Source organism: Vespa velutina, chromosome 2 (assembly GCF_912470025.1).
Source record: "Vespa velutina chromosome 2, iVesVel2.1, whole genome shotgun sequence".
In the NCBI taxonomy this organism is placed as follows: domain Eukaryota; kingdom Metazoa; phylum Arthropoda; class Insecta; order Hymenoptera; family Vespidae; genus Vespa; species Vespa velutina.
Genome location: NC_062189.1, coordinates 10,363,465 through 10,435,553, shown reverse-complemented (window position 1 = coordinate 10,435,553; position 72,089 = coordinate 10,363,465). Strand labels below are relative to the sequence as shown.

The 72,089-nt window shown below is 22.3% G+C and overlaps 1 protein-coding gene across 1 annotated transcript; it reads right to left on the bottom strand.

Moving 5' to 3' along the window:
* Positions 1–29,128: 29,128 nt before the first annotated feature.
* LOC124947080 (uncharacterized protein DDB_G0287625-like) lies at positions 29,129–69,966 on the bottom strand (the record flags this gene model as incomplete). The annotated part of the gene is given in 9 exon segments (XM_047488735.1): positions 29,129–29,320; positions 29,413–29,424; positions 29,696–29,806; positions 29,962–30,027; positions 68,710–68,816; positions 68,893–68,938; positions 68,993–69,061; positions 69,424–69,639; positions 69,859–69,966. Coding segments are annotated over 9 exon segments (927 nt in total), but the record flags the coding sequence as incomplete, so codon positions are not given.
* Between the last annotated feature and the right edge of the window lie 2,123 nt (positions 69,967–72,089).

Genomic DNA, 72,089 nt, shown 5'->3' with positions numbered 1-72,089 from the left:
GTTATTTTTATTATCTATAATAATGTTGAAATTATTATTCCTATCGTTTTTATCGTTATTTCCGTTATTATTGTTATTATCGCTATTTTATTCTCGTATTTATCGGTATCATCGTTCTTAATGTTATAAACTTTATTATCGTTATATATGTCCTTACTGTCATTATCGTTATTATTGTTGTTATCGGTATAATCGTTATTATCGATATTATCGTTATTATCATTATTATTATTATTATCATTACTGTGGTTATCGTTATTATTTTTATTATCGTTATTATCGTAATTATCGTTATTATAGTTATAATCATTACTACCGTTATTATTGTTTTACCTTTATTATCGTTGTTATCGTTATCATTAATATCGTTATAATCGTTAATATCGTTGATATTATTATTATTATCGATATTACCCTTATTATCGATTTTATTGTTATTATTATTATTATTATTTTCGTTATTATCGTTATTATCCTTATCATCGTTATTATCTTTATTATCGTTGTTAGCGTTATTACCTATATTATCGTTATTTTCGTTATTTTAATTATTATTGTTATTATTTTTATTTTCGTTATTATTACTATTATTATGCTTATTATCGTTATTATCATTATAATTGTTATTATCGTTATTATTATTATTATAATTATCATTATAATAGTTATTACCGTTATTATAGTTGTTATCGTTATTATCGTTATAATCGTTAATAATGTTATTATCGTTATTATCGTCATTACCCTTATTTGCTTTATTATAGTTTATAACGTTATTGTCGTTATTATCGTTATTATTCTTAGTATCAATTTTATAATTGTTATTGTTGTTATCGTTATTATCGATATTAACATTATAATTATTATTCTTATCTTTTTTATCGTTATTGCCGTTATTATTTTTATTATAGTTATTTCGGATATTATCGTTATAATGTTTATTATCGTTATTATCGGTATAATTGTTATAATCGGCATTATCGTTTATCGTTATTAAAGTTATTATTGTTATTATCGTTATTATCTTGATTATGGACATTATCGTTATTATTATTATTGTTATTATTATTTTTATTATTATCGTTATTATCGCTATTATGGTTATTAGATTTATTATCCACATTACCATAGTAATATTCATTTTCGTTATTGTCGTTAGTATCTTTATTATTACTATTATTACCTTTATTATGGTTATTACCGTTATTATCGTTATTAACGGCATTATCGTTATCATTTATATTATTATTATTACTATTATTATTATTATTATTACTATATTATTATTATTATTTTATTATTGTCTTTAATATCATCATTATTGTTATTATCGTTATAATCGTTATTATCTATTTATCATTACTTCTCATATTATCGTTATTATCGATATTATCGTTATAATAGTTATTACCATTATACTTGTATTTATCGTTATAATCATTATTTCTGCTGTTACATTTATAATTGTTACTATCGTTATTATCGTTATAATGTTTATTATCATAATTACCTTTACTATCGTTATTATCGTTATTATCGTACTTATCATTATTTCCTTTATAAACGTTATTATCGTCTTTATCGTTATATTCTTTATTATCGTTATTATCGTTATTATCAATATTATTATTATTATAATCGTTTTTATCATTATTCTCGTTATTATCGTTATTATCGTCATTATCGTTATTTTCGTCATTATTGTCGCTAATATGTTTGTTATCGTTATAGTCGATATTATCGAAATTATAGATATTATTATAATAATAATTATTATTATTACAATGCTACTATTATTACTATTATTATTTTTGTTATTATAATTATTATTATTATTATCTTTATTTTAGTTTTCATCGCTATGATTTTTATTATCATTATTATCGCTTTTATCGTTATTATCGTTATTATTATTATTATTTTCGTTATCATAGTTACTAAAGTTAATATTGTTGTAATAGTTATAATTAATATTATAATTATTATCGTTATAACGTTTATTGTCGTTATTATCTATATTATCTTTATTACCTTTATAATTCTTATTATTGTCATAGTTATTATCGTCATTATCGTTATTATCTATATCGTTATTATCGTTATTATCGTTATTATAGCAATTATCGTTATTATCGTTATTATATTTATTTCCGTTATAATCGTCATTGACGTTATTATCGTTGTTATCGCTATTACCGTTATTTTCGTTAATATTATTATTATTATTATTATGTTTATTATCGATATTATCGTTATCATGTATATTATCGTTAATAACGTTATTATCGTTATTATCGTTATTGTCGTTATTTTCACTCTTACCGTTACAATCCTACTAATGGTTCTTATCGTTATTAACTACATAGTCGTTATTACAGCTATTCCCGATATCAACGTTTTTATCTTTATTATCGTTAAAATATTCATTTTCGTTATTATCGTTATTATCGTTTCTATAATTATCGTTTTTATACTTATAAGCGTCATTGTCGTCAAAAACAATATTATCGTTGTTGTCGTTAATATCGTTATTATCATTATTATCGTTACCGTTATTATTTTTATTATCGTAAAGATCGTTATTATCGTTGTAATCGTTATTATCGTTGTAATGGTTATATCGTTATTATCGTTATTATCGTTATCATCGTTATTATATTTATTTTCTTTATTACCTTTATAATCGGAATTATTGTTATCCTTATTATAGTTATTATTGCTATTATCTTTATTATCGTTATTATTGCTATTATCGTAATTATAGTTATAATCGTTGTTATTAATATTATTTTCGTTATTATCGTTATTATCATTATTTTCGTTGCTATCGTTATAACCGCTCTGATCGTTATTATGTTTATTGACGTTGTTATTATTATTATTTTCGTCATTACCGTTATTACCGTTATAACTGCTATTAAAGTTATTTAAGTTATTGTCATTATAATCGTTAGTATCGATGTAATGTATATTATAGTTATTATTATTATTATTATCGTCATCATCTTCAATATCATTAATATTGTTATTTTTGTTATTAGAATTATTATTATTACCGTTATAATTATTACTATCTTTATGCTCGTTATTATCCTTATTATCGGTATTATCGTTATTATCGTTATAATCGTTATTATCGTTATTATCGTTATTATAGTACTTATCGTTTTTATCGTTATTATCTTCATTGTCGCTATTATCATAATTACCGTTATTATCGTCATTATGGTTATTATTGTTATTAACGTTATTATCGTTAAGCAGTTATTATTGCTATTATAGTTACTATCGAAATTATCTTTATAATCGCTATAATCGTTCTTATTGTTATTATCGTTATTCCCGTTATTATCGTTATTATCTTTATTATCGTTATTATCGTTATTATCGTAATTAACATTATTATTGCTTCTATCGTCATTATCGTTATTGTCGTTTTTTTAGTAATTATCGTTATTACCATTAAAATCGTAATTGACTTTAATGTTCTTGTCGTTATTATCGTTATCATCGTTATTATAGTTATTATCGTTATTATTATTATTATTATTATTACCTTTTTTATCGTTATCATCGTTTCGTATCCTATTTATCGTTATTATCGTTACTAACGATATTATTATTATTATTGTTTTTCTAGTTATTATCACTATTATCTTTATTATCGTCAATATTTTTATTATTATCTTTATTATTTTTATTATCGTTATTATCGTTATTATCGTCATTATCGGTAATATTATTATTATTATTATTATTATTATTATTATTATTATTGTTATTGTTATTATTAATATTTTTATCATTGTAGTATTATTATTATTACCGTTATTAACGTTATTAACGTTAATATCGTTGTTATCATTATTATCGTTATTATTGTCATTATCGTTATTATATATATTATCGTTACTATCGTTATTATTATTATTTATATCTATATTTTCATTATTATCACTATTATCGTTTCTATCTATATAATTATTCCAACAATCATTGTTTACGTAATTATCGTTATTATCGTCATTATAGTTATTATCGATATTATCGTTATTATCTTTATAATTATTACTATTATCGTTATTATCGTTTTAATCGATATTATCGTATTTATTATTGTTATTAGCTTTATTATTGTTATTATCTTTATAATCGACATTAAAGCCATTACCGTTAATAACGTTATTGTCGTTATTATCGTTTTTATCCTTTTTATCGCTCTTATCATTTTATTATTGTTACTATCGTTATTACCGTTATAATCATTATTAACGTTATAATCGTTTTAATCGTTATTATCGATATTACTGTTATTATCGTTGATATCGTTAGTATCATTATTATGGATATTATCGTCATTAACGTTACTATCTTTATTATCAATATTACCGTTATTATCGATATTATCGTTATTATTGTTATAATCGTTATAATCGTTAATTCCTTTGTTATCATTTTTATCGTTATATCGTTGTTATCGTTATTATCATTATAATCGTACATATCATTATTATTGTTATTATCATTATTATCTTTTTAATTGTTATTATCACTATTATCGTTAGGATTATATTTTATTATCGTTATTATCGTTATAATCGTTATTATCGTTATTATTGATTCCATTGTTATTATATTTATTACCGATATAATCGTTATTATCATTTTCGTTATTATCGTATATATCGTTATTATCGTCATAATCCTATTAATCTTTATTTTCATTATTTCCGTTATTACAGTTATAATAGTAATCATTGTTATCGATATTACCGTTATTATATTTATTATCGTTATTATGGTTTTCATTTTCATTTTCGTTATTATTGGTATTATCGTTACTATCATGATGGTTATTAACCTTTTAATCGATATTATCATTATACACCTTATTTAGGTTATTATCGTTATAATCGTTATAAACGTTATAACTAATATTATCGTCATTTTGGTTATTATCATTATTATCGATATTATCGTTATTAATATTATATTTATTATTATCTTTTTAACGTTATTATCGTTATCGTTAATACCGTTATCATGGTTATTATTGTTATTAACGCTATTATCGTAATTATCGTTATAATCGTTATTACCTCTTTTGTCGTTATTATCGCTATTATCGTTGTTATTGTTATGATTATCGTTATTATCGTTAATATAGATTTTTTCGTTATTATTATTGTCATAATCGTTATTATCATTTTTATCGTTCTTACCGTTATTATCGTTAATATCGTTACTATCGTACTTATGTTTATTATCGTTATTAACGTCATAATCGTTATTATTTCTATCTCCGTTATAAACGTATTATCGCTACTATCGTTATAATATTTATTATTATTATTACCGTTATTAAGGTGTTTTCGTTATTCTCGTTATTATCGCTATAATATTTATTTTCGTTATTATCGTAATTTTTGTCACTATATTTATCTTTATTATTATCACTATAATTATCGTTATTATCCTTTTAAAGTCATTATCGTTATAATTGTTATTATCATTGTTATCGTTAATATCGGTATTATCAATATTATCATTATCTTTATTATCGTTATAAACGTTATTATCGCAATTAACGTTATTATCGTTATTACCCTTATCATCGTTATTGACTTAATTACCGTTATAATCGTTAATATTTTTATCGTTATTATCGTTATTATCGTAATTATCGTTATTATCGTTGTCATGGTTAATATCGTTATTATTATTATCATTATTATCATCGTTATATGCGTTATTATCATTATTATCGCTTTTATCGTTATTATCGTTATTATCGTTATTATTATTGTTACTATCGTCTTTATCTTCATAATCGATCATATTGTTATTATCGTTATCATTATTATTATTATTATTAGTATTATCGGTATTATCATGGTACAGTTATTATCGTTACTATCGATATTATCATTATTTTCGATATTATCATTATTATCGTTATAGTTATTATCTTTATTATCGCTATTATATTTACTACCATTATTAACGCTATTGTCGTTATTATCATTTTTAGCGATATTATTATTAATATTATCATTATTATTGTTATTAACGATATAATCGTTAACATCGTTATTATCGTTATTACCGTTATTATCGATATTATTATTATTAATATTATTATCACTATTATCGTTATTAGCTTTGATATCATTATTATCGTTTGTTAGGTTATTAACCTCATGAACGTTATTATCTTTATCGTCATTATTATCTCAATTATCTTTATTACCTATATGATCGTTATTATCGTTATCGTTAATATAGTTATTACTGTTATAATCGTTATTTTCTTTAGTATCGCCATTATCGCTATTATCGTTATTACCGTTATTATTGCTATTACAGCTCTTATCGTTATTATTGTTATGATCGTTATTATCTTTATAATCGTTATTAAAGTCAATGCCGTTATTATCGTAATTATACTAGGTATAATTACCATCGTTATTATCTTTATTAAATGTATTATCTTTGTAATCGTTACCATCGTTTTCGATATTATCGTTTTTATCGTTATTTTCTATATTATCTTTTTTACGTTTATTAATGTTATAGCCGTTATTGTCATTATTATAGTTATTATTTTTACTCCCATCATTACCCTCTTGTTTATTATTACTATCGTCATTATTCTTATTCCTGTTAATATTGTTATATTAGTTATTATTATTATTATTATATCCGTTATTACCGTTATTATCGTTATTAATGTTATTATTAATATTATTATCGTTATTAACGTTATTATCTTTATTATCGTTATTATGATTATTATCCTTATTTTCGTTATTATCGTTAACACCTTTCTTATCGTTATTATCGTTATTATCTATATTATTATTTTCCTTATTATCGTTATTATCGTTATTATCGTTATCATCGTCATCATCTTTATTATCGTTATTATCGTTATTATCATTATTATTGTTACTTTCGTTTTAATAGATATTACAGTTATTATTGTTATTTTCGTTATTCTTGTTATTGTAGTTAGCATCGTTATTATCCTTATTATCGTTATTATATAATTACGAAATACGAAAATTTGAAATCTCTTTTAAATTCATTGATTTATGTTCTATCGAAGCAGAATTAAGATTGTAACAAGAATTTAACGTTCTTACTATGTTTAAATACGTTTTTTAATATGAAGATTGGCGAAAAACGTAATCGAAATATGCGAATTTCGTTATACCAGATGAGAAATATCGTAATATCGACGAAAATAATGGTACCTCAGTTTTAAAAATGTTACCAATCGATTCAGAACACGGCATTTCATTATATTAAACTACTATTTTTATTGGAATCGAAGTTTTTATTATTGCTTCATATCGTATATGAGTTTTTTTGTTCATATACCCGAAACATCGAAATTCGAAAATGTGAAATCTCTTATAGTTTAATTGTTTTTATGTTCTGTCGACGCAGAATTAATAATAGGATAAGAATTTATGTTTTTACTATTTGTCAATACGTGTTTTTACAAGAAAATTGTTGAAAAATATAAACGACATATGCCAATTTTGATATACGAGAAGTGAAAAATAGTAATTTCTCCGAAAATACTTGTACCACAGTTTGAAAATTGTTAATATTCGATTCAGATCACTGCATTTCATATGATCAAATTACTATTTTTGTAGGAATCGAAGTTTTTAATATTGTTTCATCTATTATATACCATTATTCGTTCACTTACGCTTTTCATCGAAATACGAAAATTTGAAATCTCTTTTAATTTCATAGTTTTTATGTTCTATCGATGCAGAATTAAGAGTATAACAATGATTTAACATTTTTACTATCTGTAAATACGTGATTTAATATGAGACTTTCCGAAATATGTAATCGACATTTGCGAATTTCGTTATACAAGAAGAGAAATATCGTAATATCTACGAAAATAATCGTACCAAAGTTTGAAAAATGTTACCATTCGATTCAGAAAACTGCATTTTATAAGATCAAGCTACTAAATTTTTTGGAATCGAAGTATTTATTATTGTTTCGAACCGTATATGCGATTTTTTGTTCAAATACGCGAATCATCGAAATTCGAAAATTTGAAATCTCTTATAGTTCATTGTTTTTATGTTCTATCGACGCAGAATTAAGAGTACAACAAGAATTTAACATTTTTAATATGTGTAAATACGTGTTTTAATATGAATATTATCGAAAACGTAATCGACATATGCGAATTTCGCTATTCGAGAAGTAAAAGATCGTAATATCTACGAAAATACTTGTTTCACAGTTTGAAAAATGTTACCAGTCTATTCAGAACACTGCATTTCATAGGATCAAACTACTATTTTTATTGGAATCGAAATTTTTAACATTGTTTCATATCGTATATACGATTTTTCGTTCATATACTCGTATCATCGAAGTACGAAAATTCGAAATCTCTTTGAATTTCATTGTTTTCATGTTGCATGGTCGCAGAATTAAGAATATAACAAGAATTTAACGTTTTTACTTTGTGTAAATACGTGTTTTAACATGAAATTTACCGAAAAATGTAATCGACATATATGAATTTCGCTATACGAGAAGTGAAGAATCGAAAAATCTATGAAAATACTTGTATCACATTTTGAAAAGTGTTACCAGTCGATTCAGAACACTGCATTTCATAAGATCAAGACTACTATTTTTATTGGAATAGAATTCTTAACATTGTTTCATATCTTACTTACGATTTTCTTTCATATACGCGTATCATCGAAATACGACTATTTGAAATTTCTTCTAATTTGATCGTTTTTATTTTCTATTGAAGCAGAATTAAGAATATAGCAAGAATTTAACGTTTTTACAATGTGTAAATACATATTTATCATGAAATATGTCCAAAAATGTTATCGACATATGCGAATTTCGAAATACCTGAAGTGAAAAATCGTAATATCTACTACTATACCTGTTCCACAGTTTGAAAAATTTTACCAGCCGATTCAGGACACAGCATTTCATCAGATAAAAACTACTATTTTTTTTGGAATCGAAGTTTTTAACATTGTTTCATTTCGTATATACGATTTTCCGTTCACATACGCGTATCATCGAAATACGAAAATTTGAAATCTCTTTTAATTCCATTGTTTTTATGTTCTATCGAAATATAATTAAGAATTTAACGCGAATTTAACGTTTTTACTATGTGCAAATACATTTTTTAACATACATTTTGTCGAAAAATGTAATCGACATATGCGAATTGGGCTATAGAAGACGTGAAAATTCGTAATATCTTCGAAAATAGTTGTATCACAGTTTGAAAAATGTTTCCAGTCAGTTCAGAACACTGCATTTCATAAGATCAATACTACTACTTTTATTGGATTAGAAGTTTTTAAAATTTGTTCATATAGGATATACGATTTTTCGTTCATATACGCGTTTCAACGATATACGAAAATTTGAAATCTCTTTTAATTTCATTGTTTATATATTCTAACGAAGCAGAATTAAGAGTATAACAAGATTTTAACGTTTTTACTATGTGTAAATACGTGTTTTAACATGCAATACGTCAAAAATGTGATCGAAATATGCGAATTTCTCTACACGAGAAGAAAGATGTCGATATATCTACGAAATTAATTGTACCACAGTTTGAAAAATGATACCAATCAATTTAGAACACTGCATATCATCAGATCTAACTATTACTTTTATTGGAATAGATATTTTTAAAATTGTTTCATATCGTATATACAATATTTCGTTCCTAAACGTGTATAATCCTAATACGAAAATTTGAAATCTTCTTTAATTTCATTGTTTTTATGTTCTATCAACGCAGAATTAAGAATATAAAAAGAATTTAACGTTTTTACTATATGTAAATAAGTGTTTTAAGATGCAATACGTCGAAAAATGTAATCGAAATATGCGAATTTCTCTTCACGAGAAGTGAGAAACCATAATATCTATGAAAATGCTTGTACCACAGTTTTAAAAATGTTACCAGTCGTTTCAGGACACGGCATTTCATAAGATCAAACTACTACGTTTATTGGAATAGAAGTTTTTAAAATTGTTTTATATCGAATATACGATTTTTCGTTCATATACGCGTATCATCGAGAAACGAAAATTTGAAAACTCATTTAATTTCATTGTTTTTATGTAGTATCAACGCAGAATTAAGATTATAAGAAGAATTTATCGTTATTACTATATGTAAATACGTGTTTAAACATGAAAATTGTCGAAAAACCAAATCGACATATGCTAATTCGCTATACGAGATGAGAAAAATCGTAATATCTTTGAAAATACTTGTACCACAGTTTGAAAAATGTTACCCGTCGTTTCAGAACACTGCATTTCATGAGACCAAACTACTATTTTTGTTGGAAACGAAGTTCTTAACTTTGTTTCATATCGTATTTACAACTTTTCGTTCAAATACGCGTATCATCGAAATACGATAATTTGAAATCTCTTTTAATTTCTTTGATTTTGTAATCTGTCAACGCAGAATAAAGAATATAACAAGAATTTAACGTTTTTATTATGTGTAAATACGTGTTTTAACATGAAAATTGTCGAAAAATGTAATTGACATATGCGAATTGCGCGATACGATAAGTGAGAAATCGTAATATCTTCGAAAATACCTGCACCGCAAATTGAAAAATATTACCAGTCGATTCAGAACATTACATTTCACAAGATCAAATTACTATTTTTATTGGAATCGAAGTTGTCGACTATGTTCCATATCGTAATTACGTCCTTTCGTTCATATACGCGTATCATCGAAATACGATAATTTGAAATTTCTTTTATTTCGTTGATTTATCATCGTTATTATCGTTATTAGCGTTATTATCGCTATAACCGTTATTATCGTTATTAAAGTTATTATCGTTATTATCGTTATTATCATTAATATTATTGTTATCATTATTATATTTAATATAATTAACATTATATCGATATTATTATTACAATAGTTTTTATCATTTTTATCATTATTACCGTTATTATCGTTATTACTGTTATTATCATTATTATCGTAATTTTAGTTATTATCGTTATTATCGTTGTAATCGCTATCAAAGTTATCACAGTTATTATCATTATTACCGTTATTATCGTTACTATCGTTATAATTTTTATATTCGTTATTACAGACATTAACGTTATTATCGTTTTTATAGTTTAAATCGATATTATCCTTATTATCGTTAGTACCGTTATTATCCTTATAATCGTCATTATTGTTATAATCGTTGATATTGTTAATATCGTTATTATCGTCATTATCGTTATTAACGTTAATATTGTTTTTATCCATATTATTAGTATTATTATTATCGTTATAATCAATTTTATCGTATTATAGTTGTAATCTTTAATATCGTTTTCTTAAATTTTTTCATTATTGTTTTTATCGTTATTATTATCGTTATTATCTTTATTATAGTTATAATCGTTATTAAATTTATTACCGCTATTACCGTTATTAACTTTATTATCGTTATTGTCACTATTATTACTATTATTATCGTCGTTATCGTTATTATCGTTAATATTGTTATTATCGCTTCTATTATTATTATTATTGTCGTCATAATTTTTATTATCGTTATTATATTTATTACCGTTATTATCGTTATAATCGTTATTAAAGTAGTTAGCGTTATTATCGTTATTATCGGTTTCAACGTTTTTAACGTTATTATCGCTATTAACGTTATTATCGTTATAATCGTTTTTATCGTCATGAACGTTATTATCTTTATTATCGTTATAATCCTTGTTATCATTATTATTGTTATTACCTTTATTATTCTTATTATTGTTATTATAGTTATTATCATTATTATATTTATAATCGTCATTAAAGTTATAATAGTTATTATCGTAATAATCGTTATCCTTGTTATTATCGTTATCATCGTTACTTCCGTTATAATCGTTAATATCATTATTAACGCTATTATCGATATAATCGTATTTGTTATTATTATTATTTTAATTATTATTATTTTTAATATTATTTTTATTATTATCGTTATTAACCTTATTATCGTAACAATCGTCATAATCGCCCTTATCGTTATTATCGTTATTATCGTTATTATCGTTATTATCGTTATTACAGTTATTATCATTATTACAGTTATTATCGTAATAATCGTTATTATCGAGATTATAGTTTTTATAGTTATTATCGTTATTATCCTTATAATCGTTATAATCGTTATGATCGTTTTTATCGTTAATATCGTTATTATCTTTATAATCGTTATAATCGTTATCATCGTTATCCTCGTATCACTTTCATACTGTTATTATCTTTATAAACATTATTACCGTTCTTATAGTTATTACAGCTATTACCGCCATTGTCATAATTATTATTATTATTATCGCCATTATCGTTAGTATCGCTAATATTGTTATTATCGTTATATCATTATTATCGTAACGATCGATTTTATCATTATTATAGTTATTATCGTTACTGTTGTTTTAATCATTATTATCGTTACTATCGTTATTATCTTTATTATTATTATTATTAATGTTATTACCTTTATTATCGGTATTATAATTATTAGTGTAACTATCGATATTTTCGTTATTAACGTTTAAACGTTATTATCGTTATTACCGCTATTATCGTTTTTATCGTTATAATTTTTATTATCGTTATTATCTTTCTTACCTTTATTATCGTTATAATCTTTATTAAAGTTATTACCGTTATTATCGTTATTATTGTTATGATGGTTATTATCGTTTTAGTCATTATTGTTGTAATCGTTATAACTATTATTATTATCGTTTGTTATCGTCATTATCGTTATTAACCTTATTAACGTTACTATCTTTATTGACTTTATTATTTTTATTATTATTGTTATTATCATTATTATCGTCATTACAGTTATCGTTATTAATGTTATTATCGTTGTTACCTTTATCATCGCTGATAACGCTATTATCATTATTATCTTTATTATCGTTGTTAGTATTATTATTATCGTTATTAATGTTATTAGCGTTATTATCGTTATTATTGGTATTATAGTTATTATCGCTATTATAGTTATTACCGTTATTTTCGTTGTTATTATTATTACTATCGTTATTATCTTTATTGTCGATTTTATCGTTATTGTTATTGTTATTATCCTTAATATCGTTATTACCGTTATTGTCGTTATTATCTTTATTATCGATCTTATCGTTATTATTATTGTTATTATTGTTATTTTTTTGAACTTTATTAACGTTATTAATGTTATTGCCGTTATTGTCGTTAATATCTTTATTGTCGTTATTTTCGTTATCACTTTTATAATCGTTATTATCGTTAACGTTAACATCATTATTATCGCCATTTTAGTTGTAATCGTTATAATCGTTATCATCGTCATTATTCTCATTATTATAATAATTATTATTATTAATACTGTCACTACTATTATAATAATAATAATAATAATAATAATAATAATAATAATTATTATTATTATTATTATTATTATTACAGTTATTTTCGATATTAACTATATTATCGTTTTTATTTATTATCATTATTATCGTTATTATCGTTATTATCTTTATTATCGTTAATTACGTTATTACTGTTCTTATCGTTATTATAGTTATTATCCTTATTATCAATTTTATAGTTATTATCCTTGTTATCGTTATTACCGTAATTAACGTTATTATCGTTATTATTATCATTATCGTTATTATCTTTATTATAGATATTATCGTTATTATCGTTATTATTATTATAATTGTTATTATCGTTATTATCGTTATCATTGTTATTATAGTTATTACCGATAATATTATTATTATTTATTATCATCGCTATTATCTTTATCATTGTTACTTTCCTTATTACCGTTATTATCTCTATTATAGATATTATCGTTATTATCGTTATTATTATTATAATAGTTATTATCGTTATTATTGTTATCACTGTTATTATAGTTATTACCGATAATATTAATATTAATTATTATCAACCTTATTATCGTTATCATTATTACTTTCCTTATTACCGTTATTATCTTTATTATCGTTATAATTATTATTATTGTTAATTTTATTTTTATTTTTATTATCGTTATTTTAGTTATTATCGCTATTATCGTTATTATCGTTATTATTTTCATTATCGTTATAAAATTTAATATCGTTATTAACGTTATAATAGTTATTATCGTTATAACCGTTGTTATCGTTGTTATCGTTATTACATTTATTATCGATGTTATCGTTATCATCGCCCTAATCTTTGTCATCGTTATTATCGTTATAATCGTTATTATCATTATCAACGTTATCATCGTTAAAATCGTTATTATGGTAATTACCTTTATAATCATTATAGTTATTATTGTGTCTATTATCGTTATTATAGTTATTGTCGTTTTTATCGTTATTATTATTGTTATTTTCATTTTTACCATTATTATCGTTATAATCGTTATCATCATTATTATCATTGTTATTGTTATTATCATTATTATCGTTATTATCTTTATTTTAGTTATTATTGTTATTATTTTTATAATCATTATTACTATTATTATCGTTATTCTCGTTATAATTACAATTCCTATCCTAATTATCGTTATTATCGTTAACATTGTTATTATTTTTCTTATCGCTATTACTGTTATTTGCGTTTTTGTCGTTGATATTATTATTATTATCGATATAACTCTTATTGTCGTTTTAACGTGATTATTATTGCTAATTTCGATATTATCATTAGTATCGTCATAATCGTCATTATCGTTATTATCGTTGTTAACGTTATTAGATTTATTGTCGTTATTATAGTTTTTTCAGTTATTATTTATATTATTTGTATAATCATTATTACTGATATTATCGTTATTTTTGTTATTATTACTATTATTTTCCTCCTTATCGTTATTATCGTTCAAGTTGTTATTATCGTTATTATTATTATTATTATTCTTATCGTTTTTATCGTTATTTCCGTTATCATTGTTATTATCGCTATTATCTTTATTATCGTATTTATCGGTATCATCGTTCTTATTATTGTAAACGTTATTATCGGTATATACGTTCTTACCGTCATTATCGTTATTATTGTTGTTATCGTTATAATCGTTATTACCGATATTATCGTTATTAACATTATTATTATTATTATCATTACTGTGGATATCGTTATTATTTTTATTATAGTTATTATCGTAATTATCGTTATTATCGTTATAATCGTTACTACCGTTATTATTGTTTTACCTTTATTATCGTTATTATCGTTATCATTAATATCGTTATAATCGTTAATATCGTTGATATTATTATTATTATCGTTATTACCCTTATTATCGATTTTATCGTTATTATTATTATTATTATTTTCGTTTTTATCGTTATTATCCTTATCATCGTTATTATCTTTATTATCGTTGTTAGCTTTATTACCTATATTATCGTTATTATCGTTATTTTAATTATTATTGTTATTATTTTTATTTTCGTTATTATTACTATTATTATACTTATTATCGTTATTATCATTATAATTGATAATATCGATATTATTACTATTATAATTATCATTTTAATAGTTATTACCGTTATTATAGTTGTTATCGTTATTATCGTTATAATCTTTAATAATGTTATTATCGTTATTATCGTCATTACCCTTATTTACTTTATTATAGTATATAACGTTATTGTCGTTATTATCGTTATTATTCTTAGTATCAATTTTATAATTGTTACTGTTGTTATCGTTATTATCGATATTAACATTATAATTATTATTCTTATCTTTTTTATCTTTATTATCGTTATTATTTTTATCATAGTTATTTCCTTTATTATCGTTATAATGTTTATTATCGTTATTATCGTTATAATTGTTATCATCGGCATTATCGTTTATCGTTATTAAAGTTATTATTGTTATTATCGTTATTATCGCTATTATGGTTATTAGATTTATTATCCATATTATTATAGTAATATTCATTTTGGTTATTGTCGTTAGTATATTATTACTATTAGTACCTTTATTATGGTTATTACCGTTATTATCGTTATTAACGGCATTATCGTTATCATTTATATTATTATTATTACTATTATTATTATTATTATTATTATTTTATTATTGTCTTTAATATCATCATTATCGTTATTATCGTTATAATCGTTATTATTGTTTTATCATTACTTCTCATATTATCGTTATTATCGATATTATCGTTTTAATCGTAATTACCATTATACATGTACTTACCGTTATTATTTTTATAATCGTTATAATCATTATTTCTGCTATTACATTTATAATTGTTACTACAGTTATTATTGTTATAATCTTTATTATCATTATTACCGTTACTATCGTTATTATCGTTATTATCGTACTTATCATTATTTCATTTATAAACATTATTATCCTCACTATCGTTATATTCTTTATTATCGTTATTATCGTTTTATTTGTTATTATCGTTATTATCAATATTATTATTATTATAATCGTTATTATCATTATTCTCGTTATTATCGGTATTATCGTCATTATCGTTATTTTCGTCATTATTGTCGCTAATATGTTTGTTATCGTTGTAATCGATATTATCGAAATTATTGATATTATTATAATAATTATTATTATTATTACAATACTACTATTATTACTATTATTATTTTTGTTATTATAATTATTATTATTATTATCTTTATTTTAGTTATCATCGCTATGATTTTTATTATCATTATTATCGCTTTTATCGTTATTATCGTTATTATTATTATTATTTTGGTCATCATAGTTACTAAAGTTAATAATCTTGTAATAATTTTTATTAATATTATCATTATTACCAATATGACGTTTATCGTGGTTATTATCTATATTATCTTTATTACCTTTATAATTCTTATTATTGTCACAGTTATTATCGTCATTATCGTTATTATCATTATCGTTATTATCGTTATTATATTTATTTCCGTTATAATCGTCTTTGACTTTATTATCGTTGTTATCGCTATTACCGTTATTATCGTTAATATTATTATTATTATTATTACGTTTATTATCGATATTATCGTTATCATGTATATTATCGTTATTATAGTTATTATCATTATTACCCCTATTATTGTTACGATCTTACTTATTTTTATTATCGTTATTAACTTCATAGTCGTTATTACAGCTATTCCTGTTATTATCATTTTTATCGTTATTATCGTTAAAATATTTATTTTTGTTATTATCGTTCTTATCGTTTATTTAATTATCGTTTTTATACTTATAAGCGTCATTGTCGTTATAAATATTATTATCGTTTTTATCATTAATATCGTTATTATCATTATTACCGTTACCGTTATTATTGCTATTATCGTAAATATCGTTATTATCGTTGTAATTGTTATATCGTTATTATCGTTATTATCGTTTTCATCGTTATTATCTTTATTTTCTTTATTACCATTATAATCGGAATTATTGTTTTCCTTATTATAGTTATTATTGCTATTATCTTTATTGTCGTTATTATTGCTATTATCGTAATTATAGTTATAATCGTTGTTGTTAATATTATTATCGTTATTATCGTTATTCTCTTTGTTATCGTTATAACCGCTCTGATCGTTATTATGTTTATTATCGTTGTTATTATTATTATTATTGTCATTACCGTTATTATCGTTATAACTGCTATTAACGTTATTTAAGTTATTGTCATTATAATCGTTATTATCGTTATAATGTATATTATAGTTATTATTATTATTATTATCGTCATCATTTTCAATGTCATTAATATTGTTATAATCTATATTAGTATTATTATTATTAACTTTATAATCGTTACTATCATTATAATCGTTATTATCGTTATTATCGTTATTATCGTTATAATCGTTATTATGGTAATAATCGTTATTATGTTTGTTACGTTTATTACCGTTATTACCATTATTATCGTTATTAATGTTATTATTATCGTCATTTACGTTATTACCGTTGATATTGTTTCCATCCTTATTATTATTATTATTATTATTATTTTCGATATAATCGTTATTATCGTTATTATAGTAATTATAGTTTTCATCGTTATTATCTTTATTATCATTATTATCAAAAATACCGTTATTACCGTTATTATCGTCATTATGTTTATTAGTGTTATTATCGATATTATCGTTATTATCGTAATTATCGTTATTATCGGTATTAACGTTATTACCGTTATTATCGTTGTTACCGTTGTTATCGTTTTTACTGATATTTTTGTTATAATCGTTATTATTTTTATCATCAGTATTTTCGTTATTATCGTTAATATCTTTATTATCGTTACGAACGTTATTATCGTTATTATCGTTATTATATTTATTACTATCATTCTTATTATCGTTATAACCGTTATTATCGTTATTATAGTTATTATCGTTATAACCGTTTTTAACGCTATAATCGTTATTATTGCTATTAACGTTATTATCGTTAAGCAGTTATAATTGTTATTATAATTACTATCGAAATTATCGTTATAATCTCTATAATCGTTCTTATTGTTATTATCGTTATTCTCGTTATTATCGTTATTATCGTTATTACCGTAATTAACGTTATTATTGCTATTATCGACATTATCGTTATTGTCGTTTTTTTAAGTAATTAACGTTGTTACCAACAAAATCGTAATAAACTTTAACTCTATTATCGTTATTATCGTTAACATCGTTATTATAGTTATTATAGTTATTTTATTATTATTATTGTCATCTTTTTTATAGCAATCATCGTTATTGTCCTATTTATCGTTTTTATCGTTCCTAGCGATATTATTATTATTATTGTTTTTATAGTTATTATCGCTATTATCATTATTATCGTCAATATTTTTATTAATATCTTTATTATCTTTTTTATCGCTATTATCGTTATAATCGATATTATCGTATTTATTATTGTTACTATCTTTATTATAGTTATTATCGTTATAATCGATATTAAAGCAATTACCGTTAGTAAGGTTATTTTTGTTATTATCGTTTATATTTTTGTTATCGCTCTTATCATTTTATTATTGTTATTTTCGTTATTATCGTTATAATCGTTATTATTGTTATAATCGTTTTAATCGTTATTATCATTATTACTGTTATTATCGTTATTACTGTTATTATCGTTGATATCGTTAGTATCATTACTATGGATATTATCGTCATTAACGTTATTATCTTTATTATCGATATTACCGCTATTATCGATATTATCGTTATTATCGTTATAATCATTATTAAAGTTATTTCACTTATTAACGTTATTGTCATTATTGTCGTTTTTATCATTATTATCAATTTTATCGTTAGTAATATTATTATTATCGTTATTACCGTTATAATCGTTATAATCGTTAATTCCGTTGTTATCATTTTTATCGTTATATCGTTGTTATCGTTATTATCATTATAATCGTACTTATCTTTATTATAGTTATTTTCATTATTCTCTTTTTAATTGTTATTATCATTATTATCTTTAATATTATTATTATTATCGTTATTATCGTTATCATCGTTATTACCTTTATAATCGTTATTATCTTTATTATCGTTATTATCTACATTATCGTTACAATCGATATTATTATTATTTACATCTTTATTATCTTTATTAGTGTTATTATCGTAATAAGTACTACTACAATCGTTATTACCGTTATTTTCGTTACTATATTTATTATCGTTATTATTGTTTATTTAGTTATTATCGTTACTATCCATATTATCGTTATTATAATAATTATTCTTGTTATTAGCCTTATTATCGTCATCATCGTTTTTATAGCTATTATTGTTATTATTATTATTATTATCATTGTTAATATCGTTATCATCGTTATTATCCAAATTATCGTTATTATCGTTATTATCGTAATTATTATTATTGTTGTTATTATCGTTATCATAGTTATTATCGCTATAATCGTTATTGTCGTTATTATCATTATAATCATAACTAACTTTATTAACGTTATTATCGTTATAATCGTTATTATCTTTATTATTGTATTATCGTTATTACCACTATTATCGTTATTATCGTTATAATTGTTATTGTCGTTATCACCTTTAATATCGTTCTTATTATTAGTATTATTTTTATCGTTATTACCGTATTATCTTTGTTATGGTTATTATCGTTATTATGCTCATCATTGTTTTTAACGTAATTATCGTTATTATCGTTATTATCGCTAGAATCGTTATTATCGTTATTATCGTTATTATCGATTTTATCGTAAATATTATTGTTATTATCGTTAATACCGTTATTAACGTTGTAATTGATATTATAGTTATTACCGTTATTATCATTACTATCGTAAATACTGTTATAATCTTTATTATTATTATTATTATTATTATTATTATTAAAGTTATAATCGTTATTATCGTCTATATAGATATTATCGTTACTGTCGATTTTATCGTTATTACGGCTAATATCGTTATTATGCTTAATATGTTTATTATCGTTATTATCACTATTATTATTATTATTATCGTTATTATCATTATTACCATTATTATCGTTATTTTCGTAATTTTCGTTATTATCGTTATAATTGTATATTCGTTATGTTCGTTACCTTTATCGTTATTAGTAACGCTATTATCGTTGTTATTGCTATATTCGTTATTATTATCATTATTGAAAATATTATTATAATATTTATTATTATTTATATTACTACTATTATTACTAGTATTATAATTTTTATTATTATTCTTATTAATTTTAATATCGTTATTATCGTCATTATAGCTGTTATCGTTATTTTATTTATTATCGTTCTTATTTTTATTTTCTTTATTACCATTCTTATCGTTATTATAGTTATTATCCTTATTATCCAGTTTATAGTTATTATCCATGTTATCGTTATTGACGAAATTAACGTTACTATCGTTATTATTGTCATTATCGTTAATAACTCTATTATAGTTATTATCGTTATTATGGTTATTATTATTATAATCGATCTTATCGTTATTAACGTTATCAATGTTATTATAGTTATTATCAATATTATTATTATAAATTATTATCATCGTTATTATTGCTATTGTCGTTATTATCGTTATTTTCGTTATTATCTTCTTTATCTTTATTATTATTATTATTGTTACTTTTAATATAATTGTGATTATTATTATTATTTATTTTATTAGTATTATTATTTTATTATTGTCTTTAATATCATCATCATCGTTATTATCGTTATTATCGTTATAATCGTTATTATCGTTTTATCATTACTTCTCTAATTATCGTTATTATCGTTAATACCGTTATAATCGTTATTACCGTTATACTTGTACATATCGTTATTATTTTTATAATCGTTATAATCATTATTTCTGTTATTACCTTTATAATTGTTACTATCTTTATTATCGTTATAATCCTTTTCATAATTATTACCGTTACTATCTTTATTATCGTTATTACCGTTATCGTTATTATCGTTATTATCGTTTTTATCTTTATTAACGATGATAGCGCTATTATCATTATTATCTTTATTATCGTTGTTATTATTATTATTATCGTTGATATTGTTATTAACGTTATTATCGTTATTATTGTTATTATAGTTATTATCTCTATTATAGTTATTATCGTTATTTTCGTTGTTATTATTATTACTATCGTTATTATCCTTATTGTCGATGTTATCGTTATTGTTATTGTTATTATCGTTATTACCGTTATTATCGTTATTGACGTTATTATCTTTATTACCGATCTTATCGTTATTACTATTATTATTATTGTTATTTTTTTATTATCTTTATAATCGTTATTAATGTTTTTGCCGTTATTTTCTTTAATATCTTTATTATCGATATTTTCGTTATTACATTTATAATTGTTATTATCGTTAACGTTAACTTCATTATTATCGCTATTATGGTTGTAATCGTTATAATCGTTATCATCGTCATTATTCTTATTATTATAATAATTATTATTAATAATACTATCACTTCTATTATAATTAATACTATTATTTTTAATATTATTATTATTATTGTTACAGTTATTTTTGATATAATCTTCATTATCGTTATTATAGTTATTATAGTTATTATTTTTATTATCATTAATATCGTTTTTATCGTAAATATCGTGATTATTATAATTATTATCGGCATCATTGTAATTATCATTAACATTGATTTTATAGTTATTATTATTATTAATACTGACGAAATAATCGTTTTCATCGTTATTATAGTTATTATCGTTATTATCGTTATACTCGTCATTAAAGTTATTACCGTTATAATTGTTATTATCTTTATTATCGTTACTATTCTTATTATCGTTTTTATAGTTATTCTCGTTGATATCGTTATTATCTATATCATAGTTATATCGCTATAATTATTATTATTATCTTTTTTAACGTTATAATCGTTATTATCGTTATTACAGCTATTATCTTTATGATCGATCTTATTTTTATTATATTTATTTTTGTTGTTATTATTAGAATTATAGTTATTATCGTTATAATCGTTATAACTATTATTATCGTTATAATCATTATAATTATTATTATCGTTATTTTAGTTATTATCATTATTATCGTTATTATCGTTATTAACATTATATTTATTATTATCTTATTAACGTTATTATCGAAATCGTTAATATCGTTTTGATGGTTATTATTGTTATTAACGCTATTATCGTAATTATCGTTATAATCATTATTTCCTCTTTTGTCGTTCTTATCGCTATTATCGTTGTTATTGTTATGATTATCGTTATTATCGTTAATATAGATTTTTTCGTTATTATTATTGTCATAATCGTTATTATCATTTTTATCGTTCTTACCGTTATTATCGTTACAATCGTACTTACGTTTATTATCGTTATTAACGTCATAATCGTTATTACCGTTTTCTCCGTTATAAACTCCGCTACTATCGTTTTAATATTTATTATCATTATTACCGTTATTAACGTGTTTTCTTTATTATCGTTATTATCGTTATTATCGCTATAATATTTATTTTCGTTATTATCGTTATTTTTGTCACTATAATTATCGTTATTATCCTTTTAAAAGTCATTATCCTTATAATCGTTATTATCATTGTTATCGTTAATATCTTCATTATCATTATTATCATTATCTTTATTATCGTTATAATCGTTATTATCGCTATTATCGTTATTATTGCTATTACCCTTATCATCGTCATTGACTTAATTATCGTTTTATTCGTTAATATCGTTATCGTTATTATCGTTATTATCGTAATTATCGTTATTATCGTTGTCATGGTTATTATCGTTATTATAATTATTAGCGTTATAATAGTTATTATCGTCATTATCATTATTATCTTAAATGTAGTTATTATCGTTATTATTATTATTATTATTATCATCGTTATATGCGTTATTATTATTATTATCGTTTTTATCGTTATTATCGTTATTATCGTTATTATTATTGTTACTATCGTCATTATCGTCATAATCGATAATATTGTTATTATCGTTATTATTATTATTATTATCGTTATAATCTTTAATAAAGGTATGATCGTCATCCTTTTATTATCGATATTATGGTTGTTATTGTTAATAACGTTATTATCGTTATTATCGTTGTTGACGTTATTACCTTTGCTATCGTTATTATCGTTATAATCGTTATTATTATTTTTATTATCGTCATTATAGTCATAATCGATAATATTGACATAACCGTTATTATTATTATTATTATTATCGTTAAAATCGTTATTATCGGAATAGCAGTTATTATCGTTACTATTGTCATTATCGTTATTGTGGATAATTTCCATATTTTCGTTAATATGGTTATTATGGTATTATCGTTATTATCACATTTATTGTTATCATTGTTATAAATTTCATTATCTTTACTATCTTTGATGTCGTTATTATCGTTATCGATTTCGCCGTTATTATTATTATTATCGTCGTTATCGTTATTATCGATAATATTGTTATTATCATTAGTATTGTTATAAATATTGTAATTATTCTTTATTACCGTTATTATAATTACTATTGTTACTATGATTATTATCGTTATTATCGTTTTTATCGTTATTTTACTTATTTTCGTTATTATTTTTTTTATCATTTTTATCGTTTTTTCGTTATTATCGTCATTATAATTATTATTATCTTTATTATCGTTGTTATTGTCATTATTAATATTATTATCACTATTATCTTTATTTTCTTTATTAACGTTATTTACATTATTACCGTTATTACCGCTATAAACGTCATTATCATTATTATCGTTATTATCGTTATAATCGTTATCATTGTCATTATCGTTATAATTTTTATTACCATTATTATTTTTATTATCGTTATTTTATAATTATCGTCCTTATCTTTATTATTATTATTATCATTACTACTATTAATATTACAATTATTATTATTATTATTACTATTATTACTATTATTTTTATTTTTATTATTATTATTATTATTATTTTTATTATTATTGTCAATTTCGTTATTATCGCTATTATCGTTAAAATCGTAATTGTCGTTAAAATTGTTATTATCGCTATTATACTTATTATCGTTATTATCTTTATTTCCCTTAGAGTCGTTATTATCTGTGTCGTTATTATCGTTATTATCGTCATTACCGCTATAACCGTTATAAACTTAATTACCGTTATTATCGTTGTTATCATTATTATAGTTATTACCGTTATTTTTGTAATTTTCGTTATTACTTTTATTATTATTTTTACCGTTATTATCGTTATTATTTTAATTATTGTCGTCATTATCGTTATTATAGTTATTATTGTTATGATCGTTATTATTATTATTTTTACTCACGTTATAATGGTTATTATCGTTATTATAGTCATTATCTTCATTATCTTTTTTATCGTTATATTCGTTATTACAGTTATTAACGTTATTATTGTTATTATATGCATTATCGTTATTATTCTTATCATCTTTTTTATAGTTATTATCGCTGTTATTGTTGCTATCATTTTTAACGTTATAATTAGTATTACTATCGTTGTTATCATTATTATCGATAGTATCGATCTTATCGTTATTTCCGTTATTATCTTTAATATCGTTTTTATCTTCATAATCGTTATTATCGAACTTGTCGTTATTACCTTTATAATCTTTAAAATCAATATTTCCGCTACTTCCGATATAATCTTTATTATCGTTATAATCGTTATATTCTTTATTATCATTATTACCAAAATGATCGTTATTATCTATATTATCGTTATAATTCTTACTATCGTTATTATCGTTATCGTTTTTTTCGTTATTATTGTTATTATCTTTATTGACGCTGTTATCGGTCTTATCGTAATTATCGTTATTGTAGTAATTAACGTTATTAATGTTATTATCGTTTTCATCGCTTTATCGCAATTATCGATATTATCGTTCTTATCGTTGTTATTAAGGATATTAACGTTATTATCGTTACTATAGTTATTATCGTAATAGTGGTTATTATCGAGTTTATAGTTTTTATCGTTATTATCGTTATTATCGTTATAATCGTACTAGTCGTTATTGGCTTTATATTCGTTATAATCATTATTTACGCAATGTACGAAATAATCGTTATTATCGTTATTTTCGTTATTATTTTTATTATCGTTTTTGCCGTTGTTTTAATAATTATCAATATTATCGTTATTATTGATGATATTATTGTTATTATTATCGCTAATATCGTTGTTATCATAAAAATTGATGTTATCTTTATTACCGTTATTATCGTTACAGTTATTATCTTTATTATCGCTATTATATTTATTACCGTTATTAACGCTATTGTCGTTTTTATCATTATTAGCGATGATATTATTAATATTATCATTATTATTGTTATTAATGATATATTCATTAAGATCGTTATTATCGTTATTATCGTTATTATCGATATTATTATTATTAATATTATTATCACTATTATCGTTATTATAGTTATTATATATATTAGCCTTTTTGTTAGTATTATTATCGTCCTCATTCTCAATATTTATAATATTGCTATTACCGATATTATAATTTTTATTATTATCGTTATAATCATTAATATCGTTATTATATTTATTATCGTTATTATGGTTATTATCGGTATTATATTTATTATCGTTATTATCGCTATTATTTTCATAATCGTAGTTATTGTTATTATGGTTATCACCGTTATAATCATTATTATCGTTATTATTGTTATAATTATTATTGACATTATCGTTAATATCGTTAATATTGTTACCATTCTTATTATTATTTTTAATTACGTTATAATCGTTATTATCGTTATTATAATTATTATCGTTATAATCGCTATTATCGTCATTAGCATTATTACGATGATTATCATTTTAATCATTATCACCTTTATAAATATTACTATTACCGTCATTAACGTTATTACCGTTAATATTGTTATTATCGTTATTATTAATATTATTATTATTATCGTTATAATTGTTATTAACTTTATTACCCTTATTATAGTTATTATTATTATTTTTCCTATTATCGTTATTAACGGTATTATCTTTATTATCGTTATTTACATTATTAATGTTAATATCGTTTACGTTATTATCGTTATTATCGTTATTTTCGGTATTATCATTATTACGGTTATTAACGTTCTAGTCGTTATTGTCATTATTATATTTATTATTTTTAATCACATTATTACCCTCTTGTTTATTATTATTATCGTCATTATCGTTATTCCTGTTAATGTTGTTATATTCGTTATTACTATTATTATTATATCCGTTATAATCGTTATTATCGTTATTAATGTTATTATTAATAATATTACCGTTATTATCTTTTTTATCGTTATTATGGCTACTATCCTTATTTTCGTTATTATCGATATTACCTTTCTTATCGTTATTATCGTTATTATCTATATTATTATTATCCTTACTATCGTTAATATCATTATCATCGTCATCATCTTTATTATCGTTATTATTATTATCATTATTATCGTTACTTTCGTTTTAATCGTTATTATAGTTATTAGAGTTATTATCGTTATTCTTGTTATTGTTGTTATTATTATTTTTATTATTATTATTATTCCTATTATTATTACTGTTATAATTATTATTGTTATTTCTTTTATTATTACTAATATTATCAATACTATTATTGTTCATATTATTGTAATGAATTTTTATATTTATACTTTTAGTTATTATTATTAATATTGCAATAATTTTTGGTATTATTATTGTTATTATCATTGCTATTATTATTGTTGTTATAATTGTTATTATTAGTGTTATTGTTATTGTTATTATAATAGTTTTTATTATCGTTATTATTACTATTATTACTATTATTATTACTATTATTATTAATACTATTATTGTTATTATTTTTTGTTATTATTATTGTTATTATTATTGTTAATATGTTGTTATTTTATTGTTATTATTGTTATTATTTTTATTCTTATTATTGTTATTATTTTTGTTACTATCAGTATTATTATTATCGTTATTTTAATTACTATTATTATTATTGTTTTTATTATTATTATTATCATTGTTATTATTAACATGTTGAATGCTACGCCGATATAACCGGGATTGTCTGTGGCGCCACGATGAAATTTCTATTTAGCGATACATATAATGTTGAAATATTACCTGTAATAGATATGTTACACCGTATAAACATGTTTGGCATGTTAATTGCGGTGGGATCACTGATGGCCCCCGTAGCGCTCGAGTACGATTTCGTTCCGTCGTCAATTATTTCATATTTCTTCTTCGCTTAGTTGAGAAATAGTGTCACGATTTTATTATTTTCTACAGTGTTAAACAATCATGTAAGAACCTCTATTATACTTTTGTATACTACAAAAATTTTTGCATTGCTTATCTCCTATTTAATTTTTTAGTTGGTCCATAAAGTTATGATTTCAAATGAAGATTCTGCGTCAAGCAATTCAACTGATGATATATTTTTACCAAATCCTTCCAAGCGATATCAAGTGTTGTCACATAATAAGGAAAGTTCCTCGAGCAGTTTGTCTGATATGATAATACCATATTCAGTACGTCGCTGTCGAATTGAATCATATAGTGAATGCGAATTTGAAGATGACGGTAGTAATTACGAAAATAATATAAGAGAAAAGGTACGTGGTATAAATTAGCATATACCTTCGTGTAATCAACCAAAGATTATATTTTATATTTCATCGGGAATCAATACATATCATTTTGAAATTTTTTAATTTACTGAACCGTATAGTTTTTATTGTCTTTTTGTTTCGAATGAAATATTTGAAATAATTGCAAACCGAACAAATAAATATGCTGCGAAAATAGTATCAGAATAGCGATCACGTCGTCTTCATAGATGGATTAAAACAAATCCGAATTAAATAAACTGATTTTTTGGATTTATTTTATGGATGGGATTAGTGCGATTACCCAAAATTTACCTGTATTGAAGTAGAAATGAAGAATCTCACCAGACATTTCCAAGTACAGTGATGTAGTGAAATTGATTTGAATTACTTTTACGGTTCATTCATTTTAGTAACAATGAAGAAAACGATCCTAATAATAGATTATCCAACATTATTCACATTATTGACATATTAAACAAAAGTTTTAAAAAATACTACAATCTAGATGAAATATAATGCGTAGACGAATCATTGATCCCCATCCAAGGCCACATAATATTTCGACAATATTTGAAACTGAAGAAACGGCATCGATATATCGATAAAGTTTTTAAATTATGTTGTGGTGCAGGATATACTTATTCTTTTCAAGTATTCTCGGAAAAAGTAAAAAATAGAGATAAACCACCAGAAACAGTATCGTCCGAGATTGTAATGTCTCTTTGCAAAGATATATTGGGTAAAGGGCATACTGTCTATACAGACAACTTGTATATAAGTGTTGATCTGGCAGAAAAGTTAATAGCAAAGAATATACATTAAATTGGTACACTACGGAAAAATCGACGTGGAAATTCAGTAGAACTAGTATCTAAAAAATTAGAACGTGGAGAACTCATTGCTCGCGAAAATAAATCCAGAATAACAATATTAAAATGGAAAGATAAGGGAGACGTAATGATGCTTTCAACTAAACATTCGGCAGAAAAGACTACTGTACATAAGAAATTCTATTCGTGTGAAAAACAAAAAATGGTTGTAGTATATAATCTAGGAAAATCATCAGTCGATTTATCAGACCAAATAATAGCTTAAAATTTACCACTACGCAAAACTTTAAAATGGAATAGAAAATTAGCAATAAAACTGTTATTGAATACATGTATGTAAATTCAATGATATTATTCAAACAGGTAATAAGATAAGATATTCAAATTTCTGAATTCAGAAATAAAGTTGCATTATATTCAACAAAATGTCGTAATAATGATGCTGAGAAAACCACGACATGAATTAAAAGCAATGCCAGGAAAAGCTCCAACGGTGCGAAGATTTTGCAAAATTTGTTACCAAAAAAATTCTAAGAAGTTAGGGAGAATAATTGCAAAAAACTGTAGCAAAAAAGTCGTGACAAATTGCAAAGACTGTGCTGGTTCATACTTTCTTTGTTTAGAATGTTTCAATACGACACAACGTAACGTACGCGCATAATAAAACTATATCACATGTATAAATAAAACTATTTTCAGATGTTCTATACTGCATTCATTTCTGCTCACCACTACATCAACGATGATAATAATAAAAAATCGTAAGTATTGTCATTTGTCTAAATTTTATACTTTTTTTTTAATCTTGGCACGGTGGTCACCGGTGGCCACCATGACGTCACAGCCAAGTTAAGTGCCGATAACAAGTGATCACCGTGGCATTCAACCTGTTAAAAATCTCGATTCACATAAAAGTAGTTTGATCTTAGGAAATGTAGTGTGCTGAATCGATTGGTGACAATTTCCAAACCGTGATACAAGTATTATCAAAGAATTTACGATTTTCACTATTCTTGTAGCGAAAATCTCACATTTCGATAATATTATTCAATAATTTTCATGTTAAAACCCTTATTCACTCGTAGTTATATGAGTAATATATATTTATTTTCTTGTTATATTCATTAATCTGCGTCAATAGAATATAAAATCTATGAAATTAATAGACATTTCAACTTTTCTTATTTGAACGATACGTGTATAAGAATGAAAAATCGTATGTTCGATATAAAAAAAAGTTAAAAACCTCGATTCCAATAAAGGTAGAAGTTTGATCTTAGGGAATGAACATTGTTGAATCGATTGGAATCATTTTCCAAATTGTGGTACAAGTATTTTCGTAAATTTTACGATTTTTACGTTCCTGTAATGAAAATCACATCTTCTGATTACATTATTCGACAACTTTAATGTAAAAACACGTACTTACTAATAGTAAAAACGTTATATTCTTGTTATATTCTTTATTCTGCGTCGATAGAATATAAAATACATGAAATTAATAGAGATTTCAACATTTCGTAGTTCGACGATACGCGTAAATGAACGAAAAATCGTATATACCATATGAAATAATGTTAGAAACCTCGATTCCTATAAAAATATTGGTGTGATCTCAGGAAATGCAGTGTGTTGAAACGATTGGTAATATTTTCCAAATGGTGGTACAAGTATTTTCGAATATCTTACAATTTTTACTTCTCTTGTAATGAAAATCGCATGTTCCGATCACATTATTCGATTATTCTCATGTCAAAACTGTTATTTACTCATAGTAAAAACGTTATATTCTTGTTATATTTTTTATTCTGTGTCGATAGAATATAAAATCTATGAAATAGGTAGATACTTCAACTTATTGTATTTCGACGATACGCGCATATGAACGAAAAATCGCATACAGTATATGAATAAATGTTAAAAATCTCGATTTCAATAAAAGTAGTAGCTTGATCTTAGGAAATTGAGTGTATTGAATCGACTTGTAACATTTTCCAAACTGTTGTACAAGAATTTTCAAAGATTATACGATTTTTTCTTTTTATGTAGCGAAATTCGCATGTTTCGAACACATTATTCGACAATTTTTATGTTAAAATACATAATAACTCAGAGTAAACATATTAAATTCCTGAAATTTTCTTTATCCAGCGTCAATAGAATATATAATCTGTGAAATTAATAGAGATTTCAACTTTTCGTATTTCGACGATACGCGTATATGAACAAAAAGTAGTATATATGATAAGGTATAATGTTAAATACTTCGATTCAAATAAAAATAGTAGTTTGATCTTGTGAAATGCAGTATACTGAATCGTTTGGTAGCATTTTCCAAACTGTGGTATAAGTATTGTGGTATATCGTATATACGATTTTTCGTTCTTATACGCGTATCGTCGAAATACAAAAAGTTGAAATCTCTTAATTTCACCGATTATATACCCAATCCACGCACAGTAAAGTATATAACAAGAATATATCGATTATACTATGTGTAACTATGTTTTTTAATAAGAAAGTTGTCGGAAAATGTAATCGAAACATGCGAATTTCTATACATGATAAGAGAAAATCTTAGAATCTTCCAAAATACTTGTACCACAGTTTGGAGAGTGTTACCAAACGATTCAGAACACTGCATTTCATTACATCAGATTTTATATACTATCGAGGCAGAATAAAGAATATAACAACAATATAACGTATTTATTAAGTGTACATACGTGCTTTAATATGAAAATTTTTGAAAAATGTAATTGAAACATGCGAATATCGCTACATGAATAGTAGAAATCGTAAAGTTTTCCAAAATATTTGTACCACAGTTTGGAATATGTTACCAATCGATTCAGAAAATTGCATTTTAAAAGATCAAACTCCTTTTTCTATCGGAATCGAAGTTTTTAACATTGTTTCATATGGGGTAAGCAATTTTTCGTTGATATACGCGTATCGACGAAATACGAAAAGTTGAAATATCTATTAATTTCATAGATTTTAAATTTCATGGACGCTGAATAAAGTATATACCATGAATAAAACGTTTTTACTATGTGTAAATACGTGCTTAAACATGAAAATTTTTAAAAAATGTGATCGAAACATGCGAATATCGCTACATGAATAGTAGAAATCGTAAAATTTTCGAAAATACTTGTACCACAGTTTGTTTAATGCTACGAATCGAGAATATTGAAATTCAAAAGATCAAACTACTTTTTCTATTGGAAAAGAAGATTTTAACATTATTTCATAATGTGTATACAATTTTTCGTTCATACACGCATATCGACGAAACATGAAAATTTTAAATCTCAGATAGTTTCATTGATTTTATATTATATGGACGCAGAATAACGTATATAACAAGTATAAAACGTTTTTATTACGTCTAAATACGTGCTTTAACATGAGAATTTTCGAAAAATGTATTCGAACATGCGAATGTCCCTACACGAAATGAAAAATCGTAAAATCTTCGAAGATACTTTTACCACAGTTTAAGGAATGTTACCAAACGATTCAGAACAAGTTAGTTCATAAGATCAAACCATTATTTTGATGGACTCGAAGTTTTTACCATTAATTGATATAGTGTATATGATTTTTCGTTCATATACGCTTATCGTCGAAATACGAAAAGTTGAAGTCTGTATTAATTTTATAGATTTTATATACCATGTACGCAGTATAAAGTATATAACATCAATATAATGTTTAACTATCAATAAATACGTTTATTAACACGAAAATTGTCGAAAAATTTAATCGAAACATGCGAATTTTGCTGCATGAAGAGTCAAAAAATTAAAATCTTCGAAAATACTTGTACTACAGTTTGGAGAATGTTACCAATCGATTCAGAACATCGAATTTCATCATATCTAATTACAATAATATTGGAATCGAAGTCTTTACCATCGTTTTATATCGTAAATACGATTTTTCGTTCATATACGCGTATCGACGAAATACGAAAAGTTGAAATATCTATTAATTTAACTGATTTTAGATCCTATCGATGTAGAGTAAAGACTATGACAAGAATACAACGTTTTTACAAAATTTTAATATGAGTTCTAACATGATAATTGTCGAATAATTTCATCATACATCCGAATATCGCTATATGAGAAGTTGAAAATTGTAGAAACTTCGAAAATACTTCTACCACAGTTTGGAAAATGTTACTAATCAATTCAGAACACTGCATTTCGTTAGATGAAACTAATATTCTTAATGGAATCGATGTTTTTAACATTGATTTATATCGTACATATGATTTTAGAACATACACGCGCACCGACGAAATATGAAATGTTGAAATCTCTATTAATTTCATTGAATTTATATTCCATCAACGCAGAATAAAGAAAATAACAAGAATACAACAAATTTTCATTCTGCGTAAATACGTGTTCTAACATGAAAAGTGTCGAAAAGTGTAGTAGGCACACGCGAATTTCGCTATATGATTTGTTAAAAATCGTAAAAGCTTCGAAAATACTTTTACCATATTTTGGAAAATGTTACCAATCGATTCAGAACATTGCATTCCATAAGATCGAATTACTAATTTTATTGGAATCGAAGTCTTTAACATTGTGTCATATCGTATATACGATTTTTTGTTCATATACGCGTATCGACGAAATATGAAAAGTTAAAATGTCTATTATATTCATTGATATTATATTCCATCGACGCAGAAAAAAGAATATAACAAGAATATATAGATTTTACCATACGTTAATACGTGTTCTAACATGAATATTGCTGAAAAATGTAATCGACACATGCGAATTTCGCTATATGAGAAGATATTAATCGTAAAATCTTCGAAAGTACTTGTACCTCAATTTGGAAAATGTAACCAATTGTTTCAGAATAATGCTTTTGATAAGATCAAACAACTATTTTCATTGGAATCGAAGTACTAAACTTTGTTTCGTATCTTATATACAATTTTGCGTTCATATACACGTATCGTCGAAATAAGAAAACTTGAAATCTCAAGCAATTTCATTGATTTTATATACTATAGACGCAGAATAAAGAATATAACAAGATTATAACGTTTATACTAGGTGTAATTACTTGTTTTAACATGCAATTTTTCGAAAAATGTAATCGACACATACGAATTTCGATATATGAGCAGTTAAAAAATATCAAATCTTCGAAATTACTTGTACCACAGAATGGAAAATGTTAACAATAGTTTCAGAATAATGCATTTAATATGATCAAACATCTATTTTCATTGGAATCGCAGATTTTAACATCGTTTCCTCTCGTATATACGATTTTTCGTTCTTATAAACCTTTCGTCGAAATACGAAAAGTTGAAATCTCAGTAAATTTCATTGATTTTTTATTCTACCGACACAGAATAAAGAATATAACAAGAATATAACGTTTTTATTACGTGTAAATACGCGTTTTAACATGAAAATTGTCAAAAAATGTAATAGACAAATGCGAATTTCGCTATAAGGGAAGATAATAATAGTAAAACTGCGAAAATACTTTTACCACAGTTTGAAATATGTTACCAATCGATTCAGAACATTGCATTTCATAAGATCAAACTAACTTTTTTTGGGAATTGAAGTTTCTAACATTGTTTCATATAGTATATACTATTTTTCGCTCATGTACGCGTATCGTCAGAATATTAAAGTTGAAAACTCTATTAAATTCTATCGACATAGAATAAAGAATATAATAAGAATATAACGTTTTTACTATTTGAAAATGCGCGATTTATCGTGAAAATTGTCGAGAAATGTAATCGACACATACAAATTTCTGTATATGAGATGATAAAAATGTTCAAATCTTCGAAAATTCTTGTACCATAGTTTGGTAAATGTTACTAATCGATTCAAAACATTGCATTTCTAAAGACCAAACAAACTTTTTTTATTGGAATCGAAGGTTTTAACATTGTTTCGTTTCGTATATACGATTCTTCGCTCATATACGCGTATCGTCGAAATACGAAAATTAGAAATCTCTTTCCAATTCGTTGATTTCATGTTCTGTCGACGCAGAATTAAGAATAAAACAAGAATTTAACGTTTTTACTATGTGTAAATACGTGTTTTAACATGAAAATTGTCGAAAAATATAATCGACATATGCGAATTTCGCTATACGAGAAGTAAGAAATAGTAATATCATCGAAAATACTTGTACCACGGTTTGAAAAATGTTACCAATCGATCCAGAGCACTGCAATTCATACGATCAAAGTAATATTTTTAATGGAATCGAAGTTCTTAACATTTTTTCATATCTTACTTTCGATTTTTCTTTCATATACGCGTATCATCGGAATACGACTATTTGAAATTTCTTCTAATTTGATGGTTTTTATTTTCTATTGAAGCAGAATTAAGAATATGACAAGAATTTAACGTTTTACAATGTGTAAATACATATTTATCATGAAATATGTCCAAAAATGTATTCGACATATGCCAATTTCGAAATACCTGAAGTGAAAAATCGTAATATCTACTACTATACCTGTTCCATAGTTTGAAAAATGTTAACAGCCGATTCAGAACACAGCATTTCATCAGATAAAAACTACTATTTTTTTTGGAATCGAAGTTTTTAACATTGTTTCATTTCGTATATACGATTTTCCGTTCATATACGCGTTTCATCGATATACGAAAATTTGAAATCTCTTTTAATTTCATTTTTTTTATGTTCTATCAACGCAGAATTAAGAAGTTAAGAAGAACTTAACGTTTTTATTATGTGTAAATACCTGTTTTAACATGAAATTTGTTGAAAAATGTAATCGGCATATTCGAATTTCGCTATAAGAGTAGCGACAAATCGTAAAATCAACGAAAATACTTGTACCACAGTTTGAAAAATGTTACCAGTCGATTCAGAACATTGCATTTCATAAGATCAACCTTTTATTTTTATTGGAATCGAAGTTCTTAACTTTGTTTCATATCGTATTTACAACTTTTCGTTCAAATACGCGTATCATCGAAATACGATAATTTGAAATCTCTTTTAATTTCTTTGATTTTGTAATCTGTCAACGCAGAATAAAGAATATAAAAAGAATTTAACGTTTTTATTATGTGTAAATACGTGTTTTAACATGAAAATTGTCGAAAAATGTAATTGACATTTACGAATTGCGCTATACGAGAAATCGTAATATCTACGAAAATTCCTGAACCACAAATTGAAAAATGTTACCAGTCGATTCAGAACATTACATTTCACAAGATCAAATAACTATTTTTATTGGAATCGAAGTTGTCGACTATGTTCCATATCATAATTATGTCCTTTCGTTCATATACGCGTATCATCAAAATACGATAATTTGAAATTTGTATTATTTCGTTGATTTATCATCGTTATTATCGTTATTATCGTTATTATCGCTATAACAGTTATTATCGTTATTAAAGTTATTATCGTTATTATCGTTATTATCGTTATTATCATTAATATTATTGTTATGATTATTATAATTAATATAATTAACATTATAATCGATATTATTATTACATTTGTTTTTATCCTTTTTATCATTATCATCGTTATTGTCTTTATTACTCTTATTATCGTTATTAACGATACTTTCGTTATTACTAATATAATCGTCATTATCGTTATCGTTATCATCGTTATTACCCCTATTATCGTTATTATCTTTATAAATGTTATTATCGTCATTATCAATATAATTATTATAATTATTATTATTATTTCTATTACTATTATTATTATTATTATTATTATTATTATTATTATTATTATTATTATATTTGATATAATTATTATTTTTATTATTATCGTTTTTTCGTTATTATTGTTATTATCATTATTATCTTAACTTTAGTTATTATAGTTATTATCGTTGTAATCGCTATCAAAGTTATCACAGTTATTATCTTTATTATCGTTATTATCATTTTTATCATTATTATCTTTATTAACATTATTATTGTTATTATCATTTTTATAATTATTATTATAGTTATTTTCTTTGTTACCGTTATTATAGTAAATACCGTTATTATCGTTATTATCATTATTACCGCTATTATCATTATCATCATTATTACCGTTATTATCGTTACTATCGATACAATCATTATTATCGTTATTATCGTTATTATTGTTATGTTCGTTATTATAGTCATTAACGTTATTATCGTTTTTATAGTTAAAATCGATATTATCGTTATTATCGTTATTACAATTATTATCCTTATAATCGTCATTTATTGTTATAATCGTTGATTTCGTTAATATCGTTATTATCGTCATTATCGTTATTATCGTTAATATTGTTTTTATCGTTATTATTAGTATTATTATTAACGTTATAATCTATTTTATCATATTATAGTTATTACCTTTATTATCATTTTCTTAGATATTTTCATTATTATTTTTATCGTTATTATTAACGTTATTATCTTTATTATAGTTATAAACGTTATTAAATTTATTACCGCTATTATCGTTTTTAACGTTATTATCGTTATTATCGCTATTATTACAATTATTATCGTCGTTATCGTTATTATCGTTAATATTGTTTTTATCGCTTCTATTATTATTATTGTTATCGTCGTAATTTTTATTATCGTTATTATATTTATTACCGTTATTATCGTTATAATCGTTGTTAAAGTTGTTACCGTTATAATCGATATTATCGTTATGGTCGTTATTATCATTTTAATAGTTATTATAGTTATTTTCGTTATAATTATTAATATTATCTCTTGTTATCGTTATTATCGTTTTCAACGTTCTTAACGTTATTATCGCTATTAACGTTAATATCGTTATAATAGTTTTTATCGTCATGAACGTTATTATCTTTATTATCGTTATAATCCTTATTATCATTATTATTGTTATTACCTTTATTATACTTATTATTGTTATTATAGTTAATATCGTTATTATATTTATAATCGCCATTAAAGTTATAATAGTTATTATCGCCATAATCGTTATCTTTCTTATTATCGTTATAATCGTTGTTGTCATTGTTAACGTTACTATCGGTATTTTCGATATTATCGTTTTACAATTATTATCGTTACTTTCGTTGTTATCGTTCTTATCGTTATTACCGTTATTATCGTTACTTTCGTTGTTATTGTTCTTACCGTTATTATCGTTATTATAGATATTATCGTTATCATCGTTATTAACGTTATTATCATTATTATCGTCATTATCGTTATTTTCGTTATTTCTGTTAAAATCATTATTGTCATTATCGTAATCATTATTATAATCTCTATTATCGTTGTTATCGTTATAAACGTTATTATCGTCATTGTAGATATTATTATAATAATTATTATTATTAATACTATTACTACTACTCTTATTATTATTTTTTTTTATTATTATTATTATTAGTATTATTATCGTTATATTCGCTCTTATCGTTAATATCGTTATTATCGCCATTATCGTTATTATTATTATTGTTATTACTTTTATTATTATTATTATTATTATTTGTATTATTGTTATTAATTTTATTATTAATATTATTATTATTTTTTGATATCGTCAAAATCGCTCTTATAATTAATATCGTTTTTATCATTATTATAATTATTATCATAGTTATTATCGTTATTATCGTTATTATTATTATAATTATTATTTGTTATCATGATTATCCTTATTATTACCTTCGTCTTTATTACTGTTGTTATTATACTTACTATTATTCTTATTATTATTATTGTTATTATTATTACTAATATTATTATTATAATAGTATTATTATTATTATTATTATTATTATTATTGTCATTATCGTTAGTATCGTTATTATCGCCATAATCGTTATCGTCATTATCGTTATAAGAGTTATTATCATTATTAACGTTATAAACGTTATTTTCGATATTATCGTCATTATCTTTATTATTATCATTATTATTACTTTTATTATTATTATTATAAATGTTATTATTATTTTTATTATTATTATTATTACTATTATTATTATTATTATTATTATTATTATTATAAATGTTATTATTGTTTTTATTGTTATTATTATTACTATATTTAATATTATCGTTAATATTCTTATTATCGTTATTATCGTTATAATCGGTATTATCGTTACTAACGATATTATCGTTATTTTCGATATTATCGTTATTATCGTTATTATTTATAATAAAGATCTGATCGTTATCCTTGTTATTATCGATATTATGGTTGTTTTCATTAATATCGTTATTATCGTTATTATTGTTATAATCATTATTAGTATTTTTATTATCGTCATTATCGTCATAATCGATAATATTGTTACTATCGTTATTATCATTATTATTATTATCGTTAAAATCGTTATTATCGGAACTACATTTATTAGCGTTACTATTGTCATTATCGTTAAGGTGTTTAATATCCATATTATCGTTAATATGGTTATTATGGTATTATCGTTATTATCACTTTTATTGTTATCATCGTTATAATCTTTATTATCTTCACTATATTTGTAGTCGTTATTGTCGTTATCGTTATTACCGTTATTATTATTATTATTATCTTTATTATCGTTATTATCGTTATTATCGTAATTATCGTTATTATCGATATTAACGATATTATCGTTATTATCGTTATTACCGTTATTATCGTTTTTACCTGTTATTTTTGTTATAATGGTTATTATTTTTATTATCAGTGTTTTCGTTATTATCGTTAATACCTTTATTATCGTAACAAACGTTATAATCGTTATTATGATTGTCATCTTTATTATTATTATTCTTGTTATCGTTATAACCGTTATTATTGTTATTATAGTTATTATCGTTATAATCGTTTTTAACGCTGTTATCGTTATTATTGTTATTAACGTTATTATCGTTAAGCAGTTATTATTGCTATTATAGTTACTATCGAAATTATCGTTATAATCGCTATAATCGTTCTTATTGTTATTATCGTTCTTCTCGTTATTATCGTTATTATCATTATTATCGTTATTATCGTTATTACCGTAATTAACAATATTATTGCTACTATCGTAATTATCGTTATTACCGTAATTATCATTATTATTGCTACTATCGTCATTATCGTTATTGTCGTTTTTTTAGTAATTATCGTTATTACCATTAAAATCGTAATAGACTTTAATGTTCTTATCGTTATTATCGTTATCATCGTTATTATAGTTATTATCGTTATTATTATTATTATTATTATTACCTTTTTTATCGTTATCATCGTTGTTATCCTATTTATCCTTATTATCGTTACTGCGATATTATTATTATTATTGTTTTTATAGTTATTGTCACTATTATCGGTATTATCGTCAATATTTTTATTAATATCTTTATTATTTTTATTATCGTTGTTTTCGTTATTATCGTCATTATCGTTAATATTATTATTATTCTTCTTCTTCTTATTATTATTATTGTTATTGTTATTATTAATATTTTTATCATTGTAGTATTATTATTATTATTACCTTTACTAACGTTATTAACGTTAATATCGTTGTTACCAATATTATCGTTATTATCTTCATTATCATTATTATATATATTTTCGTTATTATCGTAATTATTATTATTTATATCTATATTTTCATTATTAGCACTATTATCGTTTCTATCTATATAATTATTACAACAATCGTTGTTTACGTAATTATCGTTATTATCGTCATTATAGTTATTATCGATAGTATCGTTATTATCTTTATAATTATTACTATTATCGTTATTATCGTTTTAATCGATATTATCGTATTTATTATTGTTATTATCTTTATTATTGTTATTATTGTTATAATCGACATTAAAGCCATTACCGTTAATAACGTTATTGTCGTTATTATCGTTTTTATCCTTATTATCGCTCTTATCACTTTATTGTCGTTACTATCGTTATAACCGTTATAATCGTTATTATCGATATTACTGTTATTATCGTTGATATCGTTAGTATCATTATTATAGGTATTATTGTCATTAACGTTATTATCTTTATTATCAATAATACCGCTATTATCGATATTATCGTTATTATCGTTATAATCGCACATATCATTATTATCGTTATTATCATTATTATCTTTTTAATTGTAATTATAACTTTTATCGTTAGTATTATTATTATTATCGTTATTATCGTTATAATCGTTATTACCGTTATCATTATTATCGTTATTATTGATTCCATTATTATTATATTTATTACCGATATAATCGTTATTATCGTTTTCTTTATTATCGTATATATCGTTATTTTCATTATAATCCTATTAATCTTTATTTTCATTATTTCCGTTATTACAGTTATAATAGTAATTATTGTTATCGTTATTACCGTTATTATATTTAGTATCGTTATTAAGGTTTTCATCTTCATTTTCGTTATAATTTGTATTATCGTTACTGTCATGATGGTTATTAACCTTTTAATCGATATTATCATTATACACGTTATTTAGGTTATTATCATTATAATCGATATAAACGTTATAACTAATATTATTGTCACTTTAGTTATTATAATTATTATCGTAATTATCGTTATTAATATTACATTTATTATTATCTTTATTAACGTTATTATCGTTATGGTTAATATCGTTATCATGGTTATTATTGTTATTAACGCTATTATCGTAATTATCGTTATAATCGTTATTACCTCTTTTGTCGTTATAATCGCTATTATCGTTGATATTGTTATGATTATTGTTATCATCGTTAATTTAGATTTTTTCGTTATTATTATTGATATAATCGTTATTATCATTTTTATCGTTCTTACCGTTATTATTGTTATTATCCTTACTATCGTACTTACGTTGATAATCGTTATTAACGTCATAATCGTTATTATCTCTATCTCCGTTATAAACGTATTATCGCTACTATCGCTATTATGTTTATTATTATTATTACCGTTATTAAGGTGTTTTCGTTATTATCGTTATTATCGTTAATATCGCTATAATATTTATTTTCGTTATTATCGTAATTTTTGTGACTATATTTATCTTTATTATTGTCACTATAATTAACGTTATTATCCTTTTAAAAGTCATTATCGTAATAATTGTTATTATCATTGTTATCGTTAACATCGATATTATCATTATTATCATTATCTTTATTATCGTCATAAACGTTATTATCGCAATTAACGTTATTATCGTTATTACCCTTATCATCGTTATTGACTTAATACCGTTATAATCGTTAATATCGTTATCGTTATTATCGTAATTATCGTTATTATCGTTGTACAGTTATTATCGTTACTATCGATATTATCGTTATTTTCGATATTATCATTATTATCGTTATAGATATTATCTTTATTATCGCTATCATATTTATTACCGTTATTAACGCTATTGTCGTTATTATCATTATTAGCGATGTTATTATTAATATTATCATTATTATTGTTATTAACAATATAATCGATAATATCGTTATTATCGTTATTACCTTTATTATCGATATTATTATTATTAATATTATTATCACTATTATAGTTATTATCGTTGTTATCGTTATTATCGTTTGTTAGGGTTATTAACCTCATGAACGTTATTATCTTTATCGTCATTATTATCTTAATTATCTTTATTACCCATATAATCGTTATTATCGTTTTCGTTAATATAGTTATTAGTGTTAAAATCGTTATTTTCTTTACTATCGCCATTATGGCTATTATCGTTATTACCGTTATTATTGTTATTATAGCTCTTATCGTTATTATCGTTATGATCGTTATTATCAGAAATATCGTAACATCGACGAAAATAATGGTACCTCAGTTTTAAAAATGTTACCAATCGATTCAGAACACGGCATTTCATTATATTAATCTACTATTTTTATTGGAATCGAAGTTTTTATTATTGCTTCATGTCGTATATGAGTTTTTTTGTTCATATACCCGAATCATCGAAATTCGAAAATGTGAAATCTCTTATAGTTTATTTGTTTTTATGTTCTCTCGACGCAGAATTAATAATAGGACAAGAATTCATGTTTTTACTATTTGTCAATACGTGTTTTTACAAGAAAATTGTTGAAAAATATAAACGACATATGCCAATTTTGATATACGAGAAGTGAAAAATAGTTATTTCTCCGAAAATACTTGTACCACAGTTTGAAAATTGTTAATATTCGATTCAGATCACTGCATTTCATATGATCAAATTACTATTTTTGTAGGAATCGAAATTTTTAATATTGTTTCATCTATTATATATCATTATTCGTTCACTTACACTTTTCATCGAAATACGAAAATTTGAAATCTCTTTCAATTTCATTGTTTTCATGTTCTATTGACGCAGAATTATGAATATAACAAAAATTATCATTTTTACTATGTGTAAATACGTGTTTTAATATGAAGATTTTCGAAAAACGTAATCGACATTCGAATATCGCTAAACGAGAAGAGAAAAATCGTAATATCTACGAATATACTCGTTCCACAGTTTGAAAAATGTTACCAGTCTATTCAGAACACTGCAGTTCATAAGATCAAAACTACTATTCTTATTGGAATCGATGTTCTTAACATTGTTTCAAATCATGTATATGATATTTCGTACATATACATGTTTCATCGAAATACGAATATTTGAAATCTCTTTTAATTTCATAGTTTTTATGTTCTATCGATGCAGAATTAAGAGTATAACAAGAATTTAACATTTTTACTACGTGTAAATTCGTGTTTTAATATGAAGATTGTCGAAAACGTAATCGACATAAGCGAATTTCGCTATACGAGAAGTTAAAAATCGTAAAATCAACGAAAATACTTGTACCACAGTTTGAAAAATGTTACCAGTCGATTCAGAACATTGCATTTCATAAGATCAACCTTTTATTTTTATTGGAATCGATGTTCTTAACTTTGTTTCATATCGTATTTACAACTTTTCGTTCAAATACGCCTATCATCGAAATACGATAATTTGAAATCTCTTTTAATTTCCTTGATTTTGTAATCTGTCAATGCAGAATAAAGAATATAATAATTATTTAATGTTTTTACTATGTGTAAATACGTGTTTTAACATGAAAATTGTTCAAAAATATAATGGACATAAGCGAATTGCGCTATTCGAGAAGTGAAAAATCGTAATATCTTCGAAAATAATTGGACCACAGTTTGAAAAATGTTACCGATCGATTCAATACACGTCATTTTATTGGATCTAACTACTTTTTCTATCGCAATCGAATATTTTAACATTGTTTCATATCGTATATACGGTTTTTCGTTCCTATAAGCGTAACATCGTAATACGAATATTTGAAACCTCTTTTAACATGATTGTTTTTATTTTCTATCGACGCAGAATTTTGAATATAACAAGAATTTAACGCTATTATTATGTGTAAATACGTGTTTTAACATGAAAATTGTCGAAAAATGTATTTGACATATGCGAATTGTGCTATACGAGAAGTGAGAAATCGTAATATCTTCGAAAATACCTGCACCACAAATTGAAAAACATTACCAGTCATTTCAGAACATTGCATTTCACAAGATCAAACAACTATATTTATTGGAATCGAAGTTTTCGACTTTGTTCCATATCGTAATTACGTCTTTTCGTTCATATACGCGTATCATCGAAATACGATAATTTGAAATTTCTTTTATTTCGTTGATTTATCATCGTTATTATCGTTATTATCGTTATTATCGCTATAACCGTAAATATCGTTATTAAAGTTATTATCGTTATTATCGTTATTATCATTATTATTATTGTTATCATTATAATAATTAATATAATTAACATTATAATCGATATTATTATCACAATAGTTTATATCGTTTTTATCATTATCATCGTTATTGTCTCTATTACTCTTATTATCGTTATTAACGATACTTTCGTTATTAATAATATAATCGTTATTATCGTTATCGTTATCATCGTTATTACCCCTATTATCGTTATTATCGTTATAAATGTTATTATCGTCATTATCAATATTATTATTACAATTATTATTATTATTGCTATTACTATTACTATTATTATTATTATTATTATTATTATTATATTTGATATAATTATTATTTTTATTATTATCGTTATTATCGTCATTATTGTTATTATCATTATTATCGTAATTTTAGTTATTATCGTTATTATCGTTGTAATCGCTATCAAATTTATCACAGTTATTATCTTTATTATCGTTATTATCATTTTTATCATTATTATCTTTATTAAAATTATTATTGTTGATATCATTTTTATAATTATTATTATAGTTATTATCTTTGTTACCGTTATTATAGTAAATACCGTTATTATCGTTATTATCATTATTACCGTTATTATCATTATCACCGTTATTACCGTTATTATCGTTACTATCGATACAATCATTATTATCGTTATTATCGTTATTATTGTTATGTTCGTTATTATAGACATTATCGTTATTATCTTTATTATAGTTATAATCGACATTATTGTTATTATCGTCATTATCGTTACAATAGTTATTATCGTAATTATCGTTATTATCATTATTATCGTTATTATCGTGACTATCATTATTACCGTTATTATCGTTACTATCGTTATAATTTTTATATTCGTTATTATAGTCATTAACGTTATTACCGTTTTTATAGTTAAAATCGATATTATCGTTATTATCGTTATTACCTTTATTATCCTTATAATCGTCATTATTGTTATAATCGTTGATATCGTTAATATCGTTATTATCGTCATTATCGTTATTATCGTTAATATTGTTTTTATCCTTTTTATTAGTATTATTATTATCGTTATAATCGCTTATATCGTATTATAGTTATTATCTTTATTATCGATTTCTTAGATATTTTCATTATTGCTTTATCGTTATTATTTTCGTTATTATCTTTATTATAGTTATAATCGTTATTAAATTTATTACCTCTATTATCGTTATTATCGTTATTATCGTTATAATCGTTATAATCGTTATTATCGTTATTATCGTTATCATAGTATCACTTTCATACTGTTATTATCGTTATAACCGTTATTACCGTGTTTATTGTTATTACCGCTACTACCGCCATTATAGAAATTATTATTATTATTATCGCCATTATCGTTTGTATCACTAATATTGTTATTATCCTTATATCATTATTATCGTTACGATCGATTTTATCATTATTATAGTCATTATCCTTATTGTTGTTTTAGTCGTTATTATCGTTAATATCGTTATTATCTTTATTATTATTATTATTAATATTATTACCTTTATTATCGGTATTATAGTTATTAGTGTTACTATCGATATTTTCGTTATTAACATGTAATCTTCATTAGCGTTATTACCGCTATTATCGTTGTTATCGTTATAATCTTTATTATCGTCATTATCGTTATTATCGTTATAATTTTTATTATCGTTATTATCTTTCTTACCTTTATTATCGTTATAATCATTATTAAAGTTATTACCGTTATTATCGTTATTATTGTTATGATCGTTATTATCGTCTTAGTCATTATTGTTGTAATCGTTATAACTATTATTATTATCGTTTGTTATCGTCATTATCGTTATCAACCTTATTAACGTTACCATCTTTATTGACTTTTATTTTTTTTATTATCGTTATTATCGTTATTACCGTTATCGTTATTATTGTTATTATCGTTGTTACCTTTATCATCGCTGATAGCGCTATTATCAGTATTATCTTTATTATCGTTGTTAGTATTATTATTATCGTTATTATTGTTATTAACGTTATTATCGTTATTATTGGTATTATAGTTATTATCGCTATTATAGTTATTATCGTTATTTTCGTTGTTATTATTATTACTATCGTTATTATCTTTATTGTCGATTTTATCGTTAATGTTATTGTTATTATCGTTAATATCGTTATTGTCTTTATTGACGTTATTATCTTTATTATCGATCTTATTATTAATTATTTTTAATTTTAATAATAAGATCGATTTTAAAATTAATTATTATTTTTGTTATTATTGTTATTTTTGTTATTAACTTTATTATCGCTATTAATGTTTTTGCCGTTATTTTCGCTAATATCTTTATTATCGTTTTTTTCGTTATTACTTTTATAATCGTTATTATCGTTAACGTTAACATCATTATTATCGCCATTTTAGTTGTAATCGTTATAATCGTTATCACCGTCATTATTCTTATTATTATAATAATTATTATTATTAATACTGTCACTACTATTATAATAATAATAATTATTATTATTATTATTATTATGTTTATTATTATTATTATTACAGTTATTTTCGATATTATCTTTATTATCGTTATTATAGTTATTATAGTTATTATAGTTATCATTTTTATTTCCATTATTATCGTTTTTAACTTAAATATCGTTATTATTATTATTATTATCGTCATCATTATTATTATCGTTATTATTGTTTTTATAGATATTATTATTATTAATAATAACTATATAATCGTTTCATCGTTATTAAAGTTAATATCGTTATTATCGTTATACTCGTCATTAAAGTTACTACCGTTATTATTGTTATAATCGTTATTAGCATTACTATCCTTATTTTCGTTTTTATAGTTATTATCGCTATAATTATTATTATTATCTTTTTTAACGTTATAATCGTTATTATCGTTATTACAGTTATTAACTATATGATCGCTCTTATCTTTATTATATTTATTATCGTTGTTATTATTAGAATTATAGTTATTATCATTATTATCGTTATAATCGTTATAACCATTATTATCGTTTTTTTAGTTATTATAATTATTATCGTTATTATCGTTATTAACATTATATTTATTATTATCTTTATTAACGTTATTATCGTTATCGATAATATCGTTATCATGGTTATTATTTTTATTAACGCTATTATCGTTATTATCGTTATAATCGTTATTACCTCTTTTGTCGTTATTATCGCTATTATCGTTGTTATTATTATTATTATCGTTATTATCCTTAATTTAGATTTTTTCGTTATTATTATTGTCATAATCGTTATTATCATTTTTATCGTTCTTACCGTTATTATCGTTAATATCGTTACAATCGTACTTCTGATTATTATTGTTATTAACGTCATAGTCGTTATTATCGCTATCCCCGTTATTAATGTATTATCTCTACTATCGTTATAATATTTATTATCATTATTACCGTTATTAACGTGTTTTCGTTATTATCGTTATTATCGTTATTGTCGTTATAATATTTATTTTCGTTATTATTGTTATTATTGTTACTATAATTATCGTTATTATTGTCACTATAATTATCGTTATTATTGTCACTTTAATTTTCATTTTATCCTTTTAAAAGTCATTATCGTTATAATCGTTATTGTCGTTGTTATCGTTATAAACGTTATTATCGTCATTGTAGATATTATTATAATAATTATTATTATTAATACTATTACTACTACTCTTATTATTATTATTTTTTTATTATTATTATTATTATTATTTTTATTATTATTATTAATTTTGTTATTAATATTATTTTATTTTTTGATATCGCCAATATCGCTATTATCATTTATATCGTTTTTACCATTATTATGATTATTGTCATTGTTATTATCGTTATTATCGTTATTATCATTATAATTATTAATTATTATCATGATTATCGTTATTATTACCTTCATCTTTATTACTGTTGTTATTATACTTACTATTATTATTATTATTATTATTGTTATTATTATTACTAATATTATTATTATTATAGTATTATTATTATTATTATTATTGTCATTATCGTTAGTATCGTTATTATCACCATAATCATTATCGTCATTATCGTTATAATCTTCATTATCTTTATTAACGTTATAATCGTTAATTTCGATATTAATTTCATTATCTTTATCATTATTATTATTATTACTTTTATTATTATTATTATAAATGTTATTATTATTTTTTTTATTATTATTATTACTATTATTATTATTATTATTATTATTATTATTATTATAAATGTTATTCTTATTTTTATTATTATTATTATTATTATTTTTAATATTATCGTTAATATCCTTATTATCGTTATTATCGTTATTATTATTGTTACTATCGTCATTATCTTCTTAATCGATAATATTGTTATTATCGTTATTATTATTATTATTATTATTGTTATTATCGGTATTATCGTTGTTCAGTTATTATCGTTACTATCGATATTATCTTCATTTTCGATATTATCATAATTATCGTTATAGTTATTATCTTTATTACAACTATTATATTTATTACCGTTATTAAAGCTATTGTCGTTATTATCATTATTAGCGATGTTATTATATTATTATCATTATTATTGTTATTAACGATATATTAGTTAACATCGTTATTATTGTTATTACCGTTATTATCGATATTATTATTATTAATATTATTATCACTATTATCGTTATTATCGTTGTTATCGTTATTATTCGTTTGATAGGGTTATCAACCTCATGAACGTTATTATCTTTATCGTCATTATTATCTTAATTATCTTTATTACCTATAAAATTGTTATTATCGTTTTCGTTAATATAAGTATTACTGTTAAAATCGTTATTTTCTTTCTTATCGCCATTATCGCTATTATCGTTATTTCCGTTATTATTGTTATTACAGCTCTTATAGTTATTATCGTTATGATCGTTATTATATTTATAATCGTTATTAAAATCAATGCCGTTATTATCGTAATTATCGTTTTTATCATTATTATCATTATTATCTTTATTACATGTATTATCTTTGTAATCGTTACCATCGTTTTCGTTATTATCGTTTTTATCGTTATTATCTTTAATTCCTTTGTTATAGTTATTACCGTTATTATCATTGTTGTTAATATTATTATCGGTATTGTCGATATTAACGTTACTATCGTGATTACCGCTATTATCGTCATATGCGCTTTTATCGTTATTATCGTTTTTATCGGTGTTATTACTATTAATGTTAATATTTTTATTATCGTTATAACCGTTATTATCGTTATTTTAGAATTATAGTTATTATCGTTATTATCGTTATTATTATTATAATTATGGTCACTACCGTTATTATCGTCATTCTCATTATTATCGTTATTATAGTTATTATCGTTATTATCGGTATTATATTTATTATCGTTATTATCGTTATTATTTTTATAATCGTAGTTATCGTTATTATGGTTATCACCGTTATTATCATTATTATCGTTATTGTTATTATTATTATCGTCATTATCGTTATTATCGTTAATTTTGTTACCATCCTTATTATTATTATTAATATCGTTATAATCGTTAATATCGTTATTATAGTTATTATCGTTATAATCGCTATTATCTTCATTATCATTATTACGATGATTATCGTTTTTATCATTATTAACTTTATAACTATTACTATTACCGTCATTATCGTTATTACCGTTAATATTGTTATTATCGTTATTATTAATATTATCATTATTATTCTTAAAATTGTTATTAAATTTATTACCCAATTATAGTTATTATTATTATTATTCCTATTATCGTTATTAACGGTATTATCTTTATTATCGTCATTTACACCATTACCGTTAATATCGTTCACGTTATTATCGTTATTATCGTTATTTTAGATATTATCTTTATTACGGTTATTAACGTTATAGCCGTTATTGTCATTATTATAGTCATTATTTTTACTCCCATTATTACCCTCTTGTTTATTATTATTATCGTCATTATTCTAATTACTGTTAATATTGTTATATTCGCTATTGTTATTATTATTTTATCCGTTATTATCGTTATTATCGTTATTAATGTTATTATTAATATTATTATCGTTATTACCGTTATTATCTTTATTATCGTTATTATGGTTATTATCCTTATTTTCGTTATTATCGTTATTACCTTTCTTATTGTTATTATCGTTATTATCTATATTATTATCATCCTTATTATCTTTAATATCATTATTATCGTTATCATCGTCATCATCTTTATTATCGTTATTATCGTTATTATCATCATTATCGTTACTTTCGTTTTAATTGTTATTATAGTTATTATTGTTATTATCGTTATTCTTGTTATTGTAGTTAGCATCGTTATTATCCTTATTATCGTTATTATATAATTACGAAATACGAAAATTTGAAATCTCTTTTAAATTCATTAATTTATGTTTTATCGACGCAGAATTAAGATTATAACAAGAATTTAACATTCTTACTATGATTAAATACGTCTTTTAATATGATGATTGTCGATAAACGTAATCGAAATATGCGAATTTCGTTACACCAGAAGAGAAATATTGTAAAATCGACGAGAATAATGGCACCTCAGTTTTAAAAATGTTACCAATCGATTCAGAAAACGGCATTACATTATACTAAACTACTATTTTTATTGGAATCGAAGTTTTTATTATTGCTTCATATCGTATATGATTTTTTTTGTTCATATACCCGAAACATCGAAATTCGAAAATGTGAAATCTCTTATAGTTTAATTGTTTTTATGTTCTCTCGACGCAGAATTAATAATAGGACAAGAATTCATGTTTTTACTATTTGTCAATACGTGTTTTTATAAGAAAATTGTTGAAAAATATAAACTACATATGCCAATTTTGATATACGAGAAGTGAAAAATAGTAATTTCTCCGAAAATACTTGTACCGCAGTTTGAATATTATTAATATTCGATTCAGATCACTGCATTTCATATGATCAAATTACTATTTTTGTAGGAATCGAAATTTTTAATATTGTTTCATCTATTATATATCATTATTCGTTCACTTACACTTTTCATCGAAATACGAAAATTTGAATTCTCTTTCAATTTCATTGTTTTCATGTTCTATTGACGCAGAATTATGAATATAACAGAAATTATCATTTTTACTATGTGTAAATACGTGTTTTAATATGAAGATTTTCGAAAAACGTAATCGACATTCGAATATCGCTAAACGAGAAGAGAAAAATCGTAATATCTACGAATATACCCGTTCCACAGTTTGAAAAATGTTACCAGTCTATTCAGAACACTGCAGTTCATAAGATCAAAACTACTATTCTTATTGGAATCGATGTTCTTAACATTGTTTCATATCATGTATATGATATTTCGTACATATACATGTTTCATCGAAATACGAATATTTGAAATCTCTTTTAATTTCATAGTTTTTATGTTCTATAGATGCAGAATTAAGAGTATAACAAGAATTTAACATTTTTACTATGTGTAAATTCGTGTTTTAATATGAAGATTGTCGAAAACGTAATCGACATAAGCGAATTTCGCTATACGAGAAGTTAAAAATCGTAAAATCAACGAAAATACTTGTACCACAGTTTGAAAATAGTTACCAGTCGATTCAGAACACTGCATTTCATAAGATCAAGACTACTATTTTTATTGGAATCGAATTCTTAACATTGTTCTATATCTTACTTACGATTTTCTTTCATATACGCGTATCATCGAAATACGACTATTTGAAATTTCTTCTAATTTGATCGTTTTTATTTTCTATTGAAGCAGAATTAAGAATATAAAAAGAATTTAACGTTTTTACTATATGTAAATAAGTGTTTTAAGATGCAATACATCGAAAAATATAATCGAAATAAGCGAATTTCTCTACACGAGAAGTGAGAAACCATAATATCTATGAAAATGCTTGTACCACAGTTTTAAAAATGTTACCAGTCGTTTCAGAACAATGCATTTCATGAGACCAAACTACTATTTTTGTTGGAATCGAAGTACTTAACATTGTTTCATTTCTTACATACGATTTTTCGTTCATATACGCGTATCATCGGAATACGAATATTTGAAATCTCTTTGAATTTCATTGTTTATATGTTCTATCGAAACATAATTAAGAATTTAACGTGAATTTAACGTTTTTACTATGTGCAAATACATTTTTTAACATGCATTTTGTCGAAAAATGTAATCGACATATGCGAATTGGTCTATAGAAGAAGTGAAAATTCGTAATATCTTCGAAAATAGTTGTATCACAGTTTGAAAAATGTGTCCAGTCAGTTCAGAACACTGCATTTCATAAGATCAAAACTACTACTTTTATTGGATTAGAAGTTTTAAAAATTTGTTCATATAGGATATACGATTTTTCGTTCATATACGCGTTTCAACGATATACTAAAATTTGAAATCTCTTGTAATTTCATTGTTTATATGTTCTAACGAAGCAGAATTAAGAGTATAACAAGATTTTAACGTTTTTACTATGTGTAAATACCTGTTTTTACATGAAATTTGTCGAAAAATGTAATCGGCTTATTCGAATTTCGCTATAGGAGATGCGACAAATCGTAAAATCAACGAAAATACTTGTACCACAGTTTGAAAAATGTTACCGGTCGTTTCAGAACATTGCATTTCACAAGATCAAACAACTATATTTATTGGAATCGAAGTTGTCGACTTTGTTCCATATCGTAATTACGTATTATCGTTCATATACGCGTATCATCGAAATACGAAAATTTGAAATTTCTTTTATTTCGTTGAATTATCATCGTTATTATCGTTATTACCGTTATTATCGCTATAACCGTAATTATCGTTATTAAAGTTATTAGCTTTAGTATCGTTATTATCATTAATATTATTGATATCATTATTATAATTAATATAATTATCATTATAATCGATATTATTATTATAATAGTTTTTATCGTTTTTATCATTATCATCGTTATTGTCTTTATTACTCTTATTATCGTTATTAACGATAGTTTCGTTATTACTAATATAATCGTTATTATCGTTATCGTTATCATCATTATTACCCCTATTATCGTTTTTATCGTTATAATCGTAATCATCTTCATAATCAATATTATTATTATAATTATTATTATTTCTATTACTATTATTATTATTATTATTATTATTATTATACTTGATACTATTATTATTTTTATTATTATCGTTATTATCGTTATTATTGTTTTTATCTGTATTATCGTAATTTTAGTTATTATCGTTATTATCGTTGTAATCGCTATCAAAGTTATCACAGTTATTATCTTCATTATCGTTATTATCAATTTTATCATTATTGTCTTTATTAACATTATTATTGTTATTATCATTTTTATAATTATTATTATAGTTATTATCTTTGTTACCGTTATTATAGTAAACACCGTTATTATCGTTATTATCATTATTTCCACTATTATCATTATCATCGTTATTACCGTTATTATCGTTACTATCAATACAATCATTATTATCGTTATTATCTTTATTATTCTTATGTTCGTTATTATAATCATTATCGTTATTACCTTTATTACAGTTATAATCGACATTGTCGTTATTACCGTCATTATCGTTACAATAGTTATTATCGTAATTATCGTTATTAACGTTATTATCGTTATTATCGTGACTATCATTATTACCGTTATTATTGTTACTATCGTAATAATTTTTATATTCGTTATTATAGTCATTAACGTAATTATCGTTTTTATAGTTAAAATCGACATTATCGTTATTATCGTTATTACCTTTATTATCCTTATAATCATCATTATTGTTATAATCGTTGATATCGTTAATATCGTTATTATCGTCATTATCGTAATTACCGTTAATATTGTTTTTACCTTATTATTAGTATTATTATTATCGTTATAATTGATTTTATCATATTATAGTTATTATCTTTATTATCGTTTTCTTAGATATTTTCATTATTGTTTTTATCGTTATTATTATCCTTATTATCTTTATTATAGTTATAATCGTTAATAAATTTATTACCGTTATTATCTTTATTAACTTTATTATCTTAATATCGGTAATATTGCTATTATTATCGTCGTTATCGTTTTTATCGTTAATATTCTTAGTATCGCTTCTATTATTATTATTGTTATCGTCATAATTTTTATTATCGTTATTATCTTTCTTACCTTTATTATCATTATAATCTTTATTAAAGTTATTACCTTTATTATCGTTATTATGGTTATGATCGTTATTATCGTTTTAGTCATTATTGTTGTAATCGTTAAAACTATTATTATTATCGTTTGTTATCGTCATTATTTTTATCAACCTTATTAACTTTATTATCGCTATTAACGTTAATATCGTTATAATCGTTTTTATCGTCATGAACGTTAATATCTTTATTATCGTTATTATCCTTGTTATCATTATTATTGTTATTACATTTATTATCCTTATTATTGTTATTATATTTATTATCGTTATTATATTTTTAATCGTCATTAAAGTTATAAAAGTTATTATCGTAATAATCGTTATTCTTGTTATTATCGTTATCATCGTTATTTCCGTTATAATCGTTAATATCTTTATTAACGCTTTTATCGATATAATCGTATTTGTTATTATTATTATTTTAATTATTATTACCATTAATATTATTTTTATTATTATCGTTATTAACCTTATTATCGTAATAATCGTTATAATCGCCCTTATCGTTATTATCGTTATTATCGTTATTAAAGTTATTATCGTTATTACAGTTATTATCGTAATAATCGTTATTATCGAGATTATAGTTTTATGGTTATTATCGTTATTATCGTTATAATCGTTATAATCGTTATTATCGTTAATATCGTTATTATTGTTTTTATGGTTAATATCGTTATTATCTTTATAATCGTTATAATCGTTATCATCGTTATCATCGTATCACTTTCATACTGTTATTATCTTTATAAACATTATTACCGTTCTTATAGTTATTACCGCTATTACCTCCATTGTCATAATTATTATTATTATTATCGCCATTATCGTTAGTATCGCTAATATTGTTATTATCGTTATATCATTATTATCGTTACGATCGATTTTATCATTATTATAGTTATTATCGTTATTGTTTTTTAATCGTTATTATCGTTACTATCGTTATTATCTTTATTATTATTATTATTAATGTTATTACCTTTATTATCGGTATTATAATTATTAGTGTAACTATCGATATTTTTGTTATTAACGTTTAAACGTTATTATCGTTATTACGGCTATTATCGTTATTATCGTTATAATTTTTATTATCGTTATTATCTTTCTTACCTTTATTATCGTTATAATCTTTATTAAAGTTATTACCGTTATTTTTGTTATTATGGTTATGATCGTTATTATCGTTTTAGTCATTATTGTTCTAATCGTTAAAACTATTATTATTATCGTTTGTTATCGTCATTATTGTTATCAACCTTATTAACGTTATTATCGCTATTAACGTTAATATCGTTATAATCGTTTTTATTGTCATGAACGTTAATATCTTTATTATCGTTATAATCCTTGTTTTCATTATTATTGTTATTACATTTATTATCCTTATTATTGTTATTATAGTTATTATCGTTATTATATTTTTAATCGTCATTAAAGTTATAAAAGTTATTATCGTAATAATCGTTATTCTTGTTATTATCGTTATCATCGTTATTTCCGTTATAATCGTTAATATCTTTATTAACGCTTTTATCGATATAATCGTATTTGTTATTATTATTATTTTAATTATTATTACTATTAATATTATTTTTATTATTATCGTTATTAACCTTATTATCGTAATAATCGTTATAATCGCCCTTATCGTTATTATCGTTATTATCGTTATTAAAGTTAATATCGTTATTACAGTTATTATCGTAATAATCGTTATTATCGAGATTATAGTTTTATGGTTATTATAGTTATTATCGTTATAATCGTTATAATCGTTATTATCGTTAATATCGTTATTATTATTTTTATGGTTAATATCGTTATTATCTTTATAATCGTTATAATCGTTATCATCGTTATCATCGTATCACCTTCATACTTTTATTATCTTTATAAACATTATTACCGTTCTTATAGTTATTACCGCTATCACTTCCATTGTCATAATTATTATTATTATTATCGCCATTATCGTTAGTATCGCTAATATTGTTATTATCGTTATATCATTATTATCGTTACGATCGATTTTATCATTATTATAGTTATTATCGTTATTGATGTTTTAATCGTTATTATCGTTACTATAGTCATTATCTTTATTATTATTATTATTAAAGTTATTACCTTTATTATCGGTATTATAATTATTAGTGTAACTATCGATATTTTCGTTATTAACGTTTAAGCGATATTATAGTTATTACCGCTATTATCGTTATTATCGTTATAATTTTTATTATCGTTATGATCTTTCTTACCTTTATTATCGTTATAATCTTTATTAAAGTTATTACCGTTATTATCGTTATTATTGTTATGATCGTTATTATCGTTGTTACCATTATCGTTATTATTGTTATTATCGTTGTTACCTTTATCATCGCTGATAACGCTATTATCATTATTATCTTTATTATCGTTGTTAGTATTATTATTATCGTTATTATTGTTATTAAATTTATTATCGTTATTATTAGTATTATCGTTATTATCGCTATTATAGTTATTATCGTTATTTTCGTTGTTATTATTATTACTATCGTTATTATCTTTATTGTCGATTTTATCGTTATTGTTATTCTTATAGTCCTTAATATCGTTATTATCGTTATTGACGTTATTATCTTTATTATCGATCTTATCGTTATTATTATAGTTATTATTGTTATTTTATTTAACTTTATTATCGTTATTAGTGTTATTGCCGTTATTTTCGTTAATATCTTTATTATCGTTATTTTCGTTATTACTTTCATAAACGTTATTATCGTTAACGTTAACATCATTATTATCGCCATTTTAGTTGTAATCGTTATAATCGTTATCATCGTCATTATTCTTATTATTATAATAATTATTATTATTATTACTGTCACCACTATTATAATAATAATAATAATTATTATTATAATAATTATAATAATAATTATTATTATTACAGTTATTTTCGATATTATCTATATTATCTTTTTATTTTATTATCATTACTATCGTTATTATCGTTATATCTTTATTGTCGTTAATTACGTTATTACTGTTCTTATCGTTATTATAGTTATTATCCTTATTATCAATTTTATAGTTATTATCCTTGTTATCGTTATTACCGAAATTAACATTATTATCGTTATTATTATCATTATCTTTATTATCTCTATTATAGATATTATCGTTATTATCGTTATTATTATTATAATTGTTATTATCGTTATTATCGTTATCATTGTTATTATAGTTATTACCGATAATATTATTATTATTTATTATCATCGCTATTATCGTTATCATTGTTACTTTCCTTATTACCGTTATTATCTCTATTATAGATATTATCGTTATTATCGTTATTATTATTATAATTGTTATTATCGTTATTATCGTTATCACTGTTATTATAGTTATTACAGATAATATTATTATTATTTATTATCATCCTTATTATCGTTATCATTATTACTTTTCTTATTACCGTTATTATCTTTATTATCGTTATAATTATTATTATTGTTAATTTTATTTTTATTTTTATTATCGTTATTTTAGTTATTATCGCTATTATCGTTATTATCGTTATTATTGTCATTATCGTAATAAAATTTAATATCGTTATTAACGTTATAACAGTAATTATTGTTATAATCGTTGTTATCGTTGTTATCGTTATTACATTTATTATCGATTTTATCGTTATCATTGCCCTAATCTTTGTCATCGTCATTATCGTTATAATCGTTATTATCATTATCAACGTTATTATCGTTATAATCGTTATTATGGTAATTACCATTATAATCGTTATTATTATTATTATTTCTATTATCGTTATTATAGTTATTATCGTTTTTATCGATATTATTATTGCTATTTTCATTTCTACCATTATTATCGTTATAATCGTTATTATCATTATTATCATTGTTATTGTTATTATCATTATTATCGTTATTATCTTTATTTTTGTTATTATTCCTATTATTTTCCTCATTATTGTTATTATCGTTAACGTTGTTATTATCGTTATTTTGATTATTATTATTCTTATCGATTTTATCGTTATTTCCGTTATTATTGTCATTATCGCTATTATCTTTATTATCGTATTTATCGGTATCATCGTTCTTATTATTGTAAACGTTATTATCGTTATATACGTCCTTACCGTCATTATCGTTATTATTGTTGATATCGTTATAATCGTTATTATCGATATTATCGTTATTAACATTATTATTATTATTATCATTACTGTGGATATCGTTATTATTTTTATTATCATTTTTATCGTTATTATCGTTATAATCGTTACTACCGTTATTATTGTTTTACCTTTATTATCGTTATTATCGTTATCATTAATATCGTTATAATCGTTTAATATCGTTGATATTATTATTATTATCGTTATTACCCTTATTGTCGATTTTATCGTTATTATTATTATTATTATTTTCGTTATTATCGTTATTATCCTTATCATCGTTATTATCTTTATTATCGTTGTTAGTGTTATTACCTATATTATCGTTATTATCGTTATTTTAATTATTATTGTTATTATTTTTATTTTCGTTATTATTACAATTATTCTACTTATTATCGTTATTATCATTATAATTGTTATTATCGTTATTATTATTATTATAATTATCATTATAATAGTTATTACCGTTATTATAGTTGTTATCGTTATTATCGTTATAATCGTTAATAATGTTATTATCGTTATTATCCTTATTATCGTCATTACCCTTATTTACTTTATTATAATTTATAACGTTATTGTCTTTATTATCGTTATTACTCTTAGTATCAATTTTATAATTGTTATTGTTGTTATCGTTATTATCGTTATTAACATTATAATTATTGTTCTTATCTTTTCTATCGTTATTGTCGTTATTATTTTTATCATAGTTATTTCCGTTATTATCGTTATAATGTTTATAATCGTTATTATCGGTATAATTATTATCATCGGCATTATCGTTTATCGTTATTAAACTTATTATTGTTATTATCGTTATTATCTTGATTATGGACATTATCGTTATTGTTATTATTATTATTATTATTATTATTATTATTATCGTTATTATCGCTATTATGGTTATTAGATTTATTATCCATATTACCATAGTAATATTCATTTTCGTTATTGTCGTTAGTATCGTTATTATTACTAGTATTACCATTATTATCGTTATTACCGTTATTATCGTTATTAACGGCATTATCGTTATCATTTATATTATTATTATTACTATTATTATTATTATTATTCCGATTATTATTATTATTGTTATTTTATTATTGTCTTTAATATCATCATTATCGTTATTACCGTTATAATAGTTATTATCGTTTTATCATTACTTCTCATATTATCGTTATTATCGATATTATCGTTATAATAGTTATTAGCATTATACTTGCACTTATAGTTATAATCATTATTTCTGCTATTACATTTATAATTGTTACTATCGTTATTATCGTTATAATCTTTATTATCATTATTTCCTTTTTAAACGTTATTATCGTCATTATCGTTATATTCTTTATTATCGTTATTATCGTTTTATTTGTTATTATCGTTATTATCAATATTATTATTATTATAATCGTTATTATCATTATTCTCGTTATTATTATTATCGACATTATCGTTATTTTCGTCATTATTGTCGCTAATATGTTTGTTATCGTTATAATCGATATTACCGAAATTATATGTATTATTATAATAATTATTATTATTATTACAATGCTACTATTATTACTATTATTATTTTTGTTATTATAATTATTATTATTATTATCTTTATATTAGTTTTCATAGCTATGATTTTTATTATCATTATTACCGCTTTTATCGTTATTATCGTTATTATTATTATTATTTCCGTCATCATAGTTACTAAAGTTAATATTGTTGTAATAGTTATAATTAATATTATAATTATTATCGTTATAACGTTTATCGTCGTTATTATCTATATTATCTTTATTACCTTTATAATCCTTATTATTGTCATAGTTATTATCGTTATTATCATTATCGTTATTATCGCTATTATCGCTATTATAGCAATTATCGTTATTATCGTTATTATATTTATTTCCGTTATAATCGTCATTGACGTTATTATCGTTGTAATCGCTATTACCGTTATTATCGTTAATATTATTATTATTATTATTACGTTTATTATCGATATTCTCGTTATCATGTATATTACCGTAAATAACGTTATTATCGTTATTATCGTTATTATCGTTAGTACCGCTATTATCGTTACAATCTTACTTATTTTTATTATCGTTATTAACTACATAGCCCTTATTACAGCTATTCCTGTTATTATCATTTTTATCGTTATTATCGTTAAAATATTTATTTTCGTTATTATCGTTCTTATCGTTTCTTTGATTATCGTTTTTATACTTATAAGCGTCATTGTCGTTATAAATATTATTATCGTTTTTATCGTTAATATCGTTATTATCATTATTATCATTACCGTTATTATTGTTATTATCGTAAATATCGTTATTATCGTTGTAATTGTTATTATCGTTGTAATGGTTATATCGTTATTATCGTTATTATCGTTATCATCGTTATTATCTTTATTTTCTTTATTACCATTATAATCGGAATTATTGTTACGTTATTATCGTTGTTACTGATATTATCTTTATTGTCGTTATTATTGCTATTATCGTAATTATAGTTATAATCGTTGTTGTTAATATTATTATCGTTATTATCGTTATTCTCTTTGTTATCGTTATAACCGCTCTGATCGTTATTATGATTATTATCGTTGTTATTATTATTATTATTGTCATTACCGTTATTATCGTTATAATTGCTATTAACGTTATTTAAGTTATTGTCATTATAATCGTTATTATCGTTATAATGTATATTATAGTTACTATTATTATTATTATCGTCATCACTTTCAATGTCATTAGTATTGTTATAATCGATATTAGTATTATTATTATTAACTTTATAATCGTTACTATCATTATAATCGTTATTATCGATATTATCGTTATTTTCGTTATAATCGTTATTATTGTAATAATCGTTATTATGTTTGTTACGTTTATTACCGTTATTACCATTATTATCGTTATTAATATTATTATTATCGTCATTTACGTTATTACCGTTGATATTGTTTCCATCCTTATTATTATTATTATTATTATTATTATTATTATTTTCGTTATAATCGTTATTTTCGTTATTATAGTAATTATAGTTTTCATCGTTATTATCTTTATTATCATTATTATCAAAAATACCGTTATTACCGTTATTGTTGTCATTATGTTTATTAGTGTTATTATCGATATTATCGTTATTATCGTAATTATCGTTATTATCGGTATTAACGTTTTTACCGTTATTATCGTTATTACCATTGTTATCGTTTTTACTGTTATTTTTGTTATAATCGTTATTATTTTTATCATCAGTATTTTCTTTATTATCGTTAATATCTTTATTATCGTTACAAACGTTATTATCGTTATTATCGTTATTATATTTATTACTATCATTCTTATTATCGTTATAACCGTTATTATCGTTATTATAGTTATTATCGTTATAATCGTTTTTAACGCTATTATCGTTATTATTTTTATTAACGTTATTATCGTTAAGCAGTTATAATTCTTATTATAGTTACTATCGAAATTATCGTTATAATGGCTGTAATCGTTCTTACTGTTATTATCGTTATTCCCGTTATTATCGTTATTATCGTTATTACCGTAATAACATTATTATTGCTATTATCGGCATTATCGATAATGTCGTTTTTTTAAGTAATTATCGTTATTACCAATAAAATCGTAATAACCTTTAACTCTATTATCGTTTTTATCGTTATCATCGTTATGATAGTTATTATAGTTATTTTATTATAATTATTATCATCTTTTTTATCGCAATCTTCGTTATTATCCTATTTATCGTTATTATCGTTCCTAGCGATATTATTATTATTATTGTTTTTATTGTTATTATCGCTATTATCATTATTATCGTCAATATTTTTATTATTATCTTTATTATCGCTATTATTGTTATTATCGTCATAATCATTATTATATATATTATCGTTACTATCGTTATTATTATTATTTATACCTTTATTAACAATCGTTGTTTACGTAATTATCGTTATTATCGATATTTTCGTTATTATCTTTATAATTATTACTAATATCGTTATTATCGTTATAATCGATATTATCGTATTTATTATTGTTATTCTCTTTATTATAGTTATTATCGTTATAATCAATATTAAAGCAATTACCATTAGTAAGGTTATTTTTATTATTATCGTTTTTATTTTTTTTATCGCTCTTATCATTTTATTATTGTTATTTTCGTTATTATCGTTATAATCGTTATTATTGTTATAATCGTTTTAATCGTTATTATCGTTATTACTGTTACTATCGTTATTACTGTTATTATCGTTGATATCGTTAGTATCATTACTATGGATATTATCGTCATTAACGTTATTATCTTTATTGTCGATATTACCGCTATTATCGATATTATCGTTATTATCGTTTTAATTATTATTATAGTTATTTCACTTATTAACGTTATTGTCATTATTGTCGTTTTTATCATTATTATCAATTTTATCGTTAGTAATATTATTATTATCGTTATTATCGTTATAATCGTTATAATCGTTAATTCCGTTGTTATCATTTTTATCGTTATATCGTTGTTATCGTTATTATCATTATAATCGTACTTATCATTATTATAGTTATTTTCATTATTATCTTTTTAATTGTTATTATCATTATTATCTTTAATATTATTATTATTATCGTTATTATCGTTATCATCGTTATTACCTTTACAATCGTTATTATCTTTATTATCGTTATTATAGTCATTATCGTTATTATCTACATTATCGTTCAATCGATATTATTATTATTTACATCTTAATTATCTTTATTAGTGTTATTATCGTAATAATTATTACTACAATCGTTATTACAGTTATTTCCATTATTATATGTATTATCGTTAATATTGATTATTTAGTTATTATCGTTACTATCCATATAATCGTTGTTATAATAATTATTCTTGTTGTTAGCCTTATTATCGTCATCATCGTTTTTATAGCTATTATTGTTATTATTATTATTATTATCATTGTTACTATCGTTATCATCGTTATTATCCTAATTATCGTTATTATCGTTATTATCTTGTTATGGTTATTATCGTTATTATGCTCATTATTGTTTTTAACGTAATTATCGTTATTATCGATATTATCGCTAATATCGTTATTATCGTTATTATCGTTATTATCGTTATTATCGATTTTATCGTAAATATTATTGTTATTATCGTTAATACCGTTATTAACGTTGTAATTGATATTATAGGTATTACCGTTATTATCGTTATAATTGTATCATCGTTATGTTCGTTACCTTTATCGTTATTAGTAACGCTATTATCGTTTTTATTGCTATAATCGTTATTATTATCATTATTGAAAATATTATTATAATATTTATTATTATTTATATTACTACTATTATAACTAGTATTATAATTTTTATTATTATTCTTATTAATATTAATGTCGTTCTTATCGTCATTATCGTTATTATCGTTATTTTATTTATTATCGTTTTTATTTTTATTATATTTATTACCGTTCTTATCGCTATTATAGTTATTTTCCTTATTATCAATTTGATAGTTATTATCGTTGTTATCGTTATTGACGAAATTAACGTTACTATCGTTTTTATTGTCATTATCGTTAATAACTCTATTATAGTTATTATCGTTATTATGGTTATTATTATTATAATCGTTCTTATCGTTATTAACGTTATCAATGTTATTATAGTTATTATCAATATTATTATTATAAATTATTATCATCGTTATTCTCGCTATTGTCGTTATTATCGTTATTTTCGTTATTTTTTTCTTCATCTTTATTATTATTATTATTATTACTTTTAATATTACTTTTGTTATTACTATTATTTATTTTATTATTATTATTATTTTGTTATTGTCATTAATATCATCAATATCGTTATTATCGTTATTATCGTTATAATCGTTATATCGTTTTATCATTACTTCTCTAATTATCGTTATTATCGTTGTTACCGTTATAATCGTTATTACCGTTATACTTGTACTTATCGTTATTATTTTTATAATCGTTATAATCATTATTTCTGTTATTACTTTTATAATTGTTACTATCTTTATTATCGTTATAATCCTTATTATAATTATTACCGTTACTATCTTTATTATCGTTATTACCGTTATCGTTATTATTGTTATTTTCGTTTTTATCTTTATTAACGATGAGAGCGCTATTATCATTATTATCTTTATTATCTTTGTTCTTATTATTATTATCGTTGATATTGTTATTAACGTTATTATCGTTATTATTGTTATTATAGTTATTATCTCTATTATAGTTATTATCGTTATTTTCGTTGTTATTATTATTACTATCGTTATTATCTTTATTGTCGATGTTATCGTTATTGTTATTATTATTATCATTATTACCGTTATTATCGTTATTGACGTTATTATCTTTATTACCGATCTTATCGTTATTACTATTATTATTATTGTTATTTTTTTATTATCTTTATAATCGTTATTAATGTGTTTGCCGTTATTTTCTTTAATATCTTTATTATCGATATTTTCGTTATTACATTTATAATCGTTATTATCGTTAAGGTTAAACATCATTATTATCGCTATTATGGTTGTAATCGTTATAATCGTTATCATCGTCATTATTCTTATTATTATAATAATTATTATTAATAATGCTGTCACTACTATTATAATTAATATTATTATTTTTAATATTATTATTATTATTATTACAGTTATTTTCGATATTTTCATCATTATCGTTATTATCGTTATTATAGTTATTATTTTTATTATCATTATTATCGTTTTTATCGTAAATATCGTGATTATTATTATTATTATCGTTATCATCGTTATTATCATTAACATTGTTATTATAGTTATTATTATTATTAATTCTGACGAAATAATCGTTTTCATCGTTATTATAGTTATTATCCTTAATATCGTTATACTCGTCATTAAAGTTATTACCGTTATAATTGTTATTATCTTTATTATCGTTACTATTCTTATTATCGTTTTATAGTTATTATCGTTGATATCGTTATTACCTATATCATAGTTATATCGCTATTATTATTATTATGATCTTTTTTAACGTTATAATCGTTATTATCGTTATTACAGCTATTAACTTTATGATCGATCTTATCTTTATTATATTTATTTTCGTTGTTATTATTAGAATTATAGATATTATCATTATTATCGTTAGAATCGTTATAACTATTATTATCGTTATTTTAGTTATTATCATTAATATCGTTATTATCGTTATTAATATTATATTTATTATTATCTTCTTCACGTTATTATCGATATCGTTAATATCGTTTTCATGGTTATTATTGTTATTAACGCTATTATCGTAATTATCGTTATAATCGTGATTTCCTCTATTGTCGTTATTATCGCTATTATCGTTGTTATTGTTATGATTATCGTTATTATCGTTAATATAGATTTTTTCGTTATGATTATTGTCATAATCGTTATTATCATTTTTATCGTTCTTACCGTTATTATCGTTACAATCGTACTTACGTTTATTATCGTTATTAGCGTCATAATCGTTATTACCGCTAGCTCCGTTATTAACGTATTACCGCAACTATCGTTTTAATATATATTATCATTATTACCGTTATTAACGTGTTTTCTTTATTATCGTTATTATCGTTATTATCGCTATAATATTTATTTTCGTCATTATCGTTATTTTTGTCACCATAATTATCGTTATTGTCCTTTTAAAAGTCATTATCGTTATAATCGTTATTATCATTGTGATCGTTAATATTGTTATTATCATTATTATCATTATCTTTATTATCGTTATAATCGTTATTATCGCTATTATCGTTATTATTGCTATTTCCCTTATCATCGTCATTGACTTAATTATCGTTATATTCGTTAATATCGTTACCGTTATTATCGTTATTATCGTAATTATCGTTATTATCGTTGTCATGGTTATTATCGTTATTATAATTGTTAGCGTTATAATAGTTATTATTGTCATTATCATTATTATCTTAAATGTAGTTATTATCGATATTATTATTATTATTATTATCATCGTTATATGCGTTATTATTATTAATATCATTTTTATCGTTATTATCGTTATTATCGTTATTATTATTGTTACTATCGTCATTATCGTCATAATCGATAATATTGTTATTATCGTTATTATTATTATTATTATTATCGTTAAAATCGTTATTATCGGAATAGCAGTTATTATCGTTACTATCGTCATTATCGTTATTGTGGATAATTTCCATATTATCGTTAATATGGTTATTATGGTATTATCGTTATTATCACATTTATTGTTATCATAGTTATAAATTTCATTATCTTTACGATCTTTGATGTCGTTATTATCGTTATCGTTTCACTGTTATTATTATTATTATTATCGTCGTTATCGTTATTATCGTTAATATTGTTATTATCATTAGTATTGTTATTAATATTGTAATTATTATCGTTATAATCTTTCTTACCGTTATTATAATTATTATTGTTACTATGGTTATTATCGTTATTACCGTTTTTATCGTTATTTTACTTATTTTCGTTATTATTTTTATTATCATTTTATCGGTTTATCGTTATTATCGTCATTATAATTATTATTATCTTTATTATCGTTTTTATTGTTGTTATTAATATTATTATCACTATTATCTTTATTTTCTTTATTAACGTTATTAACATTATTACCGTTATTACCGCTATAAACGTCATTAACATTATTATGGTTATAATCGTTATCATTGTCATTATCGTTATAATTTTTATTATTATTATTATTTTTATTATCGTTATTTTGTAATTATCGTCCTTATCTTTATTATTATTATTATCATTACTACTACTAATATTATAATTATTATTATTATTATTATTATTATTATAATTATTTTTACTATTATTATTATTTTTATAATTATCGTTAATTTCGTTATTATCGCTATTATCCTTAAAATCGTAATTGTCGTTATAATTGTTATTATCGCTATTATACGTATTATCGTTATTATCTTTATTTCCCTTAGAGTCGTAATTATCTTTGTCGTTATTATCGTTATTATCGTCATTACCGCTATAACCGTTATAAACTTCATTACTGTTATTATCGTTGTTATCATTATTATAGTTATTACCGTTATTTTTGTAATTTTCGTTATTACTTTTATTATTATTTTTACCGTTATTATCATTATTATTTTAATTATTGTCGTCATTATCGTTATTATAGTTATTATTGTTATGATCGTTATTATTATTATTATTTACTCACGTTATAATCGTTATTATCGTTATTATAGTCATTATCTTTATTATCTTTGTTATCGTTATATTCGTTATTACAGTTATTAACGTTATTATTGTTATTATCTGCATTATCGTTATTATTCTTATCATCTTTTTTATAGTTATTATCGCTGTTATTGTTGCTATCTTTTTTAACGTTATAATTATTATTATTATCGTTGTTATCATTATTATCGTTATTACCGTTATTATTGTTATTACTGCTCTTTTCGTTATTATAGTTATGATCGTTATTATCTTTATCATCGTTGTAAAAATCATTGCCGTTATTATCATAATTTTCGTTATTATCGTTTTTATCGTTATTATTTTTAATGCTTTTGTTATCGTTATTACCGTTATTATCGTTGTCATTAATATTATTATCGGTTTTATTGTTATTAACGTTACTATCGTGATTAACGTTATTATCGTTATTATTATTGTAATTATCGTCACTACCGTTATTATCGTATTAACGATGTTATCGTTATTATCGTCATTATCATTAATACCGTTATTACCGTTATTATCGTCATTCTCATTATTATCGTTATTATCGTTATAATTTTCATTAACGTTATAAACGCTATTATCACTATTATCGTTATTATAGTTATTATATATATTAGCGTTATTGTTAGTATTATTACCGTCCTCATTTTCAATATTTATAATATTGGTATTACCGATATTATTATTATTATTATTATCGTTATAATCGTTATTACCGTTATTATATTTATTATCGTTATTATCGTTATTATGGTTATCACCGTTATAATCATTATTATCGTTATTATTGTTATAATTATTATCGACATTATCGTTCTTATCGTTAATATTGTTACCATACTTATTATTATTTTTAATTACGTTATAATCTTTATTATCGTTATTATAATTATTATCGTTATAATCGCTATTATCGTCATTAGCATTATTACGATGATTATCATTTTTATCATTATTACCTTTATAACTATTACTATTACTGTCATTAACGTTATTACCGTTAATAATGTTATTATCGTTATTATTAATGTTATTATTATTATCGTTATAATTGTTATTAACTTTATTACCCTTATTATAGTTATTATTATTATTTTTCCTATTATCGTTATTAACGTTATTATCTTTATTATCGTTACTTAAATTATTAATGTTAATATCGTTCACGATATTACCGTTATTATCGTTATTTTCGATATTATCATTATTACGGTTATTAACGTTATAGTCGTTATTGTCATTATTATATTTATTATTTTTAATCACATTATTACCCTCTTGTTTATTATTATTATCGTCATTATCGTTATTACTGTTAATGTTGTTACATTCTTTATTGCTATTATTACTATATCCGTTATAATCGTTATTATCGTTATCATCGTCATCATCTTTATTATCGTTATTATCGTTATTATAGTTATTATCGCTATAAGAGTTATTATCGTTATTAAAGCTATTATCGTTATTATCGTTATTATCATTAATATTATTGTTATGATTATTATAATTAATATAATTAACATTATAATCGATACTATTATTACATTTGTTTTTATCGTTTTTATCATTATCATCGTTATTGTCTTTATTACTCTTATTATCGTTATTAACGATACTTTCGTTATTACTAATATAATCGTTATTATCGTTATCGTTATCATCGTTATTACCTCTATTATCGTTATTATCGTTATTATCGTTATAAATGTTATTATCGTCATTATCAATATAAGTATTATAATTATTATTATTATTTCTATTACTATTATTATTATTATTATTATTATTATTATATTTGATATGATTATTATTTTTATTATTATCGATATTATCGTTATTATTGTTATTATCATTATTATCGTAACTTTAGTTATAATAGTTATTATCGTTCTAATCGCTATCAAAGTTATCACAGTTATTATCTTTATTATCGTTATATTCATTTTTATCATTATTATCTTTATTAACATTATTATTGTTATTATCATTTTTATAATTATTATTATAGTTATTTTCTTTGTTACCGTTATTATAGTAAATACCGTTATTATCGTTATTATCATTATTACCGCTATTATCATTATCATCGTTATTACCGTTATTATCGTTACTATCGATACAATCATTATTATCGTTATTATCGTTATTATTGTTATGTTCGTTGTTATAGTCATTAACGTTATTATCGTTTTTATAGTTAAAATCGATATTATCGTTATTATCGTTATTACAATTATTATCCTTATAATCGTCATTTATTGTTATAATCGTTGATTTCGTTAATATCGTTATTATCGTCGTTATCGTTATTATCGTTAATATTGTTTTGATCGTTATAATTAGTATTATTATTAACGTTATAATTTATTTTATCATATTTGAGTTATTACCTTTATTATCGTTTTCTTAGATATTTTCATTATTATTTTTATCGTTATTATTATCGTCATTATCTTTATTATAGTTATAATCGTTATTAAATTTATTACCGCTATTATCGTTATTAACGTTATTATCGTTATTATCGCTATTATTACTATTATTATCGTCGTTATCGTTATTATCGCTAATATTGTTATTATCGCTTCTATTATTATTATTGTTATCGTCATAATTTTTATTATCGTTATTATATTTATTACCGTTATTATCGTTATAATCTTTATTAAAGTTGTTACCGTTATTATCAATATTATCTTTGTGGTCGTTATTATCATTTTAATCGTTATTATAGTTATTTGCGTTATAATTATTATTATTATCGCTTGTTATCGTTATTATCGTGTTCAACGTTCTTAACGTTATTATCGCTATTAACGTTAATATCGTTATAATAGTTTTTATCGTCATGAACTTTATTATCTTTATTATCGTTATAATCCTTATTATCATTATTATTGTTATTACCTTTACTATACTTATTATTGTTATTATAGATATTATCGTTATCATCGTTATTAACGTTATTATCATTATTATCGTCATTATCGTTATTTTCGTTATTTCTGTTAAAATCATTATTGTCATTATCGTAATCATTATTATAATCTCTATTATCGTTGTTATAGTTATAAACGTTATTATCGTCATTGTAGATATTATTATAATAATTATTATTATTAATACTATTACTACTACTCTTATTATTATTTTTGTTTATTATTATTATTATTAGTATTATTATCGTTATATTCGCTCTTATCGTTAATATCGTTATTATCGCCATTATCGTTATT